Consider the following 70,272-nt stretch of genomic DNA (forward strand, 5'->3'; position numbering starts at 1 on the left):
GCGGACCGGGGAATCGGGGGCGTTCGGCATGTGGCCCCACCCACGTGTCTCGTCTCGAATTTCCTCGTGAGACCGGCCTCATCCTGAGGTGCGCCGGGAAGGCCGGGAACCCCTTCCAGACCACGCAGGGGAATCGCCTCTCCTGTCGCGATCAGGAGGGGAGAAGGGGCTCAGAGGAAGCGGTGCCGGGACCCTCGGTGTTCCCCTCGAGGGAACCCGGCGTGTCGGGGGACTTTTGGGGGTCGCAGGAAGGCTGTCAGGGACCGTTTCGCCCTTCAGGGCGGAACAGGGGACTTCCCTTGAGACGCCGTGGCGGGCAAGGGCCTCATCTTGCCAAGAGGTGGGAACCACGTGGTTTTTCTCGAGTTGCGGCGGGATTCTCGAGTTACGACGGGGATCTCAGCCTTCCCCTTGGGTTGGCCCTGGGAAGCCCAATCTTCCCCTCGGGTTGCGAGGGAAAGCTGGGGGTTGCGCTCGAGTCACTGCAGGGCCGAAGAGACCTCACCTAGGCGTGTGTCCGGGACCTAATATTCCTCTCCAGGGAAGGCAGGGATCTCGGGGTTGCATTCCAGGCTCCCCCGGGGAGTCAGGCCTCGTCTCGAGGGGAAACCAAGGACTCCGCTCTCCTCTCGAGTCGCGACGCGGGTCTCTTGGAGCCCCCTGAGCGGCCTCAAGGGAGTCCAGCCTCCTCTTCCGTTTGGAGAGAGGACCCGGGATTTCTCTCCAGGCCATGCAGGAAAAGAAGGCCCTCAGCTCGCGAGGACGGGGGCGTCTCAGGGGTTTCCTCGAGCTGCGGCGCCCGTGGGGGTTTTCTCCCGAGGCACGACGAGGATCTCAGGGAGCCTCTCGTGCGGCGCCAGGGAAGTCAGGTCTCCATGCGCGTGGCGAGGGGGAGCGCGTCCTGGCTCTCGAGTCACGGGAGGGGACTAGGGCCTCGAGACGCGTTGAAGAAGGACTCTCGAGGTCTTTCTCGGGGGGCGGCGGGAAACCCTCGTGTCCCTCGCCTTCTGCCGGGGACCTTAGGGAACTTGCCAGGGTGCCTCTGAGAGGCGAGGGATCCTGTGGAGGTGGCGGGGCCCCTCGGGACTCCGCTGGGTCTGGCGCAACGGAAGAGGGCCTCACCTCGAGGGGAGGCAGGAACCTCAGGCTTCCTCTCCGTTTCGGACTCCGACCGCAGGGTCCCTGCAGAGTTGGGACAGGAGAGTCAGGCCTCGTCTTGTCTGAGGAAGGGAACCCCGCTGGCCTCTCGAGTTGCTCAGGGGGTCTCAGGCCCCTCGTCGAGCTGTGTGTGGAACCCGCGGGTCTTTGCGGACGATGCACGGGGGTGGCAGTGCCCCTTCGTGTTGTGCCTTCCCCCACAGGGTTGACTTCGAAGAGGGGTCCGGGCCTCGGGTCCTTCTCAAGGGCGGACCGGGGAATCGGGGGCGTTTGGCATGTGGCCCCACCCACGTGGCTCGTCTCGAATTTCCTCGTGAGACCGGCCTCATCCTGAGGTGCGCCGGGAAGGCCGGGAACCCCTTCCAGACCACGCAGGGGAATCGCCTCTCCTGTCGCGATCAGGAGGGGAGAAGGGGCTCAGAGGAAGCGGTGCCGGGACCCTCGGTGTTCCCCTCGAGGGAACCCGGCGTGTCGGGGGACTTTTGGGGGTCGCAGGAAGGCTGTCAGGGACCGTTTCGCCCTTCAGGGCGGAACAGGGGACTTCCCTTGAGACGCCGTGGCGGGCAAGGGCCTCATCTTGCCAAGAGGTGGGAACCACGTGGTTTTTCTCGAGTTGCGGCGGGATTCTCGAGTTACGACGGGGATCTCAGCCTTCCCCTTGGGTTGGCCCTGGGAAGCCCAATCTTCCCCTCGGGTTGCGAGGGAAAGCTGGGGGTTGCGCTGGAGACACCGCAGGGCTGAAGAGACCTCACCTAGGCGTGTGTCCGGGACCTACTATTCCTCTCCAGGGAAGGCAGGGATCTCGGGGTTGCATTCCAGGCTCCCCCGGGGAGTCAGGCCTCGTCTCGAGGGGAAGCCAAGGACTCCGCTCTCCTCTCGAGTCGCGACGCGGGTCTCTTGGAGCCCCCTGAGCGGCCTCAAGGGAGTCCAGCCTCCTCTTCCGTTTGGAGAGAGGACCCGGGATTGCTCTCCAGGCCATGCAGGAAAAGAAGGCCCTCAGCTCGCGAGGACGGGGGCATCTCAGGGGTTTCCTCGAGCTGCGGCGCCCGTGGGGGTTTTCTCCCGAGGCACGACGAGGATCTCAGGGAGCCTCTCGTGCGGCGCCAGGGAAGTCAGGTCTCCATGCGCGTGGCGAGGGGGAGCGCGTCCTGGCTCTCGAGTCACGGGAGGGGACTAGGGCCTCGAGACGCGTTGAAGAAGGACTCTCGAGGTCTTTCTCGGGGGGCGGCGGGAAACCCTCGTGTCCCTCGCCTTCTGCCGGGGACCTTAGGGAACTTGCCAGGGTGCCTCTGAGACGCGAGGGATCCTGTGGAGGTGGCGGAGCCCCTCGGGACTCCGCTGGGTCTGGCGCAACGGAAGAGGGCCTCACCTCGAGGGGAGGCAGGAACCTCAGGCTTCCTCTCCGTTTCGGACTCCGACCGCAGGGTCCCTGCAGAGTTGGGACAGGAGAGTCAGGCCTCGTCTTGTCTGAGGAAGGGAACCCCGCTGGCCTCTCGAGTTGCTCAGGGGGTCTCAGGCCCCTCGTCGAGCTGTGTGTGGAACCCGCGGGTCTTTGCGGACGATGCACGGGGGTGGCAGTGCCCCTTCGTGTTGTGACTTCCCCCACAGGGTTGCCTTCGAAGAGGGGTCCGGGCCTCGGGTCCTTCTCAAAGGCGGACCGGGGAATCGGGGGCGTTCGGCATGTGGCCCCACCCTCGTGGCTCGTCTCGAATTGCCTCGTGAGACCGGCCTCATCCTGAGGTGCGCCGGGAAGGCCGGGAACCCCTTCCAGACCACGCAGGGGAATCGCCTCTCCTGTCGCCATCAGGAGGGGAGAAGGGGCTCAGAGGAAGCGGTGCCGGGACCGTCGGTGTTCCCCTCGAGGGAACCCGGCGTGTCGGGGGACTTTTGGGGGTCTCAGGAAGGCTGTCAGGGACCGTTTCGCCCTTCAGGGCGGAACAGGGGACTTCCCTTGAGACGCCGTGGCGGGCAAGGGCCTCATCTTGCCAAGAGGTGGGAACCACGTGGTTTTTCTCGAGTTGCGGCGGGATTCTCGAGTTACGACGGGGATCTCAGCCTTCCCCTTGGGTTGGCCCTGGGAAGCCCAATCTTCCCCTCGGGTTGCGAGGGAAAGCTGGGGGTTGCGCTCGAGTCACCGCAGGGCCGAAGAGACCTCACCTAGGCGTGTGTCCGGGACCTAATATTCCTCTCCAGGGAAGGCAGGGATCTCGGGGTTGCATTCCAGGCTCCCCCGGGGAGTCAGGCCTCGTCTCGAGGGGAAGCCAAGGACTCCGCTCTCCTCTCGAGTCGCGACGCGGGTCTCTTGGAGCCCCCTGAGCGGCCTCAAGGGAGTCCAGCCTCCTCTTCCGTTTGGAGAGAGGACCCGGGATTGCTCTCCAGGCCATGCAGGAAAAGAAGGCCCTTAGCTCGCAAGGACGGGGGCGTCTCCGGGGTTTCCTCGAGCTGCGGCGCCCGTGGGGGTTTTCTCCCGAGGCACGACGAGGATCTCAGGGAGCCTCTCGTGCGGCGCCAGGGAAGTCAGGTCTCCATGCGCGTGGCGAGGGGGAGCGCGTCCTGGCTCTCGAGTCACGGGAGGGGACTAGGGCCTCGAGACGCGTTGAAGAAGGACTCTCGAGGTCTTTCTCGGGGGGCGGCGGGAAACCCTCGTGTCCCTCGCCTTCTGCCGGGGACCTTAGGGAACTTGCCAGGGTGCCTCTGAGACGCGAGGGATCCTGTGGAGGTGGCGGAGCCCCTCGGGACTCCGCTGGGTCTGGCGCAACGGAAGAGGGCCTCACCTCGAGGGGAGGCAGGAACCTCAGGCTTCCTCTCCGTTTCGGACTCCGACCGCAGGGTCCCTGCAGAGTTGGGACAGGAGAGTCAGGCCTCGTCTTGTCTGAGGAAGGGAACCCCGCTGGCCTCTCGAGTTGCTCAGGGGGTCTCAGGCCCCTCGTCGAGCTGTGTGTGGAACCCGCGGGTCTTTGCGGACGATGCACGGGGGTGGCAGTGCCCCTTCGTGTTGTGACTTCCCCCACAGGGTTGCCTTCGAAGAGGGGTCCGGGCCTCGGGTCCTTCTCAAAGGCGGACCGGGGAATCGGGGGCGTTCGGCATGTGGCCCCACCCTCGTGGCTCGTCTCGAATTGCCTCGTGAGACCGGCCTCATCCTGAGGTGCGCCGGGAAGGCCGGGAACCCCTTCCAGACCACGCAGGGGAATCGCCTCTCCTGTCGCGATCAGGAGGGGAGAAGGGGCTCAGAGGAAGCGGTGCCGGGACCGTCGGTGTTCCCCTCGAGGGAACCCGGCGTGTCGGGGGACTTTTGGGGGTCGCAGGAAGGCTGTCAGGGACCGTTTCGCCCTTCAGGGCGGAACAGGGGACTTCCCTTGAGACGCCGTGGCGGGCAAGGGCCTCATCTTGCCAAGAGGTGGGAACCACGTGGTTTTTCTCGAGTTGCGGCGGGATTCTCGAGTTACGACGGGGATCTCAGCCTTCCCCTTGGGTTGGCCCTGGGAAGCCCCATCTTCCCCTCGGGTTGCGAGGGAAAGCTGGGGGTTGCGCTCGAGTCACCGCAGGGCCGAAGAGACCTCACCTAGGCGTGTGTCCGGGACCTAATATTCCTCTCCAGGGAAGGCAGGGATCTCGGGGTTGCATTCCAGGCTCCCCCGGGGAGTCAGGCCTCGTCTCGAGGGGAAGCCAAGGACTCCGCTCTCCTCTCGAGTCGCGACGCGGGTCTCTTGGAGCCCCCTGAGCGGCCTCAAGGGAGTCCAGCCTCCTCTTCCGTTTGGAGAGAGGACCCGGGATTGCTCTCCAGGCCATGCAGGAAAAGAAGGCCCTCAGCTCGCAAGGACGGGGGCGTCTCCGGGGTTTCCTCGAGCTGCGGCGCCCGTGGGGGTTTTCTCCCGAGGCACGACGAGGATCTCAGGGAGCCTCTCGTGCGGCGCCAGGGAAGTCAGGTCTCCATGCGCGTGGCGAGGGGGAGCGCGTCCTGGCTCTCGAGTCACGGGAGGGGACTAGGGCCTCGAGACGCGTTGAAGAAGGACTCTCGAGGTCTTTCTCGGGGGGCGGCGGGAAACCCTCGTGTCCCTCGCCTTCTGCCGGGGACCTTAGGGAACTTGCCAGGGTGCCTCTGAGAGGCGAGGGATCCTGTGGAGGTGGCGGGGCCCCTCGGGACTCTGCTGGGTCTGGCGCAACGGAAGAGGGCCTCACCTCGAGGGGAGGCAGGAACCTCAGGCTTCCTCTCCGTTTCGGACTCCGACCGCAGGGTCCCTGCAGAGTTGGGACAGGAGAGTCAGGCCTCGTCTTGTCTGAGGAAGGGAACCCCGCTGGCCTCTCGAGTTGCTCAGGGGGTCTCAGGCCCCTCGTCGAGCTGTGTGTGGAACCCGCGGGTCTTTGCGGACGATGCACGGGGGTGGCAGTGCCCCTTCGTGTTGGGCCTTCCCCCACAGGGTTGCCTTCGAAGAGGGGTCCGGGCCTCGGGTCCTTCTCAAGGGCGGACCGGGGAATCGGGGGCGTTCGGCATGTGGCCCAACCCACGTGGCTCGTCTCGAATTTCCTCGTGAGACCGGCCTCATCCTGAGGTGCGCCGGGAAGGCCGGGAACCCCTTCCAGACCACACAGGGGAATCGCCTCTCCTGTCGCGATCAGGAGGGGAGAAGGGGCTCAGAGGAAGCGGTGCCGGGACACTTGGTGTTCCCCTCGAGGGAACCCGGCGTGTCGGGGGACTTTTGGGGGTCGCAGGAAGGCTGTCAGGGACCGTTTCGCCCTTCAGGGCGGAACAGGGGACTTCCCTTGAGACGCCGTGGCGGGCAAGGGCCTCATCTTGCCAAGAGGTGGGAACCACGTGGTTTTTCTCGAGTTGCGGCGGGATTCTCGAGTTACGACGGGGATCTCAGCCTTCCCCTTGGGTTGGCCCTGGGAAGCCCAGTCTTCCCCTCGGGTTGCGAGGGAAAGCTGGGGGTTGCGTTCGAGTCACCGCAGAGCCGAAGAGACCTCACCTAGGCGTGTGTCCGGGACCTACTATTCCTCTCCAGGGAAGGCAGGGATCTCGGGGTTGCATTCCAGGCTCCCCCGGGGAGTCAGGCCTCGTCTCGAGGGGAAGCCAAGGACTCCGCTCTCCTCTCGAGTCGCGACGCGGGTCTCTTGGAGCCCCCTGAGCGGCCTCAAGGGAGTCCAGCCTCCTCTTCCGTTTGGAGAGAGGACCCGGGATTGCTCTCCAGGCCATGCAGGAAAAGAAGGCCCTCAGCTCGCGAGGACGGGGGCGTCTCAGGGGTTTCCTCGAGCTGCGGCGCACGTGGGGGTTTTCTCCCGAGGCACGACGAGGATCTCAGGGAGCCTCTCGTGCGGCGCCAGGGAAGTCAGGTCTCCATGCGCGTGGCGAGGGGGAGCGCGTCCTGGCTCTCGAGTCACGGGAGGGGACTAGGGCCTCGAGACGCGTTGAAGAAGGACTCTCGAGGTCTTTCTCGGGGGGCGGCGGGAAACCCTCGTGTCCCTCGCCTTCTGCCGGGGACCTTAGGGAACTTGCCAGGGTGCCTCTGAGAGGCGAGGGATCCTGTGGAGGTGGCGGGGCCCCTCGGGACTCCGCTGGGTCTGGCGCAACGGAAGAGGGCCTCACCTCGAGGGGAGGCAGGAACCTCAGGCTTCCTCTCCGTTTCGGACTCCGACCGCAGGGTCCCTGCAGAGTTGGGACAGGAGAGTCAGGCCTCGTCTTGTCTGAGGAAGGGAACCCCGCTGGCCTCTCGAGTTGCTCAGGGGGTCTCAGGACCCTCGTCGAGCTGTGTGTGGAACCCGCGGGTCTTTGCGGACGATGCACGGGGGTGGCAGTGCCCCTTCGTGTTGGGCCTTCCCCCACAGGGTTGCCTTCGAAGAGGGGTCCGGGCCTCGGGTCCTTCTCAAGGGCGGACCGGGGAATCGGGGGCATTCGGCATGTGGCCCCAACCACGTGGCTCGTCTCGAATTTCCTCGTGAGACCGGCCTCATCCTGAGGTGCGCCGGGAAGGCCGGGAACCCCTTCCAGACCACGCAGGGGAATCGCCTCTCCTGTCGCGATCAGGAGGGGAGAAGGGGCTCAGAGGAAGCGGTGCCGGGACCCTCGGTGTTCCCCTCCAGGGAACCCGGTGTGTCGGGGGACTTTTTGGGGTCGCAGGAAGGCTGTCAGGGACCGTTTCGCCCTTCAGGGCGGAACAGGGGACTTCCCTTGAGACGCCGTGGCGGGCAAGGGCCTCATCTTGCCAAGAGGTGTGAACCACGTGGTTTTTCTCGAGTTGCGGCGGCATTCTCGAGTTACGACGGGGATCTCAGCCTTCCCCTTGGGTTGGCCCTGGGAAGCCCAATCTTCCCCTCGGGTTGCGAGGGAAAGCTGGGGGTTGCGCTCGAGTCACCGCAGGGCCGAAGAGACCTCATCTAGGCGTGTGTCCGGGACCTAATATTCCTCTCCAGGGTAGGCAGGGATCTCGGGGTTGCATTCCAGGCTCCCCCGGGGAGTCAGGCCTCGTCTCGAGGGGAAGCCAAGGACTCCGCTCTCCTCTCGAGTCGCGACGCGGGTCTCTTGGAGCCCCCTGAGTGGCCTCAAGGGAGTCCAGCCTCCTCTTCCGTTTGGAGAGAGGACCCGGGATTGCTCCCCAGGCCATGCAGGAAAAGAAGGCCCTCAGCTCGCGAGGACGGGGGCGTCTCAGGGGTTTCCTCGAGCTGCGGCGCCCGTGGGGGTTTTCTCCCGAGGCACAACGAGGATCTCAGGGAGCCTCTCGTGCGGCGCCAGGGAAGTCAGGTCTCCATGCGCGTGGTGAGGGGGAGCGCGTCCTGGCTCTCGAGTCACGGGAGGGGACTAGGGCCTCGAGACGCGTTGAAGAAGAACTCTCGAGGTCTTTCTCGGGGGGCGGCGGGAAACCCTCGTGTCCCTCGCCTTCTGCCGGGGACCTTAGGGAACTTGCCAGGGTGCCTCTGAGAGGCGAGGGATCCTGTGGAGGTGGCGGGGCCACTCGGGACTCCGCTGGGTCTGGCGCAACGGAAGAGGGCCTCACCTCGAGGGGAGGCAGGAACCACAGGCTTCCTCTCCGTTTCGGACTCCGACCGCAGGGTCCCTGCAGAGTTGGGACAGGAGAGTCAGGCCTCGTCTTGTCTGAGGAAGGGAACCCCGCTGGCCTCTCGAGTTGCTCAGGGGGTCTCAGGCCCCTCGTCGAGCTGTGTGTGGAGCCCGCGGGTCTTTGCAGACGATGCACGGGGGTGGCAGTGCCCCTTCGTGTTGGGCCTTCCCCCACAGGGTTGCCTTCGAAGAGGGGTCCGGGCCTCGGGTCCTTCTCAAGGGCGGACCGGGGAATCGGGGGCGTTCGGCATGTGGCCCCACCCACGTGGCTCGTCTCGAATTTCCTCGTGAGACCGGCCTCATCCTGAGGTGCGCCGGGAGGGCCGGGAACCCCTTCCAGACCACGCAGGGGAATCGCCTCTCCTGTCGCGATCAGGAGGGGAGAAGTGGCTCAGATGAAGCGGTGCCGGGACTCTCGGTGTTCCCATCGAGGGAACCCGGGGTGTCGGGGTACCTTTGGGGTTCTCACGAAGGGTGTCAGGTACCGTTTCTCACTTCAGGGTGGAACATGGAACTTCCCTTGAGACGCCGTAGTGGGCAAGGGCCTCATCTTGCGAAGACGTTGGAACCACGTGTTTTTTCTCGAGTTGCGGCGGGATTGTCGAGTGACGACGGGGAATTCAGGCTTCCTCTTCAACTGGCCCAGGGAAGTCCAGTTTTCTTTCGAATTGTGAGTTAGAACTGGGGATTGCTCTCGAGACACTGCAGGGCCAAATAGAGCTCATCTAGTCTTGTGTCCAGGACCTAATGTTCCTCTGCTGGGGCGACAGCTATCTCGGCATTGCATTCTCGACTCACCCGGGGAATCAGGCCTCGTCTCGAGGGGAAGCCAAGGACACCGCTCTCCTGTCAAGTTGCGACGGGTATATCTTGGAGCTCACTGTGTGGCCTAAAATGAGTCAAGCCTCCTGTGGAGTTTGGAGAGAGGACTCAGGATTGCTCTCCAGGCCATACAGCAAAAGAAGGCCCTCATCTCGTGAGGACTGGGGTGTCTCGTGGGTATACTCGAGCTGCGGCTCCAGTGTGGTGTTGCTCACGAGGTATAATGGGGAGCTCAGGGAGCCTCTCCTGTGGTGCCAGGGAAGTCAGGTTTCTATGCTCGTGGCTAGGGGGAGCGCGTCATTGCTCTCGAGTCATGGTAGGGGAATCGCACCTCAAGACGCGTTGAAGAAGGACTCTCGAGGTCTTTTACGGGTTGGGGCAGGAAACCCTTGGTTCCCTCGACTTGTGCCGGTGATCTCAGGAAGGTCTAAGGGTGCCTCTGAGAAGTCAGGGATACTGTGCAGTTGGGAGGGGCCTCTCGGGACTCCACTGGGTTCGGTGCAATGGAAGAGGGCCTCATCTCGAGTGGAGGCAGGAAACTCATGTTTCCTCTCCTGACTTCCCCTGGGCCAGATCTGACTCGGATCGCAGTTTCGCTGCAGAGTTCGAACAGGAGAGTCAGGCCTCGTCTTGTGTGGAGGAATGGAACTCTGCTTGCCTCTCCAGTTGTTCACGGGGTGACAGGTCACTTCTCTAGCTGTGTGTGGTACCTGCGGGTTTCTCCGGACGATACCCGGAGGTGTCAGTGCCCCTTCCTGTTGTGCCTTCATCAAAAGGGTTATCTTCAAAGAGGTGTCCGGGCATTGGGATCTTATCAAGAGCGGACCGGGAAATTGGGGTCTTTCGGCATGTGTCACCATCCACGAGGCTATGTCTCGAATATCATCGTGAGACCGGCCTCATCCTGAGATGCACCGGGAAAGGCGGGAACCCCTTCAAGACAAAACAGGGGAATCGACCCTCCTGTCGCGATCAGGAGGGGAGAAGGGGCCCAGATGTAGTGGTGCCGGGAACCTCGGTGTTCTCCTCGAGTCAGACTGGTGTGTCGAGGAACTTTTGTGGTTGCATCAAGGGTGCCAATACCGATTTGCACTTCAAGGCGGAACGTGGGACTTCTCTTGAGATGCTGTAGGGGGCAAGGGCCTCATCTTGCGATGACGGGGGAGCCACGTGGCGTTTCTGGAGTTGTGGCGGGATTCTCGAGTTTCGACGGGGAATACAGTCTTCCTCATGTGTTGGCCCAGGGAAGTCCTATCTTCCATTCGAGTTTCAAGGGAGAGCTGGGGATTGCCCTCGAGTCACTGCAGGGCAAAATAGACCTCATCTAGGCTTGTGTCCAGGACTTAATGTTCGTCCCTAGGGGCGACAGGGATCTCGGGCTTGCATACCACACTCACCCGGGGAATCAGGCCTCGTCTCAAGGGGAAGCAAAGAACTCTGCTGTCCTTTTGGGTCGCGATGGGTATCTCTTGGAGCCCACTGTGTGCCCTAAAGGGAGTCAAGCCTCCTGTGGTGTTTGGATAGAGGACTCGGGATTCCTCTCCACGCCATGCAGGAAAAGAAGGCCCTCATCTCGCGATGACGGCGGCGTCTCGTGGGTTTTCTAGACTGCCGCGCTAGTGCCAGGTTTCTGACGAGGTACGAGAGGGAGCTCAGGGAGCCTCTCGTGTGGCGCCAGGGAAGTCAGGTCCCCATGAGATGGCTAGGGGGAGTTCGTCATTGCTCTTGAGTGATGGTAGGGTAATCGGGCCTCAAGACGGGTTGAAGAAGGACTCTCGAGGTCTTTCTCGGGTCACTGCATAAAACCCAGGGTTCCCTTGACTTGTGCCTGTGACCTCAGGGAGCTTCTCAGAGTGCCTCTGAGAAGTCAGGGATACTGTGCAGTTTGGAGGGGCCTCTCGAGACTCCTCTGCATTTGGTGGAATGTAAGAGGGACTCATCTTGAGTTGAAGCAGGAACCTCAGTGTTCCTCTCCATTTCTGACTCAGATCGCAAGGTCCCTGCATGTTGGTACAGGAGAGTCAGGCCTCGTCTTTTCTGGAGGATGGGACTCCTCTTGCCTCTCGAGTTGTTCTCGAGGTGACAGGCCACTTGTCGAGCTGTGTATGTAACCTGCCCGTTTTTCCGGTTGATGCACAGGTGTGTTTGTGCCCCTTAGTGTTGTACCTTCATACTCAAGGCTGCCTTCCAAGAGGTGTCCGAGCATCGGATTCTTATCAAGAGCGGACCGGGAAATTGGAGTCTTTCGGCAAGTGGCACCACCCACAAAGCTACGTATCGAATTTCCCCATGAGACCGGCCTCATCCTGAGTTGTGCAGGGAAGGTCGGGCCCCCTTGCAGACAAAGCAGGGGAATCGACCCACCGGTCACGATCAGGAGGGGAGAAGGGGCTTAAATGAAGTGGTGCCGGGAACCTCGGTGTTCCCCTTGAGTGAGACCGGCGTGTTGGGGGACTTTTGGGGTCGCATCAAGGGTGCCAAGTACCGTTTCGCACTTCAAGACGGAACCTGGGACATCTTTTGAAACGCTGTAATGGGCAAGGACCTCATCTTGCGATGACGGGAGAACCACGTGGTTTTGCTCAAGATGCGGCGGGATTCTCGAGTCATGACCGGGAATTTAGGCTTCCTCTTGTTGGCCTTGAAATCCAATCTTCCATTCGGGTTGCGAGGGGGAGCTGGGGATTGCGCTAGAGTCACTGCAGGGCAAAAGAGACCTAATCTAGGCTTGTGTCCAGGATCTAATGTTGCTCTCCAGGGGCGACAGGGATCTCGGGTTTGCATTCCAGACTCATCCGGGGAGTCAGTTCTCAGCTCGAGGGTAAGCAAAGAATTCCGCTCTCGTCTCGAGTCGCGATGGGTATCTCTTGGAGCCCAATGTGTGTAATAAAGGGAGTCAAGCCTCCTGTGGAGTTTGGAGAGAGGACTCGGGATTGGACTCCAGGCCATGCAGGAAAAGAAGGCCCTCATCTCGAGATGACGGTGGCGTCTCGTGGGTTTTCTCGAGCTGCGGCGCCAGTGTGGGGTGTCTCATGAAGTACCACGGGGATCTCAGGGAGCCTCTTGTGTGGCGCCAGGAAAATCCAGTATTCCATTCGAGTTGCGAGTTAGAACTGGGGATTGCTCTCCAGTCACTGCAGGGCAAAATAGACCTCATCTACGCTTGTGTCCAGGACCTAGTGTTCCACTACTGGGCCGACAGGGATCTCAGGGTTGCATTCTCGACTCACCTGGAGAGTCAGGCCTCGTCTTGAGGGGAAAAAAAGGACTCCGTTCTCCTGGCGAGTCGCGACGGGTATCTCTTGGAGCCCACTGTGTGGCGTAAAGGGAGTGAAGCCTCCTATGGAGTTTGGAGAGATGACTCGGGATTGTTTTCCTGGCCATGCAGGAAAAAAGGCCCTCATCTCTCGATGACGGGGGCGTCTCGTGGGTTTTCTCCAGCTGTGGCGCCAGTATCAGATTTCTCACAAGGTACGACGGGGAGCTCAGAGAGCCTCTCGTGTGGTGCTAGGGACGTCAGGTCTCCGTGCGTGTGGTGAAGGGGAGTGCGTGATTGCTCTCGAGTCATAGTAGGCAAATCGGGCCTCAAGACGCATTGAAGAAGGACTCTCGAGGTCTTTCTCGGGTTGCGGCAGGGAACCCTGGGTTCCCTCGACTTGTGTCGGTGACCTCAGGCAACTTCTCAGGGTGCCTCTGAGAAGTCAGGGACACTGTGGATTTGGGAGGGGCCTTTCGTTACTCAACTGTGTTTGGTGCAATTGAAGAGGGCCTCATCTCGTATGGAGGCAGGAACCTCAGGTGTCCTCTCCATTTCTGACTCGGGTCGCAGAGTACCTGCAGAGTATGGACAAGAGAGTCACGCCTCATCTTCTGTGGAGGCATGGATCTCCGCTTGCCTTGCGAGTTGTTCATGGAGTGACAGGCCACTAGTTGAGCTGTGTGTGGAACCTGTGGGTTTTTCCGGATGATGCACAGGGGTGTCAGTGACCCTTCGTGTTGTGCCTTCATCCACAGGGTTGCCTTCAAAGAGGTGTCCGGACATCGGGTTCTTTTCAAGAGCGTACCAGAAAATTGGGGTCTTTCAGCATGTGGTACCACCCACGAGGCTACGTCTCGAATTTCCTCGGGAGACCAGCCTCATCCTGAGGTTCGCCGTGAAGGTAGGGAAACCCTTGCAGACAAAGCAGGGGAATCGACCCACCGGTCGCGATCAGAAGGGGAGAAGGGGCTCAAATGAAGTGGTGCCGGGAACTTCGGTGGTCCCCTCGAGTGAGACCGGTATGTCACGGCACTTTTGAGGTCGCATCAAGGGTGCCAAGTACAGTTTCGCACTTCAAGATGGAACGTGGGAATTCTCTGGAGATGCTCTAGCGGGCAAGGGCCTCATATTGCGATGACGAGGGAAACACGTGGTTTTTCTCGAGTTGCAGCGGGATTCTCGAGTTACGACGGGAAATTCAGGCTTCCTCTTGTGTTGGCCCAGGAAGTCCAATCTTCCATTCAACTTGTCAGAGAGAGCTGTGGGTTGCTCTCGAGTCACTTCAGGGCAAAGAGTCCTCATCTAGGCTTGGGTCCAGGACGTAGTATTGCTCTCCAGGGGCAACAGGGATATCGGGGTCGCATTCCAGTCTCACCCGGTGGGTCACGCCTCATCTCGAGTGGAAGCAAAGGACTCCACTATCCTCTCGAGTCACGACATGTAACTCTTGGAGCCCAATGAGTGGCCTAAAGGGAGTCAAGCGTCCTGTGTAGCTTGGACAGAAGGTTCACGCTTGATCTGCATACCATGCAGTTAAAGATGGCCCTCCTCTCGTGATGACGGGAGCGTCTCATGGGTTTTCTCGAGCTGCGGCGCCAGTGTGGGGTTTCTCACGAGATATGATGGGGAGCTCAGGGAGCCTCTCGTGCGGCGCCAGAGAAGTCAGGCCTCCATGAGTGTGGCCAGGCAGATCGCGTCATTGCTCTGGAGTCATGGGAGGGACTAGGGCCTCAAGACGCATTTAAGAAGGACTCTCGAGGTCTTTCTTGGGTTGGGGTGGGAAACACTCGTTTCCCTCGACCTCTACCGGGGACCTTAGTAAACTTCCCAGGTGCCTCTGAGAGGTGAGGGATACTGAGGAATTAGAGGGGCCTCTCGGGACTCCACTAGGTTTGACGAAATGAAAGAGGGCCTCATCTCGATTGGAGGCAGGAACCTCAGCTTCCTCTCCATTTCTGACTCCGACCGCAGGGTCCCTGCAGGGTTGGGACAGGAGAGTCAGGCCTCATCTTGTCTGAGTAATGGAACTCTGCTTGCCTCTCGAGTCGTTCAGTGGGTCTCAGGCCCCTTGTCGAGCTGTGTGTGGAACCTGCGGGTGTTTCCAGAAGATGCACGGGGGTGTCATTGCCCCTTCTTTTTGTGCCTTCCCCCACAGGGTTGCCTTCAAAGAGGTGTCCGGGTATCGGGTTCATTTCAAGAGCGGACGGGGAAATCGGGGTCGTTCGGCATGTGGCACAACACACGTGGCTCATCTCGAATTTCCTCGTGAGACCAGCATCATCCTGAGGTGCGCCGGGAAGGCCGGGAACACCTTCCACACAAAGCACGGGAATCGAATCTCCTGTCGCGATCAGGAGGGGAGATGGGGCTCAGATGAAGTGGGGCCGGGAATCTAGGTGTTCCACTCGAGGGAACCCGGCGTTTCAGGGAACTTTAGGGGTCGCATCAAGGGAGCCAAGTACCATTTCCCACTTCAGGACGGAACATGGGACTTCCCTGGAGACGCTGTAGCGGGCAAGGGCCTCATCCTGTGAAGACGTTGGAACCACGTCATTTTTCTCGAGTTGCGTCTGGATTCTCGAAAACGACGGGGATTACAGGCTTCCTCTTGGGTTGGCCCTGGGAAGCCCAATCTTCCCCTGGAGTTGCGAGGGAAAGCTGGGGGTTCTGCTCGAGTCACTACAGGGCCAAAGAGACCTCATCGAGGCATGTGTCCAGGACCTAATATTCCTCTCAAGGGAAGACAGGGATCTCGGGTTTGCATTCCAGACTCCCCCGGGGAGTCAGGCCTCGCCTCGAGGGGAAGCAGAGGACTCCGCTTTCCTCTCAATTCGCGACACCTATCTCTTGGAGCCCAATGAGTGGACTCAAGGGTGTCGAGCCTCCTCTTCAGTTTGGAGAGAGGACTCGGGATTGCTCTCCAGGCCAGGCAGGAAAAGAAGGCCCTCAGCTCGCGATGACGGGGGCGTCTCATGGGTTTCCTCAGGCTGCAGCGCCCGTGGGGGTTTTCTCACGAGGCATGACGAGGACCTCAGGGAGCCTCTCGTGCGGTGCCAGGGAATTCATGTCTCCATGCGCATGGTGAGGGGGAGCTGGTCATCACTCTCGAGTCATGGGAAGCGACTAGGGCCTCAAGACGCGTTGAAGAAGGACTCTCGAGGTCTTTCTCGGGTGGCGGCGGGAAACCCTCGTTTCCCTCGACTTCTGCAGGAGACTATAGGGAACTTCCCAGGGTGCCTCTGAGAGGTGAGGGATGCTGTGGAGTTGGCGGGGCCTCTCGGGACTCTGCTGGGTTCGGCGCAATGGAAGAGGGCCTCATCTCGAGGGGAGGCAGGAACCTCAGGCTTCCTCTCCGATTCTGACTCCGACTGCACGGTCCCTGCAGTGTTGGGACAGGAGAGTCATGCCTCGTCTTGTCTGAGGAATGGAATTCTGGTTGCCTCTCGAGTTGTTCCGGGAGTCTCAGGCCCCTTGTCGAGCTGTGTGTAGACCCTGCGGGGTTTTCCGGATGATGCACGGGGGTGTCAGTGCCCCTTCGTGTTGTGCCTTCACTCACAGGGTTGCCTTCGAAGAGGTGTCCGGGCATCAGGTTCTTATCAAGAGCGGACCGGAAAATCGGGGTTGTTCGGCACGTGACACCTCACACATGGCTAGTCTCGAATTTCCTCCTGAGACCGGCCTCATCCTGAGGTGCACCAGGAAGGCCGGGAACCCCTTCCAGACCACGCAGGGGAATCGACTCTCCTGTCGCGATCAGGAGGGGAGAAGGGGCTCAGATGAAGTGGTGCTGGGACCCTCGGTGTTCCCCTCGAGGGAACCCAGCGTGTCGGCGAACTTTTGCGGTCGCATCAAGGGTGTCAGTTACCATTTCGCACTTAAGGACGGAACATGGGACTTCCCTGGAGACGCCGGGAACTTCGGTGTTCCCCTGGAGTGAGACCGGTATGTTGGGGAACTTTGGGGTCGCATCAAGGGTGCATAGTAGCATTTCGAACTTTAAGATGGAACGTGGGACTTCTCTTGAGACTCTAGCTGGCAAGGGCCTCATATCGCGATGAAGGGGGAACCACATGGTTTTTAAGACTTGAGGCTGAATTCTCGAATTACGATGGGAAATTCAGACTTCCTCTTGTGTTGACCTTGGGAAGACCAATCTTCCATTCAAATTGTGAGGGAGAGATGGAGGTTGCTCTCGAGTCACTGTAGGGCAAAATAGACCTCATCTAGGCTTGTGTCTAGGACATAATGTTCCACTCCAGGGGCGACAGGGATCTCGGGGTTGCATTCCAAACTCACCCGGGGAGTCAGGCCTCGTCTCGAGGGAAGCAAAGGACTCCGCTCTCCTCTCGAGTCGCACCGGGTATTTCTTGGACCCAACTGAGTGGCCTAAAGGGAGTCAATCCTCCTGTGAAGTTTGGAGAGAGGACCAGGGATTGCTCTCCAGGTCAGGCAGGAAAAGAAGGCCCCCATCTCTCCTTGACGGGGGCATCTTGTGGTTTTTCTCGAACTGCGGCGCCACTGTGGGTTTTCTCACGAGGTACGATGGGGTACTCAGGGAGCCTCTTGTGTGGTACTAGGGAAGTCAGTTTTCCTGCTTGTGGCGAGGGGAGCGCGTCCTTGCTCTGGAGACATGGTAGGGGAATCGGGCATCAAGAGACGTTGAAAAAGGACTCTCCAAGTCTTTCTCGGGTTACTTCAGGAAACTCTGGGTTCCCTCGACTTGTGCCAGTGACCTCAGGTAGCTTCTCAGGGAGCCTCTGAGAATTCAGGGATACTGTGGTGTTGGGAGGGGCCTCTCGGGACACCACTGAGTTTGGTTCAATGGAAGAGGGCCTCTTCTCTAGTTGAGGCAGGAACCTCAGGGTTCCTCTCCATTTCTGACTCCGATCGCAGGGTCCCTGAAGAGTTGGGCCAGGAGAGTAGGGCCTCGTCTTGTGTGAAGGAATGCAACTTCACTTGCCTCTAGAGTTGTTCACGGGGTGACAGTCCACATTTGGAGCTGTGAGTGGAATCGGCGGGTTTTTCCAGACGATGCATGGGGATGTCAGTGTCCCTTCGTGTTGTGCCTTCATCCACAGGGTTGCCTTCGAAGAGATGTCCGGGCGTCAGGTTCTTATCTAGAGTGGACCGGGAATTCGGGATCTTTCAGCATGTGGCACCAACCATGAGGCTACTTTTCGAATTTCCTCATGAGACCGGCCTCATCCGGAGGTTCGCGGGGAACGTCGGGAACCCCTTGCAGACAAAGCATGGGAATCGACCCTCCTGTCGCGATCAGGAGAGGAGAAAGGCCTCAGTTGAAGTGGTGCCGGGAACTTCAGTGTCCCCTCTAGTGAGATCGGTATATAGGGGAACTTTTGGGGTCGCATCAAGGGTGCCAAGTACTGCTTTGCACTTCAAGACGGAATGTGAGACTTCTCTTGAGACGCTGTAGGGGGCAAGGGCCTCATCTTGCAATACAGGGAACCACGTGATTTTTCTCGAGTTGCGGCGGGTTTCTCAAATTACAACTGGAAATTCAGGCTTCCTCTTGTGTTGGCTCAGAAAGGCCAATCTTCCATTCGAGTTGCAAGGGAAAGCTAGGGGTTGCGCTTGAGTCACTGCAGGGCCAAAGAGACCCCATCTAGGCTTTTGTCCAGGACCTAAGGTTCCTCTCCAGGGGCGACAGGGATCCAGGGTTGCATTCCAGACTCACCCTCGTAGTCAGGCCTCATCTCGAGGGGAAGCAAAGGACACCGCTCTCCTCCTGAGTATCGACGGGTATCTCTTGGAGCCCACTGAGTGACCTAAAGGGAGTCAAGCCTCCTTTGGAGTTTGGAGAGAGGATTCGGGATTGCTCTTCAGGTCATGCAGGAAAGAAGGCCCTCATTTCACCATGACAGGGGCGTCTCGTGGGTTTTCTCGAGCTGCGGCGCCAGTGTGGGGTTTCTCACGAGGTACGATGGGGAGCTCAGGGAGCCTCTCATGTGGTGCCGGGGAAGTCAGATCTTCATGTGCGTGGTGAGGGGGAGCGCGTCATTTTTCTCCAGGCATGGTAGAGGAATCGGGCATCAAGACGCGTGAAGAAGGACTCTCAAGGTTTTTCTCAGGTTATGGCAGGAAACCCTGGGTTCCCTCGACTTATGCCCGTGACCTCAGGGAGCTTCTCAGGGTGCCTCTGAGAAGTCAGGGATACTGTGCAGTTGGGAGGGGCCGCTCCGAACTCCACTGGGTTTGGTGCAGTAGAAGAGGGCCTTATCTCGAGTTGAGGCAGGAACCTCAGGGTTCCTCTCCATTTCTGAATCGGATCTCAGTGTCCATGCAGAGTTGGGACAGGAGAGTCAGGCCTCGTCTTGTGTGGAGGAATTGAACTCCTCTTGCCTCTCGAGTTGTTCATGGGGTGACAAGCCACTTGTCGATCTGTATGTGGAACTTGCGGGCTTTTCCAACGATACACGAGGGTGTCAGACCCCTTCGTTTTGTGCCTTCATCCACAGGATTGCCTTCGAAGAGGTGTCCTAGCATTGGGTTCTTATCAAGAGCAGACACGGAAATCGGGGTCTTTCGGCGTGTGGCACCAACCACAAGGCTACGTCTCGAATTTCCTCGTGAGACCGGCCTCATCCTGAGGTGCGCCGGGAAGGTCCGGAACCCCTTCCAGACAAAGCAGGGTAATCGACCCTCCCGTCGCGATCAGGAGGGGATAAGGGGCTCAGAACAAGCGGTGCACCGAACCTTGGTGTTCCCCTCGAGTGAGACCAGGGTGTCGGGGAACTTTTGTGATAACATCAAGGTTGCCAATTATCATTTTAAACTTCAAGATGGAACGTGGGGCTTCTCCTGAGACGCTGTAGCTGGCAAGGGCCTCATCTAGCGATGACGGGGGAACCACGTGGTTTTTCTCGAGTTGCGGCGGGATTTTCGAATTACGACGGGGAATTCAGGCTTCCCCTTGTGTTGTCCCAGGGAAGTCCATTCTTCCATTCGAGGTGTGAGGGAGAGCAGGGGATTGCTCTCGAGTCACTTCAGGGCAAATGAGACCTCATCTATGCTTGTGTCTAGGACCTAATGTTCCTCTCCAGGGGCGGCAGGGATCTCGGGGTTGCATTCCAGACTCACCTGAGGAGTCAGGCCTGGTATATAGGGGAAGCAAAGAATTCCGCTCTCCTCTCGAGTCCCAACGGGTATCTCTTGAGCCCACAGAGTGGCCTAAAGGGAGTCAGGCCTCCTGTGGAGTTTGAAGAGAGGCCTCGAGATGCTCTCCAGGCCATGCAGGAAAAGAAGGCCTTCATCTCGCGACGACGGAGGCGTCTCGTGGGTTTTCTCGAGCTGGGGAGCCAGTGTGGGATTTCTCACGAGGTATGACGGGGAGCTCAGGGAGCCTCTCGTGTGGCGCCAGGGAAGTCAAGTCTCCATGCGAGTGGCGAGGGGGAACGCGTCATTGCTCTTGAGTCATGGTAGGGGAATCGGGATTCAAGACGCATTGAAGGAGGATTTTCGAGGTCTTTCTCAGGTTGCGTCAGGAAACCCTGTGTTCCCTCGACTTGTGCCGGTGACCTCAGGGAGCTTCTGAGGGTGCCTCTGAGAAGTCGGGATACTGTGGATTTGGGAGGGGCCTCTCGGGCCTCCACTGTTTTTGGTGTAATGGAAGAGGGCCTCATCTCGAGTGGAGTCAGGAACCTCAGGGTTCCTCTCCATTTCGGACTCCGATCGCAGGGTCCCTTCAGAGTTGGGACCGGAGAGTCAGGCCTCGTCTTGAGTGGAGGAATGGAACTCTGCTTGCCTCTCGTGTTGTTCATGGGATGACAGGCCTCTTGTTGAGCTGTGTGTGGAACCTGCGGCTTTTACCGAATGATGCACGGGAGTGTCAGTGACCCTTCGTTTTGTGCCTTCGTCCACAGGGTTGCCTTCGAAGAGGTGTCCGGGCATCGGGTTCTTCTCAAGAGTGGGCCGGGAAATCGGGGTATTTCGGCATGTGACACCACCCACGACGCTATGTCTCGAATTTCCTCGTGAGACCGGCCTCATCCTGAGGTGCGCCGGGAATGTGGGGAACCCCTTCCAAACAAAGCAGGGGAATAGACCCTCCTGTGGCAAACAGGAGGGGAGAAGGTGCTCAGATGAAGTGGTGCGGGAACCTCGGTGTTCCTGTCGAGTGAGACCGGCGTGTCCGGGAACATTTGGTGTCGCATCAAGGGTGCAAAGTACCGTTTCACACTTCAAGACGGAACGTGGTTCTTTTCTTGAGACGCCATAGCAGGCAAGGGCCTCATCTTGGGATGACGTTGGAAACACGTGGTTTTTCTCGAGTTGCGGCGGGATTCTCGAGTTACGAAGGGGATTTCTGGCTTCCTCTTGTGTTGGCCCAGGAAGTCCAATCTTCCATTCAACTTGTCAGAGAGAGCTGTGGGTTGCTCTCGAGTCACTTCAGGGCAAAGAGTCCTCATCTAGGCTTGGGTCCAGGACGTAGTATTGCTCTCCAGGGGCAACAGGGATATCGGGGTCGCATTCCAGTCTCACCCGGTGGGTCACGCCTCATCTCGAGTGGAAGCAAAGGACTCCACTATCCTCTCGAGTCACGACATGTAACTCTTGGAGCCCAATGAGTGGCCTAAAGGGAGTCAAGCGTCGTGTGTAGCTTGGACAGAAGGTTCACGCTTGATCTGCATACCATGCAGTTAAAGATGGCCCTCCTCTCGTGATGACGGGAGCGTCTCATGGGTTTTCTCGAGCTGCGGCGCCAGTGTGGGGTTTCTCACGAGATATGATGGGGAGCTCAGGGAGCCTCTCGTGCGGCGCCAGAGAAGTCAGGCCTCCATGCGTGTGGCCAGGCAGATCGCGTCATTGCTCTGGAGTCATGGGAGGGACTAGGGCCTCAAGACGCATTTAAGAAGGACTCTCGAGGTCTTTCTTGGGTTGGGGTGGGAAACACTCGTTTCCCTCGACCTCTACCGGGGACCTTAGGGAACTTCCCAGGTGCCTCTGAGAGGTGAGGGATACTGAGGAATTAGAGGGGCCTCTCGGGACTCCACTAGGTTTGACGAAATGAAAGAGGGCCTCATCTCGATTGGCGGCAGGAACCTCAGCTTCCTCTCCATTTCTGACTCCGACCACAGGGTCCCTGCAGGGTTGGGACAGGAGAGTCAGGCCTCATCTTGTCTGAGTAATGGAACTCTGCTTGCCTCTCGAGTCGTTCAGTGGGTCTCAGGCCCCTTGTCGAGCTGTGTGTGGAACCTGCGGGTGTTTCCAGAAGATGCACGGGGGTGTCATTGCCCCTTCATTTTGTGCCTTCCCCCACAGGGTTGCCTTCAAAGAGGTGTCCGGGTATCGGGTTCATTTCAAGAGCGGACGGGGAAATCGGGGTCGTTCGGCATGTGGCACAACACACGTGGCTCATCTCGAATTTCCTCGTGAGACCAGCATCATCCTGAGGTGCGCCGGGAAGGCCGGGAACACCTTCCACACAAAGCACGGGAATCGAATCTCCTGTCGCGATCAGGAGGGGAGATGGGGCTCAGATGAAGTGGGGCCGGGAATCTAGGTGTTCCACTCGAGGGAATCTGGCGTTTCAGGGAACTTTAGGGGTCGCATCAAGGGAGCCAAGTACCATTTCCCACTTCAGGACGGAACATGGGACTTCCCTGGAGACGCTGTAGCGGGCAAGGGCCTCATCCTGTGAAGACATTGGAACCACGTCATTTTTCTCGAGTTGCGTCTGGATTCTCGAAAACGACGGGGATTACAGGCTTCCTCTTGGGTTGGCCCTGGGAAGCCCAATCTTCCCCTGGAGTTGCGAGGGAAAGCTGGGGGTTCTGCTCGAGTCACTACAGGGCCAAAGAGACCTCATCGAGGCATGTGTCCAGGACCTAATATTCCTCTCAAGGGAAGACAGGGATCTCGGGTTTGCATTCCAGACTCCCCCGGGGAGTCAGGCCTCGCCTCGAGGGGAAGCAGAGGACTCCACTTTCCTCTCAATTCGCGACACCTATCTCTTGGAGCCCAATGAGTGGACTCAAGGGTGTCGAGCCTCCTCTTCAGTTTGGAGAGAGGACTCGGGATTGCTCTCCAGGCCAGGCAGGAAAAGAAGGCCCTCAGCTCGCGATGACGGGGGCGTCTCATGGGTTTCCTCAGGCTGCAGCGCCCGTGGGGGTTTTCTCACGAGGCATGACGAGGACCTCAGGGAGCCTCTCGTGCGGTGCCAGGGAATTCATGTCTCCATGCGCATGGTGAGGGGGAGCTGGTCATCACTCTCGAGTCATGGGAAGCGACTAGGGCCTCAAGACGCGTTGAAGAAGGACTCTCGAGGTCTTTCTCGGGTGGCGGCGGGAAACCCTCGTTTCCCTCGACTTCTGCAGGAGACTATAGGGAACTTCCCAGGGTGCCTCTGAGAGGTGAGGGATGCTGTGGAGTTGGCGGGGCCTCTCGGGACTCTGCTGGGTTCGGCGCAATGGAAGAGGGCCTCATCTCGAGGGGAGGCAGGAACCTCAGGCTTCCTCTCCGATTCTGACTCCGACTGCACGGTCCCTGCAGTGTTGGGACAGGAGAGTCATGCCTCGTCTTGTCTGAGGAATGGAATTCTGGTTGCCTCTCGAGTTGTTCCGGGAGTCTCAGGCCCCTTGTCGAGCTGTGTGTAGACCCTGCGGGGTTTTCCGGATGATGCACGGGGGTGTCAGTGCCCCTTCGTGTTGTGCCTTCACTCACAGGGTTGCCTTCGAAGAGGTGTCCGGGCATCAGGTTCTTATCAAGAGCGGACCGGAAAATCGGGGTTGTTCGGCACGTGGCACCTCACACATGGCTAGTCTCGAATTTCCTCCTGAGACCGGCCTCATCCTGAGGTGCACCAGGAAGGCCGGGAACCCCTTCCAGACCACGCAGGGGAATCGACTCTCCTGTCGCGATCAGGAGGGGAGAAGGGGCTCAGATGAAGTGGTGCTGGGACCCTCGGTGTTCCCCTCGAGGGAACCCAGCGTGTCGGCGAACTTTTGCGGTCGCATCAAGGGTGTCAATTACCATTTCGCACTTAAGGACGGAACATGGGACTTCCCTGGAGACGCCGGGAACTTCGGTGTTCCCCTGGAGTGAGACCGGTATGTTGGGGAACTTTGGGGTCGCATCAAGGGTGCATAGTAGCATTTCGAACTTTAAGATGGAACGTGGGACTTCTCTTGAGACTCTAGCTGGCAAGGGCCTCATATTGCGATGAAGGGGGAACCACATGGTTTTTAAGACTTGAGGCTGAATTCTCGAATTACGATGGGAAATTCAGACTTCCTCTTGTGTTGACCTTGGGAAGACCAATCTTCCATTCAAATTGTGAGGGAGAGATGGAGGTTGCTCTCGAGTCACTGTAGGGCAAAATAGACCTCATCTAGGCTTGTGTCTAGGACATAATGTTCCACTCCAGGGGCGACAGGGATCTCGGGGTTGCATTCCAAACTCACCCGGGGAGTCAGGCCTCGTCTCGAGGGAAGCAAAGGACTCCGCTCTCCTCTCGAGTCGCACCGGGTATTTCTTGGACCCAACTGAGTGGCCTAAAGGGAGTCAATCCTCCTGTGAAGTTTGGAGAGAGGACCAGGGATTGCTCTCCAGGTCAGGCAGGAAAAGAAGGCCCCCATCTCTCCTTGACGGGGGCATCTTGTGGTTTTTCTCGAACTGCGGCGCCACTGTGGGTTTTCTCACGAGGTACGATGGGGTACTCAGGGAGCCTCTTGTGTGGTACTAGGGAAGTCAGTTTTCCTGCTTGTGGCGAGGGGAGCGCGTCCTTGCTCTGGAGACATGGTAGGGGAATCGGGCATCAAGAGACGTTGAAAAAGGACTCTCCAAGTCTTTCTCGGGTTACTTCAGGAAACTCTGGGTTCCCTCGACTTGTGCCAGTGACCTCAGGTAGCTTCTCAGGGAGCCTCTGAGAATTCAGGGATACTGTGGTGTTGGGAGGGGCCTCTCGGGACACCACTGAGTTTGGTTCAATGGAAGAGGGCCTCTTCTCTAGTTGAGGCAGGAACCTCAGGGTTCCTCTCCATTTCTGACTCCGATCGCAGGGTCCCTGAAGAGTTGGGCCAGGAGAGTAGGGCCTCGTCTTGTGTGAAGGAATGCAACTTCACTTGCCTCTAGAGTTGTTCACGGGGTGACAGTCTACATTTGGAGCTGTGAGTGGAATCGGCGGGTTTTTCCAGACGATGCATGGGGATGTCAGTGTCCCTTCGTGTTGTGCCTTCATCCACAGGGTTGCCTTCGAAGAGATGTCCGGGCGTCAGGTTCTTATCTAGAGTGGACCGGGAATTCGGGATCTTTCAGCATGTGGCACCAACCATGAGGCTACTTTTCGAATTTCCTCATGAGACCGGCCTCATCCGGAGGTTCGCGGGGAACGTCGTGAACCCCTTGCAGACAAAGCATGGGAATCGACCCTCCTGTCGCGATCAGGAGAGGAGAAAGGCCTCAGTTGAAGTGGTGCCGGGAACTTCAGTGTCCCCTCTAGTGAGATCGGTATATAGGGGAACTTTTGGGGTCGCATCAAGGGTGCCAAGTACTGTTTTGCACTTCAAGACGGAATGTGAGACTTCTCTTGAGACGCTGTAGGGGGCAAGGGCCTCATCTTGCAATACAGGGAACCACGTGATTTTTCTCGAGTTGCGGCGGGTTTCTCAAATTACAACTGGAAATTCAGGCTTCCTCTTGTGTTGGCTCAGAAAGGCCAATCTTCCATTCGAGTTGCAAGGGAAAGCTAGGGGTTGCGCTTGAGTCACGGCAGGGCCAAAGAGACCTCATCTAGGCTTTTGTCCAGGACCTAAGGTTCCTCTCCAGGGGCGACAGGGATCCAGGGTTGCATTCCAGACTCACCCTCGTAGTCAGGCCTCATCTCGAGGGGAAGCAAAGGACACCGCTCTCCTCCTGAGTATCGACGGGTATCTCTTGGAGCCCACTGAGTGACCTAAAGGGAGTCAAGCCTCCTTTGGAGTTTGGAGAGAGGATTCGGGATTGCTCTTCAGGTCATGCAGGAAAGAAGGCCCTCATTTCACCATGACAGGTGCGTCTCGTGGGTTTTCTCGAGCTGCGGCGCCAGTGTGGGGTTTCTCACGAGGTACGATGGGGAGCTCAGGGAGCCTCTCATGTGGTGCCGGGGAAGTCAGATCTTCATGCGCGTGGTGAGGGGGAGCGCATCATTTTTCTCCAGGCATGGTAGAGGAATCGGGCATCAAGACGCGTGAAGAAGGACTCTCAAGGTTTTTCTCAGGTTATGGCAGGAAACCCTGGGTTCCCTCGATTTATGCCCGTGACCTCAGGGAGCTTCTCAGGGTGCCTCTGAGAAGTCAGGGATACTGTGCAGTTGGGAGGGGCCGCTCCGAACTCCACTGGGTTTGGTGCAGTAGAAGAGGGCCTTATCTCGAGTTGAGGCAGGAACCTCAGGGTTCCTCTCCATTTCTGAATCGGATCTCAGTGTCCATGCAGAGTTGGGACAGGAGAGTCAGGCCTCGTCTTGTGTGGAGGAATTGAACTCCTCTTGCCTCTCGAGTTGTTCATGGGGTGACAAGCCACTTGTCGATCTGTATGTGGAACTTGCGGGCTTTTCCAACGATACACGAGGGTGTCAGACCCCTTCGTTTTGTGCCTTCATCCACAGGATTGCCTTCGAAGAGGTGTCCTAGCATTGGGTTCTTATCAAGAGCAGACACGGAAATAGGGGTCTTTCGGCGTGTGGCACCAACCACAAGGCTACGTCTCGAATTTCCTCGTGAGACCGGCCTCATCCTGAGGTGCGCCGGGAAGGTCCGGAACCCCTTCCAGACAAAGCAGGGTAATCGACCCTCCCGTCGCGATCAGGAGGGGATAAGGGGCTCAGAACAAGCGGTGCACCGAACCTTGGTGTTCCCCTCGAGTGAGACCAGGGTGTCGGGGAACTTTTGTGATAACATCAAGGTTGCCAATTATCATTTTAAACTTCAAGATGGAACGTGGGGCTTCTCCTGAGACGCTGTAGCTGGCAAGGGCCTCATCTAGCGATGACGGGGGAACCACGTGGTTTTTCTCGAGTTGCGGCGGGATTTTCGAATTACGACGGGGAATTCAGGCTTCCCCTTGTGTTGTCCCAGGGAAGTCCATTCTTCCATTCGAGGTGTGAGGGAGAGCAGGGGATTGCTCTCGAGTCACTTCAGGGCAAATGAGACCTCATCTATGCTTGTGTCTAGGACCTAATGTTCCTCTCCAGGGGCGGCAGGGATCTCGGGGTTGCATTCCAGACTCACCTGAGGAGTCAGGCCTGGTATATAGGGGAAGCAAAGAATTCCGCTCTCCTCTCGAGTCCCAACGGGTATCTCTTGAGCCCACAGAGTGGCCTAAAGGGAGTCAGGCCTCCTGTGGAGTTTGAAGAGAGGCCTCGAGATGCTCTCCAGGCCATGCAGGAAAAGAAGGCCTTCATCTCGCGACGACGGAGGCGTCTCGTGGGTTTTCTCGAGCTGGGGAGCCAGTGTGGGATTTCTCACGAGGTATGACGGGGAGCTCAGGGAGCCTCTCGTGTGGCGCCAGGGAAGTCAAGTCTCCATGCGAGTGGCGAGGGGGAACGCGTCATTGCTCTTGAGTCATGGTAGGGGAATCGGGATTCAAGACGCATTGAAGGAGGATTTTCGAGGTCTTTCTCGGGTTGCGTCAGGAAACCCTGTGTTCCCTCGACTTGTGCCGGTGACCTCAGGGAGCTTCTGAGGGTGCCTCTGAGAAGTCGGGATACTGTGGATTTGGGAGGGGCCTCTCGGGCCTCCACTGTTTTTGGTGTAATGGAAGAGGGCCTCATCTCGAATGGAGTCAGGAACCTCAGGGTTCCTCTCCATTTCGGACTCCGATCGCAGGGTCCCTTCAGAGTTGGGACCGGAGAGTCAGGCCTCGTCTTGAGTGGAGGAATGGAACTCTGCTTGCCTCTCGTGTTGTTCATGGGATGACAGGCCTCTTGTTGAGCTGTGTGTGGAACCTGCGGCTTTTACCGAATGATGCACGGGAGTGTCAGTGACCCTTCGTTTTGTGCCTTCGTCCACAGGGTTGCCTTCGAAGAGGTGTCCGGGCATCGGGTTCTTCTCAAGAGTGGGCCGGGAAATCGGGGTATTTCGGCATGTGACACCACCCACGACGCTATGTCTCGAATTTCCTCGTGAGACCGGCCTCATCCTGAGGTGCGCCGGGAATGTGGGGAACCCCTTCCAAACAAAGCAGGGGAATAGACCCTCCTGTCGCAAACAGGAGGGGAGAAGGTGCTCAGATGAAGTGGTGCGGGAACCTCGGTGTTCCTGTCGAGTGAGACCGGCGTGTCCGGGAACATTTGGTGTCGCATCAAGGGTGCAAAGTACCGTTTCACACTTCAAGACGGAACGTGGTTCTTTTCTTGAGACGCCATAGCAGGCAAGGGCCTCATCTTGGGATGACGTTGGAAACACGTGGTTTTTCTCGAGTTGCGGCGGGATTCTCGAGTTACGAAGGGGATTTCTGGCTTCCTCTTGTGTTGGCCCAGGGAAGCCCAATCTTCCATTCGAGTTGCGAGGGAGAGCTGGGGGTTGCGCTCGAGTCACTGCAGGGCAAAAGAGACCTCATCCAGGCTTGTGTCTAGGACCTAATGTTCCTCTCAAGGGATGACTGGGATCTTGGGGTTGCATTCCAGACTCACCCGGGAGTCAGGCGTCATCTCGAGGGGAAACAAAGGACTTCTCTCTCTTCTCGAGTCGCGACGGGTATTTCTTGGAGCCCACTGAGTGGACTAAAGGGAGTCAAGCCTCCTCTGGAGTTTGGAGAGAGGACTCGGGATTGCACTCCAGGACATGCAGGAAAAGAAGGCCCTCATCTCACGATGACGGGGGGTCTCGGTGGTTTTACCGAGCTGCAGCGCCTGTGTTGGTTTCTCAGGAGGTACGACGGGGAGCTCAGGGAGCCTCTTATGTGGCGCCAGGGAATTTAGGTCTCGATGCGTGTGGCGAGGAGGAGTGCGTCATTGCTCTCGAGTCATGGTAGGGGAATCAGGCCTCTAGACGCGTTGAAGAAGGACTCTCAAGATCTCTCTCGGGTCTTGGCAAGAATACCTGGGTTCCCTCGACTTGTGCCGGTGACCTCAGGGAGATTCTCCGGGTGCCTCTGAGAAGTCAGGGATACTGTGGAGTTGGGAAAGACCTCTCGGGACTCCACTGGGTTTGGTGAAATGGAAGGGGGCCTCATCTCGAGGGGAGGCAGGAACCTCAGGGTTCCTCTCCATTTCTGATTCCGATCGCAGCCCCCTGCATAGTTGGGAGAGGTGAGTCAGGCCTCGTCTTGTGTGCAGGAATGGATCTCCGCTTGCCTCTCGAGTTGTTCACTGGGTGACAGGCACTTGTTGAGCTGTAAGAGTAACCTGTGGTCTTTTCTGGATGATGCACGGGGTTGTCAGTGCCCCTTCGTGTTGTACCTTCATCCACACTATCTTCGAATAGGTGTCTGGGCATCGCGTTCTTTTCAAGAGCGGATCGGGAAATCGCAGTCTTTCGGCATGTGGCACCACCATCGAGGCTACGTCTCGAATTTCCTCGTGAGACAGCCTCATCTGAGGTGCGTGGAGAAGGTCGGGAACCCCTTGCAGACAAAGCAGGGGAATCGACCCTCCTTTCGCGATCAGGAGGGGAGAAGGGGCTCAGATGAAGTGGTGCCAGGAACCTTGGTGTTCCCCTCGAATGCGACCCTTATGTCGGGGTACTTTTGGGGTAGCATTAAGGGTGCCAAATATCATTTCGCACTTCAAGACAGAACGTGGGGCTACTCTTGAGACGCTGGAGCAGGCAAGGGCCTCATCTTGCAATGACGGGGGAATCACGTGGTTTTTCTCGAGTTGAGGCGGAATTCTCGAATTACTACTGGGAATTCAGGCCTCCTCTTGTGTTGGCCCAGGGAGGTCCATCTTCCATTCGGGTTGCGAGGGAAAGCTGGGGAGTGCTCTCGAGTTACTGCAGGGCAAAAGCGACCTCATCTAGCCTTGTGTTCAGGACCCAGTGATCCTCTCCAAGGGCGACAGGGATCTCGGGTTTGCATTACAGACTCACCCGGGGAGTTAGGCCTTGTCTCGAGGGGAAGCAAAGGACTCGGCTCTCCTCTCGAGTTGCGACGCATATCTCTTGGAGCCCACTGAGTGGTCTAAAGGGAGTCAACCCTCCTTTTCAGTTTGGAGAGAGGACTCGGGATTGCTCTCCAGGCCATGCAGGAAGAGAAGGCCCACATCTCGAGATGACGGGGGCGTCTCGTGGGTTTTCTCGAGCTGTGGCGCCAGTGTGGGGTTTCTCACGAGGTACGACGGGGAGTTCAGGTAGCCTCTCGTGTGGCAACAGGGAAGTCAGGTCTCCATGGGCGGGGCAAGGGGGAGCACGTCATTGCTCTCCAGTCAGGGTAGGGGAATCGGGCCTCATGACGGGTTGAAAAAGGACTCTCGATGTCTTTCTAGGGTTGCAGCAGGAAACCCTGGGTTCCCTTGACTTGTGCCGGTGTCCTCAGGGAGCTTCTCAGGGTGCCTCTGAGAAATCAGGGATACTGTGGATTTGGGAGAGGCCTCTCGGGACTCCTCTGGGTTTGGTGCAATGGAAGAGGGCCTCATCTCGAGTTGAGGCAGGAACCTCAGGGTTCTGCTCCTGACTTCCTGGAGCCGGATCTGACTCAGATCGCAGGGTCCCTGCTGAGTTTGCTCAGGAGTGTCAGGTCTCGTGTTCTGCGGAGGAATGGAACTCCGCTTACATCTCAAGTTGTTCAATGATGACACCACTTTTCGTGATGTGTGTGGAACCTGCAGGTTTTTTGGAGATGCACGTGGGTGTCAGTGCTCCTTCCTGTTGTGCCTTCATCCACAGGGTTGCCTTCGAAGAGGTGTCCGGGCATCGGGTTCTCCTCAAGTGCGGACCGGAAAATCAGGGTCTTTCAGCATGTTGCACCACCCACGAGGCTACGTCTCGAATTTCCTCGTGAGATCGGCCTCATCCTGAGGCGCGCAGGAAAATCCGGGAACCCTTTCCAGAGAAAGCAGGGGAATCGACCCTCCTTTCGGGATCAGGAGGAGAGAAAGGGCTCAGATGAAGTAGTGCCGGGAACCTCGGTGCTCCCCTTGAGTGAAACTGGTAAGTCGGGTAACTTTTCGGGTTGCATCAAGGGTGCCAAGTACCGTTTCGCACTTCAAGACGGAACCTGGGACTTCTCTTGAGACGCTGTAGTGGGCAAGGGCCTCATCTAGCGCTGACGGGGGACCCACGTGTTTTTTCTCGAGTTGCGGCAGGATTCTTGAGTTATGAGGGGGAATACAGGTTTCCTCTTGTGTTGGCCCAGGGAAGTCCAATCTTCCATTCGAGTTGCAAGTGAGAGCTGGAGATTGCTCTTGAGTCACTGCAGGGCAAAATAGAGCTCATCTAGGTTTGTGTCCAGGACCGAGTTTTTCTCTCCAGGGGCGACAGGGATCTCGGGGTTGCATTCCAGACTCACCCGGGGAGTCAGGCCTCGTCTCGAAGGGAATGAATAGACTCCGCTCTCCTCTCGAGTCACGACGGGTATCCCTTGGAGCCCAAGAATGGCCTAAATGGAGTTAAGCCTCCTGTGGAGTTTGGATAGAGGACTCGGGATTGCTCTCTAGGCCATGCAGGAAAAGAAGGCCCTCATCTCGCGATGACGGGGGCATCTCGTGGGTTTTCTCAAGGTGCAGTGCCTGGTTGGGGTTTCTCACAAGATAGGACGGGGAGCTCAGGGAGACTCCTGTGGTGCCACGGAAGTCAGGTCTCCATGGACGTGACGAGGGGAGCGCCTCATTGCTCTCGAGTCATGGTAGGGGAATCGAGCCTCAAGACGCTTCGAAGAAGAACTCTCGAGGTCTTTCTCGGGGTGTGGCAGGAAACCCTGGGTTCCCTCGACTTGTGCCCATAACCTCAGGGAGCTTAGCGGTGTTCCTCTGAGAAGTCAGGGATACTGTGGAGTTGAGAGGGGCTTCTCGGAACTTCACAGGGACTGGTGCAATTGAAGAGGACCTAATCTCGGATTGAGGCAGTAACGTCAGGGTTCCTCTCCATTTCTGACTCGGATAGCAGGGTCCCTGCAGAGTTGTGACAGGAGAGTCAGACCTCGTCTTGTGTGGAGTAATGGAACTCCGCTTTCCTCTCGAGTTGTTCACGGGATGACAGGCCACCTGTCGAGTTGTATGTGGAACCTGCGGTTTTGGGGGACGATGCACAGGGGTGTCAGTGCCAATTCGTGTTGTGCCTTCATCCACAGGGTTACCTTCGAAGAGGTGACCGGGCATCAGGATCTTATCAATAGCGGGCCAGGAAATCGGGGTCTTTCAGCATGTGGCACAACACACGAGGCTACGTCTCGAATTCCCTCGTGAGACTGGCGTCATACTGAGGTTCGCCGGGAAGTCTGGGAACCCCTTCCAGACAAAGCAGGGGAATCGACCCTCCTGTCGCCATCAGGAGGGGAGAAGAGGCTCAGCTGAAGCAGTGCTGGGAACCTCCATGTTCTCCTCGAGTGAGACCGGGGTGTCAGGGAAATTTGGGGGTCGCATCAAGGGTGTCAAGTACCGTTTCACACTTCAAGACGGAACATGGGACTTCGCTGGAGACGCTATAGCTGACAGGGGCCTCATATTTCGATGACGGAGGAGCCACGTTGTTTTTCTCCAGTTGCCGCGGGATTCTCGAATTACAACGGGAAATACAGTCTTCCTCTTGTGTTGGCCCAGGGAAGTCCAATCATCCATTCGAGTTGCGAGGGAGAGCGGGGGATTGCACTTGAGTCAATGCAGGACAAAAAAGACCTCATTTAGGCTTGTGTCCAGGACCGAGTTTTCCTCTACAGGGGCGACACGGATCTCGGGATCCCATTCCAGACTCACCCAAGTAGTCAGGCCTCGGCTCGAGGGGAAGCAACGGACTCCGCTCTCCTCTAGAGTAGCGACGTGTATCTCTTGGAGGCTACTGAGTGGCCTAAAGGGAGACAGGCCTCCAGTGGAGTTTGGAGAGTGGACTCGGGATTGCTCTCTAGGTCATGTAGGAAAAGAAGGCCCTCATCTTACGATGACGGGGGCGTCTCATGTGTTTTCTCGAGCGGAGGTGCCAGTGTGGGGTTTTCATGAGGTAGGACGTGGAGCGCAGGGAGCCTCTCGTGTGGCGCCAGGGAAGTTAGGTTTCAATGGGCGTGGCGAGGGAAATGCGTCATTGCTCTCCAGTCATGGTAGGGCATCGGGCCTCAAGACGCAGTAAAGAAGGACTCTCGAGGTCTTTCTCAGAATGCAGCAGGAAACCCTGGGTTCACTCGACTTGTGCCAGTGACCGCAGAGAGCTTCTGAGGGTGCCTCTGAGAAGTCAGGGATACTGTGGAGTTTTAGGGGCCTCTCGGGACTCCACTGGGTATGGCGCAATGGAAGAGGGCCGCATTTCGAGTTGATGCAGGAACGTCAGGTTTCATCTACATTTCTGACTCCGATCGCACGGTCCCTGCAGAGTTGGGAAAGGAGAGTCAGGCCTTCTCTTGTGTGCAGGGACGGAACTCCGCATGCCTCTCTAGTTCTTCCAGGGATGACAGGACACTTGTCGATCTGTGTTTGGAATCTGCGTGTTTTTCCGTACTATGCATGGGGATGTCAGTACCCCTTCGTGTTGTGCATTCATCCACAGGTTTGCTTTCGAAGAGGTGCCCGGGCATCGGGTTCTTATTAAGAGCGGACCGGGAAATCGGGGTCTTTCCGCATGTGGCACCACCCACCAGGCTACATCTCGAATTTCCTAGTGAGACCGGCCTCATCCTTAGGTGCGCCGGGAAGGTCGGAAGCCCTTGCAGACAAAGCAGGGGAATCGACCCTCCTGTCTCGATCAGGAGGGGAGAAGGGGCACAGATGAGGTGATGCCGGGAACCTCGGTGTTCCCCTCCAGTGAGACCAGTGTGTTGGGGAACTTTTGGGGTCGCATCAAAGGTGCCAAGTACCGTATCGCACTTCAAGATGGAACGTAAGACTTCTTTTGAGACGCTGTAGCGGCAATGGCCGCATCTTGCGATGAAGAGGGAACGACGTGGTTTTTCTCGAGTTTTGGCGGGATTCTTGAGTTACAACGGGAAATTCAGGCTTCCTCTTCTGTTGGCCCAGGGAAGTCCAGTCTTCCATTCGAGTTGCGAGGGAGAGTTGGGGATTGCTCTCGAGTCACTGCAGGGAAAAGGAGACCTCATCTAGGCTTGTGTCCAGGACCTAATGTTTCTCTTCAGGGGCGACAGGGATCTCCGGTTCGCATATCACACTCACCCGAGGAGTCAGGCCTCGCCTCGAGGGGAAGGAAAAGACTCCGCTCTCCTCTCGAGTCGCGACGGGTATGTCTTGGAGTCCACTGAGTGACCAAAAGGGAGTCAAGCCTACTGTGGAGTTTGGAGAGAGGACTCGGGATTGCTCTCCAGGCCATGCTATAAAAGAAGGCCGTCATGTCGCGAAAACGGGGGCGTCTCGTGGGTTTTCTCTATCTGCGGCGCCAGTGTGGGGTTTCTCACGAGGTATGACGGGGAGCTCAGGGAGCCTCTCGTGTGGCGCCAGGGAAGTCAGGGCTTCATGAGTGTAGCAGAGGGAGCGCGTCATTGCCCTCGAGTCATGGTAGGGGAATCAGGCCTCAAAGCGCGTTGAAGAAGGACTCTTGAGTTCTTTCTATGGTGGCGGCAGTAAACCCTGGGTTCACTCGAATTGCGCTGGTGACCTCAGGGAGCTTCTCAGGGTGCCTCTGAGAAGTCAGGGATACTGTGGAGCTGGGACGCGTCTCTCGGGACTCCACTGGGTTTCGTGCAATGGAAGAGGTCCTAATCTCGAGTGGAGGCAGGAACCTCAGTGTTCCTCTCGTGACTTCACTGGCGCTGGTCTGTTTCGGATCGCAAAGTCCCTGCAGAGTTGGGACAGGAGAGTCAGGCCTCGTCTTGTGTAGAGGAATGAAACCCCACTTGCCTCTCGAGTTCTTCAGTGGTGACAAGCCACTTGTTGAGCTGTATGTGGAACCTGCGGGTTTTTCCAGACGATGCACGAGGGTGTCAGTGCCCCTTTGTGTTGTGCCTTCATCCACAGGGTTGCCTTCGAAGAGGTGTCCAGGCATCGGGTTCTTATCAAGAGCGTACCGAGAAATCATAGTCTTTTGGCATGTGGCACCACCCGCGAGCTACGTCTCGAATTTCCTCGTGAGACCGGCCTCATCCTGAAGTGCCCCGTGAAGGTCGGGAACCCCTTACAAACAAAGCAGGGAAAGTGACCCTCCTATCACGAACAGGAAGGGAGAAGAGGCTCAGATAAACTGGTGCCGGGAACCTCGGTGTTCACCTCGAGTGAGACCGATATTTCGGGGAACTTTTGGGGTCACATCAAGGGTGTCAAGTATCGTTTCGCACTTCAAGACGGAACGTGGGACTTTTCTTGAGAAGCTGTAGCGGGCAAGGGCCTCATCTTGCGATGACGAGGGAACCAAGTGCTTTTTCTCGAGTTGCGGCGGGATTCTCGAGTTACGAAGGGGAATTCAGGCTTCCTCTTGTGTTGGCCCAGGGAAGTCCAATCTTCCATTCGAGTTGTTAGGGAGAGCGGGGGATTGCTCTCGAGTTACAGAAGGGCAAAAGAGACCTCATCTAGGCTTGTTTCCAGGACCTAATGTTCCTCTCCAGGGGAGACAGGGATCTCGGGGTTGCATTCCAGACCCACCTGGTGAGTCAGGCCTTGTGTCGAGGGGAAGCAAAGGACTCCATTCTCCTCTCGAGTCGCGACGGGTATCTCTTGGAGCCCACTAAGTGGCCTAAAGGGAGTCAAGCCTCCTGTGGAGTTTGGAAAGATGATTCGGGATTCCTCTCCAGGCCATGCAGGAAAAGAAGGCCCTCATCTCGCGATGACAGGGGCATATGGTGGGTTTTCTCGAGCTGCGGCGTCATTGTGGGGTTTCTCACGAGGTACGACGGGGAGCTCAGGGAGCCTCTCTTATGGCGCCAGGGAAGTCAGGTCTCCATGTGCGTGGCGAGGGGGTGCGTGTCATTTCTATAGAGCCATGGAAGCAGATTCGGGCTTCACGACACGTTGAAGTAGGACTCTCGAGGTCTTTTTCGCATTGTGGCAGGAAACCCTGGGTTCCCTCGGCATGTGCCGGTGACCTCATGGAGCTTCTCCAGGTGCCTCTGAGAAGTCAGGAGTACTGTGGAGTTGGGAGGGGCCTCTCGGGACTCCACTGGGTTTGGTGCAATGGATGAGAGCCTCATCTCGAGTGGAGGCAGGAACCTCATGTTTCTTCTCCTGGGTTTCCTGGCGCCGGTACTGACTCGGATCGCAGTTTCCCTGCAGAGTTGGTACAGAAAATCAGGTCTCGTCTTGTGTGGAGGAATGGAACTCCACTTGCCTCTCGAGTTGTTCACGGGGTGACAGACCACTTGTCGAACTGTGTTTGTAACCTGCGGGTTTTTCTGGACGATAAACGGGGGTGTCAGTGCCCCTTCTTGTTGTGCTTTCATCCACAGGTTTTCCTTCGTAAAGGTGTCAGGGCATCGCGTTCTTATCAAGAGTAGACCGGGAAATCGGGGTCTTTCGGCTTGTGGCACCACCCACGAGGCTACGTCTCGAATTTCCTCGTGAGTCCTGCCTCATCCTTAGGCGTGCTGGAAAGGTCGGGAACCCCTTCCAGACACAGCAGGGGAATCGACACTCCTGTCGCGATCACGAGGGGAGAAGGAGCTCAAATGAAGTGGTTCCGGGAACCTCGGTGTTCCTTTCGAGTGAGACCGGTATGTCGGGGAATTTTGAGATTGCATCAAGGGTGCCAAGTACTGTTTCGCACTTCAAGACAGAACGTGGGACTTCTCTTGAGTCGCTGTAGAGGGCAAGGGCCTCATCTAGCGCTGATGAGGGAACCACGTGGATTTTCTCGAGTTTCGGTGGGATTCTCGAGTTACGATGTCGAATTCAGGCTTCCAATTGTATTGGCCCAGGGAAGTCCAATCTTCCATTCGAGTTGCGAGGGTGAGCTGGGATCCCACTCGAGTCACTGCGGGGCAAAATAGACCATATCTAGGCTTGTGTCCAGGACCGAATATTCCTCTCCAGGGGTGACAGGGATCTCGGGGTGGCATTCCAGACTCACCCGGGAAGTCCGGCCTTGTTTCTAGAGGAAGCAAAGTACTCCGCTTTCCTCTCGAGTCGCGACGGGTACCTATTGAGCGCACTGAGTAGCCTTTGTGAGTCAAGCCTCCCGTGGAGTTTGGAGAGACGACTCGGGATTGCCCTCCAGGCCATGCAGTGAATGATGGCCCTCATCTCACGATAACGGGGGCGTCTCGTGGGTTTTCTCGAGCTGCGGCACCAGTGTGGGGTTTCTCACGAGGTACGACGGGGACCTCAGGGAGCCTCTCATGAGGTGCCAGGGAAGTTAAGTCTCCATGCGCGTGGGTACTGGGAGCGCTTCATTGCTCTTGAGACATGGTAGGGGAATCGGGCCTCAAGACGCATCAAAGAAGGACTATCCAGTCTTTCTCGGGTTGCGGCAGGAAACCCTGGGTTCCATCGACTTGTGCTGGAGATCTCAGGGAGCTTGTCAGGGTGCCTCTGAGAAGTCAGGGACACTGTGGGTTGGAGGGACCTCTCGGGACTCCAGTGGTTTTGGTGCTATGGAAGAGGGCCTCATCTCGAGTTGAGGCAGGAACCTCAGGGTTCCTCTCCATTTCTGATTCGGATTGCAGGGTCCCAGCAGATTTGGGACAGGAGAGTCAGGCCTCGTCCTGTGTGGAGGATGGAACTCAGCTTGCCTCTCGAGTTGTGCACGGGGTGACAGGCCACGTGTCGAGCTGTGTGTGGAACCTGTAGGTTTTTCCGGACGATGCACGGGTGTGTCTGTGCCCCTTCGTGTTGTGCCTTCATCCACAGGGTTGCCTTCTAAGGGGTGTCCAGGCATCGGGTTCTTATCAAGAGCGGACCGGGCAATCGGAGTCTTTCGGCATGTGGCACCACCCACGAGGCTACGTCTCGAACTTCCTCGTGAGACCGGCATCATCCTGAGGTGCGCCGTTAAGGTCGGGAAACCCTTGCAGACAAAGCAGGGGAATCGACCCTCCTGTCGTGATCAGGAGGGGAGAAGGCGCTCAAAAGAAATGGTGCCGGGAACTTCGGTGTTCCCCTCAAGTGAGACTGGTATGTTGGGGAACTTTTGGGGTCGCATCAAGGGTGCCAAGTACTGTTTCGCACTTCAAGATGGAACGTGGGACTACTCTTGAGACGCTGTAGCGGGAAAGTGCCTCATATTGCGATGATGGGGGAACCACATGGTTTTTCTCGAGTTACGGCGGGATTCTAGAGTTACGACGGGGATTTCAGGCTTCCTCTTGTGTTGGCCCAGGGAAGTCCAATCTTCAATTCGAGCTGCGAGGGAGAGCTGGGGATTGCGCACGAGTCACTGTACGGAAAAAGAGACCTCATCTTGGCTTGTGTCCAGGATCTAATGTTCCTCTCCAGGGGCGACAGGGATCTCGGGGTTGCATTCCAGACTCACCTGGGGAGTCAGGCCTCATCTCGAGGGGAAGCAAATGACTCCACTCTCCTCTCAAGTCGCGACGGATATCTCTTGGAGCCCACTGAGTGGCCTACAGAGAGCCAAGCTTCCTGTGGATTTTGGAGAGAGGACTCAGTATTGCTCTCCAGGCCATGCAGAAAAAGAAGGCCCTCATCTCGCGATGACAGGGGCATCTCGTGGGTTTTCTCGAGCTGAGGCACAAGTGTGGTGTTTCCCACGTGGTATGCTGGGAGCTCAGGGAGCATCTTGTGCGGCGCCAGGGAAGTCAGGTCTCCATGCGCGTGGCGAGGGGGAGTGCGTCATTGCTCTCTTGTCATGATAGGGGATTTGGACCTCAAGACGCATTGAAGAAGGACTCTCAAGGTCTTTCTCAGGTTGTGGCAGGAAACCATGGGTTCCCTCGACTCATGCATGTTACGTCAGGGAGCTTCTCAGGTGCCTCTGAGAAATCAGGGATACTGTGGAGTTGGGAGTGACCTCTCGGAACTCCACTGTGTTTGGTGAAATGGAAAAAGGCATCATCTTTAGATAAAGCAGGAACATCAGGTTTCCTCTTCATTTCTGACTCGGATCGCATGTTCCTACAGAGATGGGAGAGGAGAGTCAGGACTCATCTTGTGTGGAGGAATGGAAATCCGCTTGCATCTCGAGTTGTTCACGGGGTGACAGGCCTCTTGTAGAGCTGTATGTGGAACCTGCGGGTTTTTCCAGACGATGCACAGGGGTGTCAGTGCCCCTTTTGTTGTACCTTCATCCACAGGGTTGTCTTCAAAGAGGTGTCTGGTCATCGGGTTCTTCTCAAGAGTGTACTGGGAAATCGGGGTCTTTCGGCATGTGGCACCCCCCACGAGGCCACGTCTCGAAATTTCCCATGAGTCCGGCTTCATCCTGAGGTGCACCGTGAATGTCGGGAACCCCTTTAAGTCAAAGCATGGGAATCGACCCTCTTGTTGCTATCAGGAGGGGAGAAGGGGCTCAAAAGAAGTGGTGCCGGGAACCTCGGTGTTCCCCTCAAATGAAACCGGTGTGTCGGGGAACATTTGGGGTCGCATTAAGGGTGCCAAGTAACGTTTCGCACTTCCACACGGAACGTGGGACTTCTCTTGAGACGCTGTAGTGAGCACGGGCCCCATCTTGTGATGACGGGGGAACCACGTGGTTTTTCTCGAGTTGCGGCAGGGAATTCAGGCTTCCTCTTGTGTTGGCCCAGGGAAGTCCAAATTTCCATACGAGTTGAGAGCTAGAGCTGGGGGTTGGCTCGAGTTATTGCAGGGCAAAAGAGACCTCATCTAGGCTTGTGTCTAGGACCTAATGTTCCTTTCAAGGGGCAACAGGGATCTCGGAGTTGCATTCCAGATCCTCCCGAGGAGTCAGGCCTCTTAAAGAGGGTAATGAATGGACTCCCCTCTCCTCTTGAGTCGCGACGGGTATCTCTTAGAGCCCATTGTGTGGCCTAAAGGGAGTCAAGCCTCCTGTGGAGATTGGAGAGAGGACTCGGGATTGCTCTCCAGGCCATGCAGGAAAAGAAGGCCCTCATATCGTGATGACGGAGGCGTCTTGTGCATTTTCTTGAGGTGCGGTGCCAGGATGGGGTTTCTCACAAGATACGATGGGGAGCTCAGGGAGTCTCTCGTGTGGTGACAGGAAAGTCAGGTCTCCATGCACGTGTGGAGGGGGAGCGCGTCATTGCTCTCGAGTCATGGTAGGGGAATCGGGCCTCAAGAGGCGTTGAAGAACGACTCTCAAGGTCTTTCTCCGGTTGCGGCAGGAAACCCTGGTTTTTCTCGACTTGTGCTGGTGACCTCAGGGAGCTTAACATGGTGCCTCTGAGAAGTCATGGATTCTGTGGAGTTGGGAGGGGCCACTCGGGACACCACTGGGTGTGGTATAATGCAAGAGGGCCTCATCTCGTGTTGAGGAAGGAACCTCAGGGTTCCTCTCCATTTCAGACTCCGATCTCAGGATTCCTGCAGAGTTGGGACAGGAGAGTCAGGCCTCGTATTCTGTGGAGAAATGAAACTTAGCTTGCCTCTCGAGTTGTTCACGAGGTAACAGGTCACTTGTCGAGCTGTATGTGGAACCTGCAGAATTTTCCAAAAGATGCACGGGTGTGCAGGGCCCCTCCTTGTTGTGCCTTCATCCAACGGGATGCATTCGAAGAAGTGTACGGGCATCGGGTTCTTATTAATAGCGGACCAGGAAATGGGGTCTTTCCGCATGTGGCACCACCACGAGGCTACATCTCCAATTTCCTCGTGAGACCGGCCTCATCCTGAGGTGCAATGGGAAGATCGGTAACCCCTTCCAGACAAAGCAGGAGAATCGACACTCCTGTTGCAATCAGGAGGGGAGAAGGGGCTCAAATGATGTGGTGTGGGGACATGGGTGTTCCCCTCGAGTGAGGCATGTATGTTGGGGAACTTTGGGAGTGCCATCATGGGTGCTAAGTACCGTTTTGCACTTCAGTAGGTACGTGGGACTTCTTTTGAGATGCTGTGGCGGGCAAGGGGCTCATGCTGCGAAGACGATGGAACCACGTGGTTTTTCTTGAGTTGCGGAGGAATTCTCGAGTTACGAAGGGGATTTCAGGCTTCCTCTTGTGTTCGCCCTGGGAAGCCCAAACTTCCCTTCGAGTTGCGAGGGAAAGCTGGGGGTTGTGCTCGAGTCAATGCAGGGCCAAAGAGACCTCATCTAGGCGTGTGTCCAGGACCTAATAGTCCTCTCATGGGAAGAAAAGGATCTCGGGGTCGCACTCCAGACTCCCCCGGGGAGTCAGGCCTCACCTCGAGGGGAAGCAAAGGACTGCGCTCTCCTCTCGAGCCGCGACGCGGATCTCTTGGAGCCCACTGATTGGCCTAAAGGGAGTCAAGCTTCCTCTTCAGTTTGGAGAGAGGACTCGGGATTGCTCTCCAGGCCAGGCAGGAAAAGAAGGCGCTCACCTCGAGAGGACGGGGGCATCTCAGGGGTTTCCTCGAGCTGCGGCGCCCGTGGGGGCTTTCTCACAAGGCACGACGAGGATCTCAGGAGCCTCTCGTGCGGCACCAGGGAAGCCAGGTCTCCATGGGCGAGGCGAGGGGGAGCGCGTCTTTGCTCTCTAGTCCAGGGAGGGGACAAGGGCCTCAAGACACTTTGAAGAAGGACTCTCGAGGTCTTTCTCGGATGGCGGCAGGAAACCCTCGTTTCTCTCGACTTCTGCCGGAGACCTGAGGGAACTTCCCAGGGTGCCTCTGAGAGGTGAGGGATGCTGTGGAGGTGGCGGGGCCCCTCGGGACACCGCTGGGTCTGGAGCAACGGAAGAGGGCCTCACCTCGAGGGGAGGCAGGAACCTGAGGCTTCCTCTCCATTTCGGACTCCGACCGCAGGGTCCCTGCAGAGTTGGGACAGGAGAGTCAGGCCTCGTCTTGTCTGAGGAAGGGAACCCCGCTGGCCTCTCGAGTTGCTCGGGGGGTCTCAGGCCCCTCATCGAGCTGTGTGTGGAACCCGCGGGTCTTTGCGGACGATGCACGGGGGTGGCAGTTCTCCTTCGTGTTGTGCCTTCACCCACAGGGTTGACTACGAAGAGGGGTCCGGGCCTCGGATCCTTCTCAAGAGCGGACCAGGGAAACGGGGTCGTTCGGCATGTGGCACCACCCACGTGGCTCGTCTCGAATTTCCTCGTGAGACCGGCCTCATCCTGACGTGTGCCGGGAAGGCCAGGAACCCTTTCCAGACCACACAGGGGAATCGCCTCTCCTGTCGCGATCAGGAGGGGAGAAGGGGCACAGAGCAAGCGGTGCCGGGACCCTCGGTGTTCCCCTTGAGGGAACCCGGCTTGTCAGGGAATTTTGGGGGTCGCAGGAAGGCTGTCAGGGACCGTTTCGCCCTTCAGGGCAGAACAGGGGACTTCCCTTGAGACGCCGTCGCGGGCAAGGGCCTCATCTTGCAAAAAGGTGGGAACCACGTGGTTTTTCTCGAGTTGCAGCGGGATTCTCGTCTTACGACAGGGGATTACAGGCTTCCTCTTTTGTCAGCCCTGGGTAGCCCAACCTTCTATTCTAGTGCGAGGGAAAGCTGGGGTTTGCGCTCGAGTCACTGCAGGGCCAAAGAGACCTCATCTAGGCGTGTGTCCAGGACCTAATGCTCCTCTACAGGGAAGACAAGGATCTCGGGGTTGCATCCCATGCTCCCCCGGGGAGTCAGGCCTCGCCTCGAGGGGAATCAATGGACTCCGCTCTCCTCCCGAGGCGCGACACTGATATCTTGGTGCCCCCTGAGTGGCCTCAATGGAGTCCAGCCTCCTCTTCACTTTTGAGAGAGGACTCGTGATTGCTCTCCAGGCCAGGCAGGAAAAGAAGGCCCTCACCTCGCGAGGACGGGGGCATCTCAGGGGTTTCCTCGAGCTGCGGCACCCGAGGGGGTTTTCTCCCAAGGCACGACGAGGATCTCAGGGAGCCACTCGTGCGGCACCAGGGAAGTCATGTCTCCATGCACGTGTCGAGAAGGAGCGCGTCATTGTTCTCGAGTCATGGGAGGGGACTAGGGCCTCAAGACGCGTTGAAGAAGGACTCTCGATGTCTTTCTCGGGTTGCAGTGGGAAACCCTCGTTTCCCTCGCCTTCTGCCGGGGACCTTCGGGAACTTCCCAGGGTGCCTCTGAGAGGTGAGGGACGCTGTGGAGTTGGTGGGGCCTCTCGGGACTCCACTGGGATGATCGCAATGGAAGAGGGCCTCATCTCGAGTGGAGGCAGGAACCTCAGGCTTCCTCTCCAATTCTGACTCTGATCGTAGTGTCCCTGCAGAGTTGGGACAGGAGAGTCAGGCTATGTCTTTTCTGAGGAATGGAACTCCTCTTGCTCTCGAGTTGTTCATAGGGTTTCAGGCCCCTTGTCAAACTGTGTGTGGAATCTGCAGGTTTTTCCAGACGATGTCTTATCTTCCATTCGAGATTCGAGGAAGAGCTGGAGGTGCGCTCTAGTCACTGAAGGCAAAAGAGACCCCACCAAGGCTTGTGTTCAGGACCTAATGTTCATGTCAAGGGGCGACAGGAATCTCGGGGTTGCATTCCAGACTCACCCTGGAGTCAGGCCTCGTCTCGAGGGGAAGCAAAGGACTCTGCTCTCCTCTCGAGTCGGACGGGTATGTCTTGCAGCCCACTGAGTGGCTTAAAGGGAGTCAAACCTCCTCTGGTGCTTGGAGGGAGGACACGGGATTGCTCTCCAGGCAATGCAGGAAATGAAGGCCCTCATCTCCCGATGACTGGGGCGTCTCGTAGGTTTTCTCGAGCTGTGGCGCTAGTGTGGGGTTTCTCACGAAGTAAGACTGGGAACTCAGTGAGTCTCTCATGTGGTGCCAGGGCAGTCAGGTCTCTATGCACGTGGTGAGAGGGAGCCCGTCATTGTTCTCGAGTCATGGTAGGGGAATTGGGCCTGAAAACGTGTTAAAGAAGGACTCTCGAGGTCTTTCTTGGGTTGCAGCAGGAAACCCTGGGTTCCATCGACTTGTGCCAGTGACCTCAGGAAGCTTCTCAGCGTGCCTCTGAGAAGTCAGGGTCACTGTGGAGTTGGGAGGGGCCTCTCGGAACTCCACTGGGTTTGGTAGCAATGGAAGAGGGCCTCATGACAAGTTGAGGCAGGAACCACAGGGTTCCTGTCCTGGCTTCGAATGCGCTGGATCTGACTCGGATCGCAGAGTCCCTGCAGAGTTGGGACAGGAGAGTCAGACCTCGTCTTGTGTGGAGGAATCGAACTCCGCTTGACTCTCGCGTTGCTCATGGGGTGACAGGCCACTTGTCGATTTGTATGTGGAACTTGCGGGTTTTTCTGGACGATGCACCGGGGTGTCACTGCCCCTTCGTGTTGTGCCTTGTTCCACAGGATTGCCTTCGAGTTGGGTTCTGCCATCGGGTTCTTATCAAGAGCGGACCAGGGAATCGGGGTCTTTTGGCATGCCGCACCACCCACGAGGCTATGTCTCGAATTTCCTCCTGAGACTGGCCTCATCTTGATGTGCGCCAGGAAGGTCGGGAACGCCTTCCAGACAAAGCAGGGGAATCGAACCTCCTGTCGCAATCAAGAGGGGAGAAGAGTCTCAGATGAAGTGGTGCCGGGAACCTCGGTGTTCTCCTCAAGTGAGACTGGTATGTCGGGGAACTTTTGGGGTCGCATCAAGGGTTCCAAGTAACTTTTCGCTCTTCAATACGGAACGTGGGACTTCTCTTGAGACGCTGTAGCGGGCAAGGGCCTCATCTTTCGATGACGGGGGAACCACGTGGTTTTTCTTGAGTTGGGGCGGGATTCTCGAGTTACAACCGGGAATTCAGGCTTCCTCTTCAACTGGCCCAGGGAAGTCCAGTTTTCATTCGAATTGTGAGTTAGAACTGGGGGTTGCTCTCGAGACACTGCAGGGCCAAATAGACCTCATCAAGGCTTGTGTCCAGGACCTAATGTTCCTCTGCTGGGGCGAAAGCGATCTCAGCATTGCATTCTCGACTCACCCGGGGAGTCAGGCCTCGTCTCGAGGGGAAGCCAAGGACACCGCTCTCCTGTCAAGTCGCGACGGGTATATCTTGGAGCTCACTGTGTGGCCTAAAATGAGTCAAGCCTCCTGTGGAGTTTGGAGAGAGGACTCAGGATTGCTCTCCAGGCCATACAGCAAAAGAAGGCCCTCATCTCGTGAGGACTGGGGCGTCTCGTGGGTATTCTCGAGCTGCGGCTCCAGTGTGGTGTTGCTCACGAGATATAATGGGGAGCTCAGGGAGCCTCTCCTGTGGCGCCAGGGAAGTCAGGTTTCTATGCGTGTGGCTAGGGGGAGCGCGTCATTGCTCTCGAGTCATGGTAGGGGAATCGCACCTCAAGACGCGTTGAAGAAGGACTCTCGAGGTCTTTTACGGGTTGGGGCAGGAAACCCTTGGTTCCCTCGACTTGTGCCGGTGATCTCAGGAAGGTCTAAGGGTGCCTCTGAGAAGTCAGGGATACTGTGCAGTTGGGACTGGTCTCTCGGGACTCCACTGGGTTCGGTGCAATGGAAGAGGGCCTCATCTCGAGTGGAGGCAGGAAACTCATGTTTCCTCTCCTGACTTCCCCTGGGCCAGATCTGACTCAGATCGCAGTTTCGCTGCAGAGTTCGAACAGGAGAGTCAGGCCTCGTCTTGTGTGGAGGAATGGAACTCTGCTTGCCTCTCCAGTTGTTCACGGGGTGACAGGTCACTTCTCGAGCTGTGTGTGGTACCTGCGGGTTTCTCCGGACGATACCCAGGGGTGTCAGTGCCCCTAAGTGTTGTGCCTTCATCAAAAGGGTTATCTTCAAAGAGGTGTCCGGGCATCAGGATCTTATCAAGAGCAGACCGGGAAATCGGGGTCTTTCGGCATGTGTCACCATCCACGTGGCTATGTCTCGAATATCCTCGTGAGACCGGCCTCATCCTGAGATGCACCGGGAAAGGTGGGAACCCCTTCAAGACAAAACAGGGGAATCGACCCTCCTGTCGCGATCAGGAGGGGAGAAGGGGCCCAGATGTAGTGGTGCCGGGAACCTCGGTGTTCTCCTCGAGTCAGACTGGTGTGTCGAGGAACTTTTGAGGGCGCATCAAGGGTGCCAATACCGTTTCGCACTTCAAGACGGAACGTGGGACTTCTCTTGATACGCTGTAGCGGCCAAGGGCCTCATCTTGCGATGACGGGGGAGCCACGTGGTTTTTCTCGAGTTGCGGCGGGATTCTCGAGTTACGAAGGGGATTTCAGGCTTCCTCTTGTGTTGGGCCAGGGAAGTCCAATCATCCATTCGAGTTGCGAGGGAGAGCTGGGGGTTGCACTCGAGTCACTGCAGGGCAAAGGAGACCTCATCTAGGCTTGTGTCCAGGACCTAATGTTCCTCTCCAAGGGCCACAGGGATCTCAGGTTTGCATTCCAGACTCACCCAGGGAGTCAGGCCTCGTGTCGAAGGGAAGCAAAGGACTCCGCTCTCCTTTCGAGTTGGGACGGGCACCTCTTGGAGCCCACTTTGTGGCCTAAAGGGAGTCAAGCCTCCTGTGAAGTTTGGAGAGAGGACTTGGGACTGCTCTCCAGGCCATGCAGGAAAAGATGGCCCTCATCTCGCGATGATGGAGGGGTCTTGTGTGTTTTCTCGAGCTGCGGCGCCAGTGTGGGGTTTCACACGAGGTACGACAGGGAGCTCAGGGAGCCTCTCGTGTGGCGCCAGGGAAGTCAGGTCTCCATGTGCGTGGCGAGGGGGAGCGCGTTATTGCTCTCGAGCCATGGTAGGGGAATCTGACCTCAAGACGCGTTCAAGAAGGACTCTCGAGGTCTTTCTTCGGTTGTGGCAGGAAACCCTTATTTCCCTCGACGTTTGCCGGTGGCCTCAAGGAGCTTCTCAGAATGCCTATGAGAAGTCAGGGATACTGTGGAGATGGGAGTGGCCTCTCTGGACTCCACTGGGTTTGTTTTAATGGAAGAGGGCCTCATCTCGGGTTGAGGCAGGAACCTCAGGTTTCCTCTCCATTTCTGACTCAGATCGAAGCGTGCCTGCAGAGTTGGGATTGGATACTCAGTCCTCGTCTTGTCTGAGGAAGGGAATTCCGCTTGCCTCTCTCGTTGTTTAAGGGGTGACAGGCCAGTTGTGGAGCTGTATGTGGATCCTGTGGGATTTTCCGGACGATGAACAGGGTTGCCAGTGCCCCCTCGTGTAGTGCCTTCATCCACAGGGTTGCCTTAGAAGAGGTGTCCGGGCATCGGGTTCTTATCAAGAGCAAAACCGAGAAATTGGGGTCTTTCGGCACGTGGCACCAACACGAGGCTATGTCTCGAATTTCTTCGTGAGACTGGCCTCATCCTGAGGTGCGCCATGAAGGTCGGGAACCCCTTCTAGACAAAGCAGGGGGATTGACCTTCCTGCCGTGATCAGGAGCGGAGAAGGGGCTCAAATGAAGTGGTGCCAGGAACTTCGGTGTTCCCTTGGAGTGAGACCGGTATATTGGGGAACTTTTGGGGTCGCATCAAGGGTGCCAAGTAGCATTTCGAACTTTATGACGAAACATGGGACTTCTCTTGAGACTCTGTAGCGGGCAAAGGCCTCATATTGTGATGAATGGGGAACCACGTGGTTTTTAAGAGTTGCGGCGGGATTCTCGAGTTACAACGGGAAATTCAGACTTCCTCTTGTGTTGGCCCAGTGAAGACCAATCTTCCATTCGAATTGCGAGGGAGAGATGGGTGTTGCTCTCGAGTCACTGTAGGGCAAAATAGACCTCATCTAGGCTTTTGTCCAGGACATAATGTTCCTCTCCAGGGGCAACAGGGATCTCGGGGTTGCATTCCAGACTCACCCGAGGTAAGGCCTCATCTCGAGGGGAAACAAAGTACTCTGCTCTCCTCTCAAGTCGCGACAGGTATCTCTTGGAGCCCATTGAGTGGCCTAAAGGGAGTAAAGCCTCCTGTGAAGTTTGGAGAAAGGACCAGGGATTGCTCTCCAGGTCAGGCAGGAAAAGAAGTCCCCAATCTCGCGATGACGGTGGCGTCTCGTGGGTTTTCCCGAGCTGTGGCGCCAGTGTGGGGTTTCGCACGAGGTATGACGGGGAGCTCAGGGAGCCTCTCATGTGGCGCCAGGGAAGTCAGGTGTCCATGCGCATGGCGAGGGGGAGCGTGTCATTGCTCTCGAGTCATGGTAGGGGAATCCGGCCTCAAGACGCGTTGAAGACGGACTCTTGAGGTCTTTCTAGGGTTGTGGCAGGATACCCTGTGTTCCCTCGACTTGTGCCGGTGACCTCAGGGAGTTGCTCAGGGTGCCTCTGAGAAGACTCTGATACTGTGGTGTTGGGAGGGGCCTCTCCCGACTCCACTGCGTTTGGTGCAATGGAAGATTGCTGGGAGCCAGCGAGAGACATTCCACTCGTGACAAATGTCATGAAGAAAGAGTCTCGGCATACGCAAAGGCGGGATTGAGCCTCCGGGAGTTCCCCCGTATATTCTTCAGCGTCTACCCCCAAAAACCACAGTCTGCCTTCTTTATTGCTTTGTTCTCTCACCTCTGACATTACTGGGGATGTCCCCCACCACCATCTCACTCTCTCTGTCAAAGAACTAACTTACAGCTCCAACTAATAATGTTCCTGTGCAATTAGTAGTGTTTAAATCCAAACCCCTCAGATGGTTTTCTAACTCGCCTGACAAGTTTATCCGGTCCCCTACAGCTATGCATACGATTGTGTACAGTCTCCCAGCCTCGAGACGCACGGGAAGTTTAAGATATTCAAATAGCTTAGAGCCTCTCAGAGAGTTAGAAACTGTCAGAATAAAACTAGTAAAAGATTTCATTGATGAACCAATGCTTTTTGCCAAGTTTCCGCATCCCCTGAATTGTATCCTTGAATGTGTGCTAATTAATATAGTTGGTATGTAGAAAAAATAAGTAGTGGCCTTGATGTTAGTAACTTTAGACCCTTAAGGTAATAAATTCTTTTCTTTGTTGTAAACCCATTACACATCCTCCCTATAGGAATGCAATTTTATCTTCGAAAGATGGCGCCAAACCTTAAACAATTACTCTTAGAGAAAATAACTCTTATGGTTGATAAGTCTTTGTCAAGAGTCATAAAATGTTTATAGGTCTTCTGGCCAGAAGATGATGTAAATCATCTAAACCATTTTTATACGATAAATCTGCAGAAAAGAAACCCTGGTTTTTGATAAGTATTAAAGACTGCTGACTTTGCATCCCCTATTATCCTCTATGTGTAACTTAGGGTATTAAAACCTGTGTTGAAAATAAAGCTACGGGCCTTGCTCGCCAACGCTTGGTCTCCCCATGTCATTATTCCCCTCAATTTTCAGATGAGTGTCCATCTGGAGCGCGGATATCCTCTGCGACCATTTATTTGCCTGGGCTTCGAAGACCCACTCGATAAGGTGTCTAAGGTGGGGCACCTTCCTCTATTCTAGAGGGCACTTGCAGCCTCCGTGGTCAGAGCTAACCTGGTGTCACGGGTTATATTGATTTTCCACGTAAACCAAGCTACTCAGCTGCTTTTCTCCACTGAATTTTCCTACTGAGCTATCCTCATTCTATTACTCTTTATATCTTTGATGAATAAATAAATATATAAATAGGTCGCCTACTCCATCTTCCCTTCGAATACCCTGGATCAGCTGGGGCTGGACCTCTGCAGGTGGTGCCCGAGACAGGCATTTCGAAGGTAAATCCCCAACCCCATTCCCCCAGTGTTCAGTTTTAGGGACAGATAGGATCCCACTTAGGGGGCTGCAGATCCCCCTGTAGAATAGACAGGGCGAGAGGAGTGGGAAGTGTTGAAGAGTTAGAGAGAAAAAACGGTTTCTAAAAAGGCTGACAAAAAAGGCCTAATCTTTAGATAGCTAAAAGCAAAATCTTTTACTATCCTTAAGTTTCTGACATGGGCAACACTGAATCAAATGAAAGACAGCTCTTTATAGGAGTAATTTTACAGTTATTAAGTAAAAGAAGAATCAAGGTTAAAAAATCTTCCATTCAATCATTTTTTACATTTGTACAAGACCACTGCCCTTGGTTTCTACAACAAGGCACTGTTAACCTCGATATCTTGAAAAAACTAGGAAAACAGCTAAGAGCTTATTGTGCTCAGCAAGGTTTGGAAAAAATCCCTACTTACACCTTTCCTCTGTGGAATATGACTAGAGATGTTTTAGATCCAGCTCATGAATTTGAAAAGGTACCTGTTAAAGAGGAAAGTAAAGTTGGAAAAGTACCTGTTAAACAAAAAAGCAAATCTGAAAAGGTACCTGTTATAAAGAAAAGTGAAAATGAAGAGGCTATACCTAGCTATCGACAGCTAAATGAATGGCTAGCTGCTATGACTGCCAATGAGCATGTAAAAGATAGGGATGAAAAGAAAGATCAGCTCTCCCCTCAATTTGAAAAAGGTTTAGAGGAAACAGCAGCTCGATGCCATTCTGATGAGGATTTTTTTTTTTTTAAGCTAAAGATGCTCCTAAAAGTTTAAGAAAACATCCCTAATCAGACCATCCGCTCCTAGGAGGTTGAGGGAAACATCCCCGATCAGACAGTTCGTAAGATTTAGTTACCAAACAGTTAAAGGATCTCCGGAACAGAAGAGGAAAACTTTGGGACGCTCCCATCCCCCTATGCCTCCTCCTCCATGTCGGGGTAAAGGGCCACCGCTAGGAGTTTCCCGGAGAAGGATTTTCTCTAGTCCCAAGGATGAACTTGATCCTCACCTTGAGGCTTCTTTTCTAGTCCCCTCTGCAGTTTAGCCAGAGTAAAGAGGTTACAAAATAAATAAAAATATTCTCTAAAATTAAAAAAAAAAAATTAAAAATGGATTTCTCTGCATCTAAGAATAGACAAATATTTATTGACTGTGGAATATGATTAGAAATGTCCTGGACCTCCGTCACGAGGCTGTTAAATAGACTATGGGGGAGGCTATAGAGGTGGATGGTGGTGAGTCTCCATTTACTGCACAGATCATATTTTCTGCCATTGAAAAAAAAAAAAAGGAGGGAGAAAGTGGTCTACCTCCCGAGGAAGGAGAGGGCTTACAGGACGCTGCGGCCGAGAGCCCTGGCGAGCTCCCTCCCCCTCTGTGCAAACCTTTAAAAAACTTATCCACCACTTTCTGATTTAAGGCGACTGCCACCGCCTTCGATTGTGCCTCCCAGGACCCAGGAGTTCCCCACTTTGCCCCCAAAGCCTCCCAAAGTGTTGCCTAAGACTGAGGAAGATAAAAAGTTTTTTAAACAAAGGAGCTTTTAGTACACAATATGCAGAGCGTGCTCCTTGGAGAAAACTCCCTCAGGGGGGTCTCACCCAGGCTAGGAGAAAAGCGAAAAGGCAAGGAGATTTAATAACAATATTAACCCCTGATGTGCCGCTTACTCCAATTCCAACCGGAGTGGCTGGCCCCCTATCTGAGGACATTGTAAGATTTGTCCTGGTGCGTAGCTTGCTTTCTTTTAAAAAAATTAAATAAAAAAAAAAGAAAGAAAAGAAATTTCGCTGGTGCATGGTGTAGTAGATTCTGATGATATTGAGAAATTAAAGTCTTGATCTCACTGCCTATCAAAACTGTACAAATTAATAAAGGTCAAAGAGTAACACAGCTTTTACTTTTACCTTACTATCAGACAAGGAAAAACTTGACTTCTCAAGCTAAGAGCCACAAAACATTTGGATCTAGTGATCTAGCCTTTTGGGTGCAGGAAATTACAGTTCCAAGGCCTTTAAAAGATCTTTTAATTCAAGAGAATAAAACGCCAGGGCTATTAGACACAGGAACAGACGTCTCTTAACATTGCTGGGAAAGACTGGCCCAGCTCCTGGCCAACACATAATACTGAAAATGAGTTGGTGGGATTAGAGAAAGTGGTATGTGGGGTGGAGATGCTGTACAGGTGGTACATTTAACAATACTTTATATATTGTTATAAATACATAATATAAATGTATTTGCCTAATTACAGTTTGCCTAATTAGGTATGGGTATAAATAAAATATAATAAAGGTATACCTAATTCTATTTATAGATCTATACTTAATTAATTTGTATATAAATTAATATGTATACTATATACACACACATATATATATACTGTATAATTAAATATATATGGCAGTAATATAATGTGTGTGTGGCTGATATTAATTGGTATGGATTGATGTGCTGTGATGATATATGTTCTATATACTGTATAATTATAAATGTGTGACATGTATTATTACAGTATATTGGTTTGTGTTGGTTGGTATTAGCTGTGTATGTGTTGTATTGTTGTAATATATATTAATTAATATATTAATTATAAAGATTAATTCAAATATATTGATTTATATATATTATATGTCAATAACTTTATACTTGTTGCCATATATAAATACATATATAAATGCATTTTGCATTTAGGTATATCTGTATACCTGTATACCAAAATGAGATAAGGAGGTTATACATTTATTACTTAAATTTATACAGAGACCTAAACTAAACATTAGACCTAAATTAACATATCCATAGGGAAACAGCTAGACAAATAGTGAAGTTATGTTCCAATTGTAATTAATCACTTAAACGTAAACACACAGGGGCAGACTACAATGATGAGACACTAGATGCCTGAATTACAGGCTACGACTCGGCCCCTGGTCAAGTAAAAAGGCCTCCTTACGGGAGAGTGAAAAAGGCCAGATGTGTTGGTAACTTGTGGGAGAGGGTATGCTTGTATATTTCTACAGAATGCAGATTCTCCGGTTTGGATCTCAGACAAATTCGTCATGTCACATTCCCCAAAGACCAGGTTCGCGGCGCGCGCACTCGCTCGCTCCCCCTCCCCCAGCCAGCTCTCGCCTCCGTGCCACCAGCAGCGCCTCGCACCCACCTCTCTGCACCCCGTGACCTAGAGCAAAGAAGTCTGTGCAGCGAGTGAGGGCCAGAGAGGAAAGCGCGCCCGCGGAGTGCCGTCCAGACCAGTGTGGCCCCACCGGCGAGAGGGGACCGCCCTGAGCCCAAGCGGTGGCGGCTAGCCCTAAACCACGAACCCTGTCCCTCCGCCCACCATAGGCGCCTTGGCCCACAGCCTGCCGCTCGCGTTCTGCCTCCTGATGCTGGGGACACTGCTCCCCCGGGCTGACGCCTACAGCTGCTCCCTGGTTCATCTTGTTTAAACCCTCAATATAATGTTTGCTCCTTTGTAATGCTACAACATCCACCTTATCTTATGATGTAACCACTTATTGAATTATAGTCTTGCTGTATTACAACAACTACAGGATTTAATGCAAACACGACGGTTTGTGGGCTTAATTATCTTGGGAACAGCAGCTTTGATAAGTGCAATCACTTCTGTTACTGTGGCAGCAATATCATTGACTCAACAAGTACATACTGCTCAATATGTTGATTCTATGTCCAAAAATGTTTCTTTAACATTGGCAACACAGGAAGCTGTAGAGAGAAAATTAGAAATGAGGGTAGACGCCCTAGAGGAAGCAGTAATACATATTGGGACTGAATTGCAGGCTTTAAAGGTGAAAATGGCATTGTCTTGTCATGCTGACTATCGGTGGATATGTGTAACACCCCTGAAAGTAAATGAGACAGATTTTGAATGGGAAAAGATTAAAAACCATATTTCAGGTATCTGGAACAGCTCTGACATTGGTTGAGACGTAGGGAAACTTCACTATCAAATAGCAACCATGGAGCACTCCCGATTAGATTTTACTGCTGCTGGAACAGCAAATGATTTCTTCCATACTTTCCCTAACTACATCTCAGGAAAGAATATTCTGTCTAATGTCTTTAGCTATGCTGCGGTGGCTGCTTTAATTCTGCTTCTCATAATCATTCTTCCTTGTATTGTCAGGATTCTTCGGCAGAGTATTCAGAGGCTCGCGACTGAGCTACATCTGGCTGTTTTAAGAAATAAAAAACGGGGAGATGCCGGGAGCCGGCGAGAGACAGTCCACTCGTGACAAAGGTCATGAGGAAGGAGGCTGGGCATACACAAAGGCGGGATCGAGCCTCGGGAGTCCTCCCGGATATTCTTGAGCATCTACCCCCCAAAACCAGAGTCTGCCTACTTTATTGCTTTGTGCTCTCCCCTCTGACTTTACTGGGGGCTGTCCCCCACCACCATCTCACTCTCTCTGTCAAAGAGCTAACTTACAGCTCCAATTAATAAAGTTCCTGGGCAATTAGGAGTGTTTAAATCCAAACACGTCAGATGGCTCTCTAACTCGCCTGACAAGTTTACCCGGTCTCCTACAGCAATGCATACAATTGTTTACAGTCTCCGAGCCTCGAGAGGCACGGGAAGCTTAAGATATTCAAATAGCTTAGAGCCTCTCAGAGAGTTAGAAACTGTCAGAATAAAACTAGTAAAAGATTTCATTGATGAACCAATGCTTGTTGCCAAGTTTCCACATCCCCTGAATTGTATCCTTGAATGTGTATTAATTAATATAGTTGGTATGTAGAAGAAATAAGTAGTGGCCTTGGTGTTACTAACTTTAGACCCTCAAGGTAATAAATTATTTCCTTTGTTGTAAGCCCATTACACATCTGCCCTATAGGAATGCAATTTTATCTTCGAAAGATGGGGCCAAACCTTAAAATAATTACTCTTAGAGAAAATAAGTCTTACGGTTGATAAGTCTTTGTCAAGAGTCATAAAATGTTAATAGGTCTTCTGGCTAGAAGATGATGTAAATCACCTAAACCATTTGTATACGATACATTTGCAGGACAGAAACTCTGGTTTTTGAGAAGGATCAACGGCTGCTGTCTTTGCATCCCCATTATCCTCTATGTGTAACTTAGGGTATAAAAACCCCTGTTGAAAATAAAGCTACGGGCCTTGATTGCCAACGCTTAGTCTCCTAATGTCATTCTTCCCCTCAATTTTCAGATGAGTGTCCATCTGGAGCGCGGATATCCTCTGCGACCATTTATTTGCCTGGGCTTCGAAGACCACTTGAGAAGGTGTCTAAGGTGGGGCACTTTTCGCTATTGGAGAGGGAGCCTGCGGCCTCCGTGGTCAGAGCTAACCTGGTGTCACGGGTTATACTGATTTTCCGCATAAACCAAGCTACTCAGCTTCTTTTCTCCACTAAATTTTCCTACTGAGCTATCCTCATTCTATTACTCTTTATATCTTCGATAAATAAATCAATAGGTCGCCTACTCTGTCTCCCCTTCGAAAACCCTGGACCAGCCGAGGCTGGACCTTGTCAGAAGAGGGCCTCATCTCGATTTGAAGCAGGAACCTCAGGGTTGCTCTCCATTTCTGACTCTGAACACAGAGTCCCTACAGAGTTAGGACAGGAGAGTCAGGCCTCGTCTTGTGTGGAGGAATGGAACTCCACTGGACTCTCGAGTTGTTCACCGGATAACAGGCCACTTGTTGAGCTGTGTGTGGAACCTGCGGTTTTATCCAGACGATGCATGGGGGTGTCAGTTCCCCTTCGTTTTTTGCCTTCATACACAGGGTTGCCTTCGAAGAGGTATCCAGCCTTCAGATTCTTATCAAGAGCAGACCAGGAAATCAGTATCTTTCGGCATGTGGCACCACCCACAAGCCTACGTCTCGAATTTCTTCTTGAGACGGACCTCAACCTGAGGTGCACCAGGAAGGTCGGTAACCCTTTCAGACAAAGCAAGTGAATCGACACTCTTGTCCCAATCAGGAGGGGAGAAGGGGCTCAGATGAAGTGGTGCCGGGAACCTCGATGTTCCCCTCGAGTAAAACTGGGATGTCGGGGAACTTTTGGAGTCACATCAAAGGTGCTAAGTACCGTTTCAAACTTCAAGACTGAACGTGAGACTTCTCTTGAGACGCTGTAGCTGGCAAGGGCCTCATCTTGTGGTGACGGGTTAACCACGTTGTTTTTCTCGAGTTGTGGCGGGATTCTCGAGTTAGGTCAGGAAATTCAGGCTTCCTCTTGTGTTGGCCCAGGGAAGTCCAGTCTTCCATTCGAGTTGCGAGGGAGAGCTAGGGATTGCACTTGAGTTACTGCAGGGCAAAAGAGACCTTATCTAGGCTTGTGTCCAGGACATAATGTTCGTCTCCAGGGGGGACAGGGATCTCGGGGTTGCTTTCCTGATGCACCCGGGGAGTCAGTCCTTGTCTCGAGGGGAAGCGAAGGACTCCGCTCTCCTCTCGAGTTGAGACGGGTATCTCTTGGAGCCCACTGAGTGGCCTAAAGGGAGTCAAGCCTCCTGTGGAGTTTGGAAAGAGGACTCGTGATTGCTCTCCAGGCCATGCAGGAAAAGAAGGCCATCATCTCGCGATGAAGGGGGCGTCTCGTGGGTTTTCTCGAGCTGCAGCGCCAGTGTGGGGTTTCTCATGAGGTACTACGGGGAGCTCAGGGAGCCTCTCATGTGGTGCTTGGGAAGTCAGGTCACCATGCGCATTGCGAGGGGGAGCGCGTCATTGCTCTAGAGTCATGGAAGGTGTATCGGGCCTCAAGAACCGTTAAAGAAGGACTTTCAAGGTGTTTCTTGGGTCACGGCAGTAAACCCTGGGTTCCCTCGACTAGTGCCGGTGGCCTCAGGGAGCTTCTCAGTGTGCCTCTGAGAAGTCAAGGATACCCTGGAGTTGGGAGGGCCCTCTCGGGACTCCACTGGGTTTGGTGCAATAGAAGAGGGCCTCATCTCGAGTGGAGGCAGGAACCTCAGGGTTCGTCTCCATTTCTGACTCTGATCGCAGGGTCCCTGCAGAGTTGGGACAGGAGAGTCAGGCCTCGTCTTGTAAGGAGGAATGGAACTCCGCTTGCCTCTCGAGTTATTCACGGGGTGACAGGCAACTTGTCGAACTGTGTTTGGAATCTGCGGGTTTTTCCGGACGATGCACGAGGGTGTCAGTGCCCCTTCGTGTTGTGCCTTCTTCCACAGGGTTGCCTTTCAAGAGATGTCCGGGCATCGGGTTCTTATCAAGAGTGGACCGGGGAATCGGGGTCTTTCAGCATGTGTTACCACCCATGAAGCTACGTCTCAAATATTCTCGTTAGACCGGCCTCATCCTGAGGTGCGCCGGGAAGGTTGGGAACCCCTTCCAGACAAAGCACGGGAGTCGACCCTCCAGTCGCAATCAGGAGGGGAGAAGTGGCTCAGATGAAGTCGTACCGGGAACCTCGGTGTTCCCCTCGAGAGAAACCAGGGTGTCGGGGAACTTTTGGAATCGCATCAAGGGTGCCAAGTTTTCACACTTGAAGTGTGAAAACACTTCAAGAAGAAACCTGGGACTTCTCTTTAGACGCTGTAGCGGGCAAGGGCCTCATCTTGCGATGACAGGGTAACCATGTGGTTTTTCTCGAGTTTCGGCGGGATTCTCGAGTTACGATGGGGAATTCAGGCTTCCTCTTGTGTTGGCCCAGGGAAGTCCAATCTTCCATTGGAGTTGCGAGAGAGAGCTAGGGATTGCTCTCGAGTCACTTCAGGGCAAAAGAGACCTCATCTAAGCTTGTGTCCAGGACCTAATGTTCCTCTCCAGGGGCGACAGAGATCTCGGGGTTGCATTTTAGATGCACCCGAGGAGTCAGACCTCATCTCGAGAGGAAGGAAAGGACTCTGCTCTGCTCTCGAGTCCCGACGGGTATTTCTTGGAGACCACTGAGTGGCCTAAAGGGAGTCAAGCCTCCTGTGGATTTTTTTTTTAATTTTATTTTATTTTTAAACTTTACATAATTGTATTAGTTTTTCCAAATATCAAAATGAATCCGCCTCAGGTATACATGTGCTCCCCATCCTGAACCCTCCTCCCTCCTCCCCCCCATAGCATCCCTCTGGGTCATCCCAGTGCACTAGCCCCAAGCATCCAGTGTCATGCATCAAACCTGGACTGGCAACTCTTTTCATACATGATATTTTACATGTTTCAATGCCATTCTCCCAAATCTTCCCACCTTCTCCCTCTCCCACAGAGTCCATAAGACTCTTCTGTACATCAGTGTCTCTTTTGCTGTCTCGTACTCAGGGTTATTGTTACCGTCTTTCAAAGTTCCATATATATGCGTTAGTATACTGTATTGGTGTTTTTCTTTCTGGCTTACTTCACTCTGTATAATAGGCTCCAGTTTCATCCACCTCATTAGAACTGATTCATTCTATTCTTTTTAATGGTGGAGTAATACTCCATTGTGTATATGTACCACAGCTTTCTTATCCATTCATCTGCTGATGGACATCTAGGTTGCTTCCATGTCCTGGCTATTAGAAACAGTGCTGCGATGAACATTGGGGTACACGTGTCTCTTTCCCTTCTGGTTTCCTCAGTGTGTATGCCCAGCAGTGGGATTGCTGGATCATAAGGCAGTTCTATTTCCAGTTTTTTAAGGAATCTCCACACTGTTCTCTATAGTGGCTGTACTAGTTTGCATTCCCACCAACAGTGTAAGAGGGTTCCCTTTTCTCCACACCCTCTCCAGCATTTATTATTTGTAGACTTTTGGATTGCAGCCATTCTGACTGGCGTGAAATGGTACCTCATAGTGGTTTTGATTTGCATTTCTATGATAATGAGTGATTTTGAGCATCTTTTCATGTGTTTGTTAGCCATCTGTATGTCTTCTTTGGAGAAATGTCTATTTAGTTCTTTGGCCCATTTTTTGATTGGGTCATCTATTTTTCTGGAGTTGAGCTGTAGGTGTTGCTTGTATATTTTTGAGATTAGTTGTTTGTCAGTTGCTTCATTTCCTATTATTTTCTCCCATTCCGAAGGCTGTCTTTTCACCTTGCTAATAGTTTGCTTTGATGTGCAGAAGCTTTTAAGGTTAATTAGGTCCCATTTGTTTATTTTTGTTTTTATTTCCAATATTCTGGGAGGTGGGTCATAGAGGATCCTGCTGTGATGTATTTCAGAGAGTGTTTTGCCTATGTTCTCCTCTAGGAGTTTTATAGTTTCTGGTCTTACGTTTAGATCTTTAATCCATTTTGAGTTTATTTTTGTGTATTGTGTTAGAAAGTGTTCTAGTTTCATTCTTTTACAAGTGGTTGACCAGAGTTCCCAGCACCACTTGTTAAAGAGATTGTCTTTAATCCATTGTATATTTTTGCCTCCTTTGTCAAAGATAAGGTGTCCATATGTGTGTGGATTTATCTCTGGGCTTTCTATTTTGTTCCACTAATCTATATTTCTGTCTTTGTGCCAGTACCATACTGTCTTGATAACTGTGGCTTTGTAGCGGAGCCTGAAATCAGGTAGGTTGATTCCTCCAGTTCCATTCTTCTTTCTCAAGATCGCTTTGGCTATTCGAGGTTTTTTGTATTTCCATACAAATTGTGAAATTATTTGTTCTAGCTCTGTGAAGAATACTGTTGGTAGCTTGATAGGGATTGCATTGAATCTATAAATTGCCTTGGGTAGTATACTCATTTTCACTATATTGATTCTTCCAATCCATGAACATGGTATATTTCTCCACCTATTAGTGTCCTCTTTGATTTCTTTCACCAGTGTTTTATAGTTTTCTATATATAGGTCTTTAGTTTCTTTAGGTAGGTATATTCCTAAGTATTTTATTCTTTCCGTTGCAATGGTGAATGAAATTGTTTCCTTAATTTCTCTTTCTGTTTTCTCATTATTAGTGTATAGGAATGCAAGGAATTTCTGTGTGTTGATTTTATATCCTGCAACTTTACTATAGTCATTGACTAGTTCTAGTAATTTTCTGGTGGAGTCTTTAGGGTTTTCTATGTAGAGGATCATGTCATCTGCAAACAGTGAGAGTTTTACTTCTTCTTTTGCAATTTGGATTCCTTTTGTTTCTTTTTCTGCTCTGATTGCTGTGGCCAAAACTTCCAAAGCTATGTTGAATAGTAATGGTGAAAGTGGGCACCCTTGTCTAGTTCCTGACTTTAGAGGAAATGCTTTCAATTTTTCACCATTGAGGATAATGTTTGCTGTGGGTTTGTCATATATAGCTTTTATTATGTTGAGGTATGTTCCTTCTATTCCTGCTTTCTGGAGAGTTTTTAATCATAAATGGATGTTGAATTTTGTCAAAGGCTTTCTCTGCATCTATTGAGAAAATCATATGGTTTTTATTTTTCAATTTGTTAAGGTGGTGTATTACATTGATTGATTTGCGGATATTGAAGAATCCTTGCATCCCTGGGATAAAGCCCACTTGGTCATGGTGTATGATCTTTTTAATGTGTTGTTGGATTCTGATTGCTAGAATTTTGTTAAGGATTTTTGCATCTATGTCATCAGTGATATTGGCCTGTAGTTTTCTTTTTTTGTGGGATCTTTGTCAGGTTTTGGTATTAGGCTGATGGTGGCCTCATAGAATGAGTTTGGAAGTTTACCTTCCTCTGCAATTTTCTGGAAGAGTTTGAGCAGGATAGGTGTTAGCTCTTCTCTAAATTTTTCGTAGAATTCAGCTGTGAAGCCGTCTGGACCTGGGCTTTTGTTGGCTGGAAGATTTTTGGTTACAGTTTCCATTTCCGTGCTTGTGATGGGTCTGTTAAGATTTTCTAGTTCTTCCCTGGTCCAGTTTTGGAAAGTTGTACTTTTCTAAGAATTTGTCCATTTCTTCCACGTTGTCCATTTTATTGGCATATAATTGTTGATAGTAGTCTCTTATGATCCTTTGTATTTCTGTGTTTTCTGTTGTGATCTCTCCATTTTCATTTCTAATTTTATTGATTTGATTTTTCTCCCTTTGTTTCTTGATGAGTCTGGCTAATGGTTTGTCAATTTTATTTATCGTTTCAAAGAACCAGCTTTTGGTTTTGTTGATTTTTGCTATGGTCTCTTTTGTTTCTTTTGCATTTATTTCTGCTCTAATTTTTAAGATTTCTTTCCTTCTACTAACCCTGGGGTTCTTCATTTCTTCCTTTTCTAGTTGCTTTAGGTGTAGAGTTAGTTTATTTATTTGACTTTTTTCTTGTTTCTTGAGGTGTGCCTGTATTGCTATGAACTTTCCCCTTAGGACTGCTTTTACCGTGTCCCACAAGTTTTGGGTTGTTGTGTTTTCATTTTCATCCGTTTCTATGCAAATTTTGATTTCTTTTTTGATTTCTTCTGTGATTTGTTGGTTATTCAGCAGCGTGTTGTTCAGCCTCCATATGTTGGAATTTTTAATAGTTTTTCTCCTGTAATTGAGATCTAATCTTACTGCATTGTGGTCAGAAAAGATGCTTGGAATGATTTCTATTTTTTTGAATTTACCAATGCTAGCTTTATGGCCCAGGATGTGATCTATCCTGGAGAAGGTTCCATGTGCACTTTAGAAAAAGTTGAAATTCATTGTTTTGGGGTGAAATGTCCTATAGATATCAATTAGGTCTAACTGGTCTATTGTATCATTTAAAGTTTGTGTTTCCTTGTTAAATTTCTGTTTAGTTGATCTATCCATAGGTGTGAGTGGGGTATTAAAATCTCCAACTATTATTGTGTTAGTGTTAATTTCTCCTTTCATACTTGTTAGCATTTGTCTTACATACTGTGGTGCTCCCACGTTGGGTGCATATATATTTATAATTGTTATATCTTCTTCTTGGATTGATCCTTTGATCATTATGTAGTGACCTTCTTTGTCTCTTTTCACAGCCTTTGTTTTAAAGTCTATTTTATCTGATATGAGTATCGCTACTCCTGCTTTCTTTTGGTCCCTATTTGCATGGAAAATCTTTTTCCAGCCCTTCACTTTCAGTCTGTATGTATCCCCTGTTTTGAGGTGGGTCTCTTGTAGACAACATATGTAGGGGTCTTGTTTTTGTATCCATTCAGCCAGTCTTTGTCTTTTGGTTGGAGCATTCAACCCATTTACGTTTAAGGTAATTACTGATAAGTATGATCCCATTGCCATTTACTTTATTGTTTGGGGTTTGAATTTATACACCGTTTTTGTGTTTCCTGTTTAGTATTTGTTGGAGAGCTGGTTTGGTGGTGCAGAATTCTCTCAGCTTTTGCTTGTCTGAAAAGCTTTTGATTTCTCATTCATACTTGAATGAGATCCTTGCTGGGTACAATAATCTGGGCTGTAGGTTATTTTCTTTCATCATTTTAAGTATGTCTTGCCATTCCCTCCTTGCTTGAAGAGTTTCTATTGAAAGATCAGCTGTTATCCTTATGGCAATTCCCTTGTGTGTTATTTGTTGTTTTTCCCTTGTTGCTTTTCATATTTGTTCTTTGTGTTTGATTTTTGTTAATGTGATTAATATGTGTCTTGGGGGGTTTCGCCTTGGCTTTATCCTGTTTGGGACTCTCTGGGTTTCTTGGACTTGAGTGAGTATTTCCTTCCCCATTTTAGGGAAGTTTTCAACTATTATCTCCTCAAGTATTTTCTCACGGTCTTTCTTTTTGTCTTCTTCTTCTGGGACCCCTATGATTCGAATGTTGTAGCGTTTAATATTGTCCTGGAGGTCTCTGAGATTGTGCTCATTTCTTTTAATTCGTTTTTCATGTATCCTCTCTGATTCATTTATTTCTACCATTCTATCTTCGAATTCACTAATCCTATCTTCTGCCTCTGTTATTCTACTATTTGTTGCCTCCAGAGTGTTTTTAATTTCATTTATTGCATTATTCATTATATATTGACTCTTTTTTTATTTCTTCTAGGTCCTTGTTAAACCTTTCTTGCATCTTCTCAATCCTTGTCTCCAGGCTATTTATCTGTGATTCCATTTTAATTTCAAGATTTTAGATCCATTTCACTATCCTTACTCGGAATTCTTTATCAGGTAGATTCCCTATCTCTTCCTCTTTTGTTTGGTTTGGTGGGCATTTATCCTGTTCCTTTATCTGCTGGGTATTCCTCTGTCTCATCTTGTTTAAATTGCTGAGTTTGGGGTGTCCTTTCTGTATTCTGGCAGTTTGTGGAGTTCTTTACTGTGGCATTTCCTCGCTGTGTGTGGGTTTGTACAGGTGTCTTGTCAAGGTTTCCTGGTTAGGGAAGCTTGTGTCCGTGTTCTGGTGGGTGGAGCTGTATTTCTTCTCTCTGGAGTGCAATGAAGTGTCCAGTAATGAGTTATGAGATGTTTGTGGTTTTGGGGTGACTTTGGGCAGCCTGTATCTTGAAGCTCAGGGCTGCGTTCCTTTGTTGCTGGAGAATTGGCTTGGTATGTCTTGCCCTGGAACTTGTTGGCCCTTGTGTGGTGCTTGATTTCAGTGTCGGTATGGAGGCATTTGATGAGCTCCTGTCAATTAATGTTCCTTGGAGTCAGGAGTTCCCTGGAGTCAGGGTTTGGACTTAAGCCTCCTGCTTCCAGTTATCTGTCTTACTTTTACAGTAGTTTCAAAACTTCTCCTTCTATACAGCACCATTGATAAAACATCTACGTTAAAGAAGAAAAGTTTCTCTACTGTGAGGGCCACTCAGAAAGGTTCACAGCGTTACATGGAGAAGAGAAGAGGGAGGAGGGAGTTAGAGGTGACCCAAATGAGATCAGGTGGAATCAATAGTGGAGAGAGTGGGCTGGCCAGTAGTCACTTCCTTATGTGCACTCCACAACTGGACCGCTCAGAGATGTTCACAGAGTTATACAGAGATGAGAAGAAGGAGGAAGGAGACAGAGGTGGCCAGAAGGATAAAAGGGGGGAATGAAAAGGAGGGAGACAGATCCAGCCAGTAATCAGTTCCCTAAGTGTTCTCCACCGTCTGGAATACACAGAAATTCACAGAGTTGGGTAGAGTAGAGAGGGGTTAGGGAGGAGACACAGGCGACCTGGTGGAGAAAAAGGAGAGTCCAAAGGGAGAGAGAGCAGTCAAGCCAGTAATCTCGCTCCCTAGTGAAAAATGGGTACTGAAGATTGGGTTCTTAAAGGTACAAAATTGGTAACAAATACATAAAAGCAAAAATTAAAAATCTAGAGTAGAGTTTGGACTTTCAAAAATACGATGTTAAAGAAAAGAAGAAGGAAAAGAAAGAGAGAAAAAACGAACAAAGAAAAACAAACAAGGTCGCAAAAATTATCAAGAAAATACAGGTACAAAATTGATAACTAATACCAAAAAGCAAAAATTAAAAATCTAGAGTAGAGTTTGGAATTTCAAAAATACAATGTTAAAAAAAAGGAAGAAGAAAACTAAAGAGAAAACAAACAAACAAAAACAAGCAATGTCGCAAAAATTATAAAGAAACTACAGGTACAAAATTGATATCAAATATCAAAAAGCATAAATTAAAAATCTAGAGTACAGTTTGGAATTTCAAAAATACAATGTTAAAGAAAAGAAGAAAAAAAACAAAACAAAAAAACAAGGTCAAAAATTATTTTATATATATATATATATATATATATATATATATATATGAAGTTTGCTGAAGAAGAAAAAAATAGGGTCTTTTTTTTTTTGCAAAGTAATAGGTTATAAAAGTGAAAATTAAATGAACAATAGAGAACTTAAAATTAAAAAAAATAAAAAAAAGTAAGAATGATCATAAAAATATATCTAGGACTTTCTCTGGTTTTGTTGTGAGTATCGTGGGTTCGGTTCATTTTTGGCTAGTTCCTTGGTCCGACTTATATTTCTCAAGATCTATAGGCGCCTTCCTATGTAGTCCTAGTAACCACAGGGTTTTAATCTATTGCCTGTAGCTTCCAAGGCGTTTCCCTCTGTTATAGCTTCTTTTGTTTGCTGGTCTCTTCAGTGTCTGGTTTACGCCCTGACACAAAGGGGACGGTGGAGGACACTTTTTTTTTTTAGGCTCACTTGTTCAGTTGCGCTGTGGGGAGGGAGGGAGGGAGTGATGCTGCAAACAAATAACACTGGCGTGCGCTCGCAGTGCCTCAGCCACACTGGGTCTGCCCCCGCTCACGGCACGTGTAGCCTCCCTGCCCACACTGCTCGGGCTCTAGGTTGTTCCACCGGGAACAATCCGAGGCTGGCCCTGGGCTGCATGCACCTCCTAGGTCCAAGCCGCTCAGGTTCAGGCACTCGGGTAGTCCTCAGAGGCACAGACTCGGTTAGGCCTGCGTTTTGTGCTCTTCCCAGGTCCGAGCAGCTCAGGTGATGAGGTGTTTGGCGAGCGCCAATGTTGTGACTTATCGCCTCCCCGCCACTCGGTTATCTGGGTGTAAAACAGGCGCACCTTCTCAGGCAGATGTTGACCGTCCAGATCCCCAAGAAGTTTTAGTTAGCAAAGAAGGCTGCTTACAGTTTTATAGATAATGTCTCTCTGGGGCTGCGATTGCCCCCTTCCGGCTCTGGCTGCCTGTCACCGGAGGGGGAAGGTCTGCAGCCGGCTATCTCTGTTCAGTCCTTTGTTCCGTGCGCGGGCCTGGCGGTGTCTTAGGTTAGGGCTGGCTTTTTGCGTGGTAGATATCCCAGAGTCTGGTTTGCTAGCCCAAGTTATTTCGTTCAGATAGCGCTCAGGGTATTCAGGCCAGATTCTTACTCTAAGTGATGCAGCCCGCGCTGCGCCTCCCTGCCCAGCCCCTGCTTGTTAATGGTGTGAGCAGGCGTCTGCACTGCTTCGCGGCTGGGGGAGTTACCGTAGGGCTTGCAATCTGCGAGTTTTAATTGTTTATTTATTTTTATCCCCCTTATGTTGCCCTTTGTGCTTCCAAAGCTTGGCAAAGATTTGGCAGTGAAAAGCTTTCCTGGTGTTTGGAAACTTTTCTCTTTTTAAGACTATCTTCCCGGGACGGAAATCCCTCCCTCCCTCTTTTGTCTTTTTTTTGTCTTTTATACTTTTTCCTACCTACTTTCCAAGAGTTGGGTTCTTTTCTGGGTGCCTGATGTCCTCTGGCAGCATTCATAAGTTGTATTGTGGAATTTACTCGACGTTTAAATGCTCTTTTGATGAAATTGTTTGGGGGGGAAAGAGTTCTCCCCGTCCTACTCCTCAGCAATCTTGGCTCCTCTCTTGTGGAGTTTGGAGAGAGCACGCGGGATTGCTCTCCAGGCGATGCAGGAAAAGAAGGCCCTCATCTCGCGATGTCGGGGGAGTCTCGTGGTTTTTCTGGAGCTGCGGTGCCAGTGTGGGGTTTCTCACAAGGTACGACCGGGAGCTCAGGGAGCCTCTCGTGTGGTGTCAGGGAAGTCAAGTCTCCATACGAGTGGCGAGGGGGCGCACGTCATTGCTCTCGAGTCATGGTAGTGGAATCAGGGCTCAACGCAATGAAAAAGGACGCTCGAGGTCTTTCTCGGGTTGCGGCAGGAAACCCTGGGTTCCCTCGACTTGTGCCTGTGACCTCAGGTAGCTTCTCAGGGTGCCTCTGAGAAGTCAGGGATACTATGGAGCTGGGAGAGGCCTCTCGGGACTTCACTGGGTTTGCTGCAATGGAAGAGGGCCTAATCTCGAGATCAGGAAGGAACCTCAGGGTTCCTCTCCATTTCTGACTCAGATTGCAGGGTCCCTGCAGAGTTGGGACAGGAGAGTCAGGCCTCGTCTTGTGTGGAGGAATGGAACTCCGCTTGCCCCTCGAGTTGTTCAAGGAGTGACAGGCCACTTGTCGAGCTGTGTGTGGAACCTGCGGTTTTTTCCAGACAATGCACGGGGTTGTCAGTGCCCCTTCGTGATGTGCTTTCATCCACAGGGTTGCCTTCGAAGTGGTGTGCGGGCATCGGGTTCTTATCAAGAGCAGACCAGGAAATCGGGGTCTTTTGGAATGCGGCACCACACACGAGGCTACGTCTCGAATTTCCTCGTGAGACGGGCCTCATGCTGAGGTGCCCCTGGAAGGTCGGGAAAGCCTTCCAGACAAAGCAGGTTAATCGACCCTACTGTCGCGATCAGGAGGGGAGAAGGGGCTCAGATGAAGTGGTGCCGGGAACCTCGGTGTTCCCCTTGAGTGAGACCGGTATGTCAGGGAACTTTTGGGGTCTCACGAAGCTTGCCAAATACTGTTTCAAACTTCAAGATGAAACGTGGGACTTCTCTTGAGACGCTGTGGCGGGCAAGGGCCTCATCTTGTGATGAAGGGGAAACCACGTGGTTTTTTTCGAGTTGCGATGGGATTGTGGACTTACGACGGGGAATTCAGGCTTCCTCTTCTGTTGGCCCAGGGAAGTCCATTCTTCCATTTGAGTTGCCAGGGAGAGCTGGGTGGGAATTGCTCTCGAGTCACGGCAGGTCAAAATAGACCTCATCTAGGCTTGCGTCCAGGACCTAATGTTCTTCTCCAGGGGCGATAGGGATCACGGGGACGCATTCCAGACTCACCCAGTGAGTCAGGCCTCAGCTCGAGGGGAAGCAAAGGATTCTGATATCCTCCTGGGTCGCGATAGGTATCTCTTGGAGCCCACTGAGTGGCCTCCAGGGAGTCAAGCCTCCTGTGGAGTTGGAGAGAGGACTCGGGATTGCTCTCCAGGCCATACAGGAAAGAAGGCCCTCAGCTCGCAATGACGGGGGCGTCTTGTCGGTTTTCTCGAGTTGGAGCGCAAGTATGAGTTTTCTCACGAGGTACGACGGGGAGCTCAGGGAGCCTCTCGTGTGGTGCCAGGAAAGTCAGGTGTCTATGCGTGTGATGAGGAGGAGCCCATAAATGCTCTCGAATCATGGTAGGGAAATCGGGACTCAAGACGTGTTGAAGAAGGAGTCTCGAGGTCTTTCTCAGGTTGCGGCAGGAAACCCTGGGTTCCCTCGACTTGTACCGGTGACCTCAGGGAGCTTCTCAGGGTGCCTCTGAGAAGTCAGGCATACTGTGGACTTGGGAGGCGCTCTTGGAACTCCACTGGGTTTGGTGCAATGGCAAAGGTTCTCATCTCGAGTTGAGGCAGGAACCTAAGGGTTCCTCTCCATTTAAAACTCCGACCACAGGGTCCCTGAAGAGTTGGGACAGGAGAGTCAGGCCTCGTCTTGTGTGGAGGAATGGAACTCCACTTGCCTCTCGAGTTGTTCACAGGATAACAGACCATTTGTCGAGCTGTGAGTGGAACCTTCGGTTTTTTCCGTAAGATGCATGAGGGGGTCAGTGCCCCTTCGTGTTGTGCCTTCATCCACAGGGTTGCCTTCAAAGAGGTGTCCGGACATCGGGTTCTTATCAATAGCAGAGCAGGAAATCGGGGTCTTTCAGAACGTGGCACCATCCATGAGGCTACGTCTCGAATTTCTTCGTTAGACTGGTGTCATCCTGAGGTGCGCCATGAAGATCGGGAACCCCTTCCAGACAAAGCAGGGGAATCGACCATCTTGTCACGATCAGGAGGAGTGAAAGGGCTCAGTTGAAGTCGTGCCGGGAACCTCGGTGTTCCCCTCGAGTGGGACCGGTGTGTCGGGAAACTTTTGGGGTCACTTCAAGGGTGCCAAGTACCATTTTGCACTTCAATACGGACTTGGGGCTTCTCTTGACACGCTGTAGAGGGCAAGGGCCTCATCTTGGGATGACGGGGGAATCACGTGGTTTTTCTCAAGGTGCGGCGGGATTCTCGAGTTACGACGGGGAATTCAGGCTTCCTCTTGTGTTGGCCCAGGAAGTCCAATCTTCCATTCGAGTTTCGAGGGAGAGCTGGGGTTTACTCTTGAGTCACTGCAGGGCAAAAGAGACCTCATCTAGGCTTGTGTCCAGGACCTAATATTCCTCTCCAGGCCCGACAGCGATCTCGGGGTTGCATTCCAGACGCATCCTGGGAGTCAGAGCTCGACTCGAGGGGAAGCAAAGGACCCCGCTCTCCTCTTGAGTCACCACAGGTGTCTCTTGGAGCCCACTGAGTGGCCTAAAGGGAGTCAAGCCCCCTGTGGAGTTTGGAGAGAGGACTCAGGATTGCTCTCCAGGCCATGCAGGAAAAGAAGACCCTCATCTCGAGATGACAGGGGCGTCTTGTTGGTTTTCTCGAGCTGCGGTGCCAGTGTGCGGTTTCTGACGAGGTGCGACGGGAAGCTCAGGGAGCCTTTCGTGTGACACCAGGGAATTCAGGTCTCCATGGGCATGGCAAGGGGGAGCGCGTCATTGCTCTCGAGATATGATACGGGAGTCGGGCCTCAAGACACGTTAAAGCAGGACTCTCAAGGTCTTTCTCGGGTTGCGGCAGGAAACCCTGGGTTCCGTCGACTTCTGCCGGTGACCTTAGGGAGCCTCTCAGGGTGCCTCTGAGAAGTCAGGCATACTGTGGATTTGGGACGGGCCTCTCGGGACTCCACTGGTTTTGTGGCAATGGAAAAGGGCCTCATCTTGAGTGGAGGCAGGAACCTCAGGATTCCTCTCCATTTCTGACTCGGTGCGCAAGGTCCCTAGAGTTGTGACAGGAGAGTCAGGCATCGTCTTGTGTGGAGGAATGGAACTCCGCTTGCTTCTCGAGTTGTTCACGAGGTGACAGACCACTTGTGGAGCTGTGTGAGGAACCTGCGGGTTTTTCCGGAAGATGCACGGGGTGTCAGTGCCCCTACATGTTGTGCCTTCATCCACAGGCTTGCCTTCGAAGAGGTGTCCAGGAGTCTGGTTTTGATCAAAAGTGGACCATGGAATCGGGGTCTTTCGGCATGTAGTATGGCCCTCGAGGCTACCTCTCGAATTTCCTCGTGAGACCGGCCTCATCCTGAGGTGTGCCGGGAAGGTCGGGAATCCCTTCGAGACAAAGCAGTGGAATCGACCCTCCTATCGCGATCAGGAGAGGAGAAAGGCCTCAGATGAAGTGGTGCCGGAAACTTCAGTGTCCCCTCTAGTGAGATCGGTATATAGGGGAACTTTTGGGGTCGCATCAAGGGTGCCAAGTACTGTTTTGCACTTCAAGACGGAATGTGAGACTTCTCTTGAGACGCTGTAGGGGGCAAGGGCCTCATCTTGCAATACGGGGAACCACGTGATTTTTCTCGAGTTGCGGCGGGTTTCTCAAATTACAACTGGAAATTCAGGCTTCCTCTTGTGTTGGCTCAGAAAGGCCAATCTTCCATTCGAGTTGCAAGGGAAAGCTAGGGGTTGCGCTTGAGTCACTGCAGGGCCAAAGAGACCTCATCTAGGCTTTTGTCCAGGACCTAAGGTTCCTCTCCAGGGGCGACAGGGATCCAGGGTTGCATTCCAGACTCACCCTCGTAGTCAGGCCTCATCTCGAGGGGAAGCAAAGGACACCGCTCTCCTCCTGAGTATCGACGGGTATCTCTTGGAGCCCACTGAGTGACCTAAAGGGAGTCAAGCCTCCTTTGGAGTTTGGAGAGAGGATTCGGGATTGCTCTTCAGGTCATGCAGGAAAGAAGGCCCTCATTTCACCATGACAGGGGCGTCTCGTGGGTTTTCTCGAGCTGCGGCGCCAGTGTGGGGTTTCTCACGAGGTACGATGGGGAGCTCAGGGAGCCTCTCATGTGGTGCCGGGGAAGTCAGATCTTCATGCGCGTGGTGAGGGGGAGCGCGTCATTTTTCTCCAGGCATGGTAGAGGAATCGGGCATCAAGACGCGTGAAGAAGGACTCTCAAGGTTTTTCTCAGGTTACGGCAGGAAACCCTGGGTTCCCTCGACTTATGCCCGTGACCTCAGGGAGCTTCTCAGGGTGCCTCTGAGAAGTCAGGGATACTGTGCAGTTGGGAGGGGCCGCTCCGAACTCCACTGGGTTTGGTGCAGTAGAAGAGGGCCTTATCTCGAGTTGAGGCAGGAACCTCATGGTTTCTCTCCATTTCTGAATCGGATCTCAGTGTCCATGCAGAGTTGGGACAGGAGAGTCAGGCCTCGTCTTGTGTGGAGGAATTTAACTCCTCTTGCCTCTCGAGTTGTTCACGGGGTGACAGGCCACTTGTCGATCTGTATGTGGAACTTGCGGGCTTTTCCAACGATGCAGGAGGGTGTCAGACCCCTTCGTTTTGTGCCTTCGTCCACAGGATTGCCTTCGAAGAGGTGTCCTAGCATTGGGTTCTTATCAAGAGCAGACAGGGAAATCGGGGTCTTTCGGCGTGTGGCACCAACCACAAGGCTACGTCTCGAATTTCCTCGTGAGACCGGCCTCATCCTGAGGTGCGCCGGGAAGGTCCGGAACCCCTTCCAGACAAAGCAGGGTAATCGACCCTCCCGTCGCGATCAGGAGGGGATAAGGGGCTCAGAACAAGCGGTGCACCGAACCTTGGTGTTCCCCTCGAGTGAGACCAGGGTGTCGGGGAACTTTTGTGCTAACATCAAGGTT

Source organism: Bubalus kerabau, unplaced genomic scaffold (genome assembly GCF_029407905.1).
Source record: "Bubalus kerabau isolate K-KA32 ecotype Philippines breed swamp buffalo unplaced genomic scaffold, PCC_UOA_SB_1v2 scaffold_41, whole genome shotgun sequence".
Taxonomy (NCBI): Eukaryota; Metazoa; Chordata; class Mammalia; order Artiodactyla; family Bovidae; genus Bubalus; species Bubalus kerabau.